The sequence below is a fragment of the Cavia porcellus genome, unplaced genomic scaffold (genome assembly GCF_034190915.1).
Source record: "Cavia porcellus strain 051 isolate PalLab524CR breed Dunkin Hartley unplaced genomic scaffold, mCavPor4.1 scaffold_22, whole genome shotgun sequence".
In the NCBI taxonomy this organism is placed as follows: Eukaryota; Metazoa; Chordata; class Mammalia; order Rodentia; family Caviidae; genus Cavia; species Cavia porcellus.
The window spans coordinates 63,520,716-63,592,804 of NW_026947505.1; the positions used below are offsets into that span (position 1 = coordinate 63,520,716).

General features: G+C 36.8%; 1 long non-coding RNA gene across 1 annotated transcript; it reads left to right on the forward strand.

The window, feature by feature from the left end:
* The first annotated feature begins 29,012 nt into the window (after positions 1–29,012).
* Positions 29,013–37,480, forward strand: LOC134472208 (uncharacterized). Its single transcript, XR_010042081.1, has 2 exons — positions 29,013–29,411; positions 32,830–37,480. It is a non-coding gene; the product is annotated as an uncharacterized LOC134472208 (long non-coding RNA).
* The last annotated feature ends 34,609 nt before the right edge of the window (positions 37,481–72,089 follow it).

A 72,089-nucleotide genomic window follows, 5' to 3' on the forward strand; every position in this document is an offset into this window, starting at 1 on the left:
AATAAATTTTCCTCTGAGGACAGCTTTCATTGCATCCCACAGATTCCAGTAAGTTGTATTTGTGTTTTCATTTTCTTGTAGGTAGTGTTTTTTTTTCTTCTTTGATTTCCTCTGTGACACACTGATTACTCAAGATTGTGTTATTCAGTTTCCATGTGTTTGTGGGAATTCTGTGCTAACTTTTATGATTAATTTCTAATTTCATAGCGCTATGGTCTGATGGCATGCAAGGGGTAATTTCAACCCTTTTGCATTTATTTAGATATGTTTTGTGAATTAATATGTGGTTTGTTTTAGAGAATGACCCATGCACTGCTGAGAAGAATATGTATTCTGTTGTTGTTGGGTGGAATACTCTGTGTATGTCTATTAAGTCCATTTGTTCACAGGTGCAATTCAATTCTTTTATTTCTTTGCTGATTTTCTGTCTGGTTGATCTGTCCATTGGTGTCAATGGTGTGTTAAGATCTCCTGTTAGAATTGTGTTACTGGTAACTTGGTTTTTCATTTCTGTTAGTACTTGTTTTATATAACTGGGTGCTCTGGCATTTGGTCCATATATATTTAAGATAGTTATCTCTTCCTCTTGGAGTTTTCCCCTACCAGTATGTAGTGACCTTCTTTATCCCTTCTGATCATTATTGGCTTGAAGTTCACATTGTCTGCAAACCGAATAGCCATCTCCTCTTTTGTTTGGGTTCCTGTTGCATGAAGTATTGTTTTCCATTGTATTTCAGTCTGTGGGTATCCTTTTGGGTTAGGTGGGTTTCTTGTAGACAGCATTTGTTTGGATTTTGTTTCTTGATCCATTCTGCCAGTCTGTTTCTTTTAATTGGTGCATTGAGACCATTTACATTAATGGTTATAACTGTTATATATTGGTTTATTGTTGACATGTTATCTTTCTGCTGTTGCATCTTTATCTTTCGGTTCTGTTTAATTGTCTGCTTTGCTTAGTGGTTTTTTCCTAAATGTATCTAGGCTGTCTTTCAGTATTCTTTGCAGGTTTGGCTTGGTGATCATGTAGTTTTTCAGCTGTTCTTTGTCATGGAAGTATCTTATTTCTCCATCCATTTTGAAGGACAGTTTTGCAGGGTACATCAGTCTAGTTTGTAAATCATTTTCCTTTAGGATCTGAAATACTTCACTCCATGCTCTTCTTGACTTTACTGTTTGTGCTGAGAAGTCTGCTGTGATTCTGATATGTTTTCCTTTATAGGTGACCTGTCTTTTCTCTCTGACAGCTTTTGCTGTTCTATTCTTTTGTTCAATTTCTGGGACGGCCATAATTATGTGTCTGGGTGTAGTTTTATTTTGGTTATGGGTATTTGGAGTTCTATATGCTTCATTGATCTTGATAGCAGTTTCCAATCTCATGTTTGGGAAAATTTCAGCTAGTACTTCTCTAAATATTCTCTTGACATCCTTTATGTTGTCCCCTTCTTTTTCATTTATCCCTATCAGCCTTATGTTGTTCCTCTTTGCGTCATCTTACAGGTGTTGAATTGTTATTTCCTGATTTCTTGTTATTTTTAAAAGATCTTTCCTTTCCTGTTCACTGGCTGCAATCTTGTCTTTGATGTCTGAAATTCTATCTTCACATTCATTGAGGTGGTTTTTACAACTTTTGATGGAGTTTTTGATTTCCCGTATATCTCTTTGCATCTTCTTTATATATTGTTTATTTCTTATATTGTTCATCCAGGGATTCTATCTTTCTGTTTAGTTCCTCCAATTTTTTAACTGTGTCTTCTTTAGATACGTTCAGCATCTCCTTCATTTCTTTTATCATTTCTTCTTTTACCTGAAAGATTATTTCTAGTTTGAATTCCTTTAAGGCTTCCCAGAGTTGCTTCTTTATTTCAGTTACTATTATTTCAGGTATTTCAGCTATGTGGCATATATTTTCTTCTATGCACATGGCTCCTAGGCTTTCTTGGGATGTGCTGGATGTTTGAGATTGCATTTTGGTCTTTTGTTTTGTCATTTTCCTATATTTTCGAGCTTCAAGTGTTAGTGAGGGAGAGTGGTCAGCCAGGCTGAGACAGAATTCCCTGTCCCCTCCTGACTCACTGATCTCCACAGGAAGCTGGGGCCTGGTCCCCAGCTGAAGAAGAGAGTTCTGGGGGGCTGGGGATTTAGCTCAGCGGCATAAGCGCCTGCCTTGCAAGCAGGCAGTCGTGAGTTCGATCCCTGGTACCGATAAAAAGGAAAAAGACAAAAAAAAAAAAAAAATTAAAAAAAAAAAAAGAAGAGAGTTCTGCTGGGCTGGGACATGGTTCCTTGCCTCCACTGGACCCACTTGCCCCAACAGGAAGCAGGAGCCTGGCCCCCAGGTGAAGAAAAGAGCCCCTCCAGGCTGGGGAAGGGTTCCCTGCCTCTGTTGGACCCACTGGCCCCGACAGGAAGCCGAGTCCTGGCCCCCAAGTGAAGAAAAGAGTCCGTGCCTCTGCTGGACTTACTCACCCTGACAGGAAGCCCCACTTTTGCAGTTTTGAGGTTGCACAAGGTGGAGATTTGCTCCTTCCTGGAATGCCTGCAGGCCATCTTTTTTTTTTTTTTTTTTTTTTTTTTTTAATTTCTTTGTTCCTTCTCAGCCTTGGAATTCTCAGGTCTATCTTTATATTCCACCGATTTACTAACACTTTCCTTCTGGCCAAACTCACAACATTTTAAATCACCCTGCCAGGTTCTTTACTCTTGATTTGGAACATAAATCTGACTAAAAGCCCTCAAGAATAGCCATGCCATTCTCCCAACATTCGACTGCCTTGAAATTCCTTCTGCCAAATTAATCAGTCTGTTGCCCTTAATTTCAGTCTCAGGCAAAGTCTGTGGACATGAGCAAAATGCAGACAAAACTTTTGTCAAGCCATAACATACATCATGTAGAGTCCAACAACCAGTGCAGTCCTTATTCCTAACAGAAACCTCCCTAGTTTGGTCTTTACTGGCAGGCTTTCTGTCAGACTTCTGGTTTCCTGAGCTCTGATCAGAATCTTCCATGCAAAACAAGCTAAGCTGTTCCAAATCTGAGCATTCAGGTGACATCTCTGAACTTTTCCAAATTCTTCCCACAAGCTATTTCCAAAGTCTGTTGGACCACATGGTCAGCTATAGCACAGAAATGACCCCACTCCTCTGATACCAAATTCTGTCTTGGTTACTTTTCTTTTGTTACTGAGACAAAATACCTGACACTCAAATTTAGGAAAGAAAAGGTTTATTTCTTACAGTTGTTGGAGGTTTCAATCCATACTTAGTTGGCTCCAAGGTGGAGTGGCATGGTGGGGACATCATGCCAGTCACAATTAGCAGAGTGCAAACTAAGCAAGAGAAAAAGACACAATTTTTCCCACCATTGCACTGTATACCAGCTCTGCCCCTGGGTGGGTGTAGCACTCTCACCACCAATCCCAGTGCTAGACGATGAATCATTCACAAATACCAGACTCAGCAGCATCTATGATTGCCTGAGGCTTGGGAGGGGGCATTGGAACATACCATGACACCTGGGAAGTCATAGTGTCTTATCTCAAGGCTAAAACCCATTTGACAGCCCTAGAGTAACAGCTCTGTATCTTGTCTGTCTCAAGCATGTTTTGGGGATCACAGGGAAGGGAAACAGCAACTGTCACCTAGTTTCTGAGTTTATGCATCAGAACCTCAACTAGACCTACTTACATTGTTTAGAGCTAATTGAAGGGAAAAAGAAATAGCTTAGCCAGCTCTGTACACATCTGTGTACAGAGATAGGGCTTGGTTTACCCAAAATGGAGATGATTGCTCTGTATTTGAGGAAAGTTATCCAGGTGGCTCTCCACATTAGAGTATATACTGGAAACAGAACACAAATCATGTAACAATTTAAAAACAAATTACAAACTGGCTGTTTTGATGCATACCTGTAATCCCAGATGTGTGAGAGGATCATGAGAGCAAATGTAGCCTAAAATATACAGTAAGAACTAATCTCAAAATAAATAAATAGGAAAAAAACTTAAATTATTAAACTATCTTATCCAAGTATAAATGTAGTAAAACTGTGGTTCATTTTTCTAGGAAAGATAGACATTCCTCATAGTTAATTGGGTACTGAACACACAAATATACAGCTACATAAAGATATAACTATAATTGTAGGGTTGGTAGCTTGCTGTTTAATTGTGTAATATTGATGTTAAGTGAGAAAAGCAAAATACATAATTAAATATAAAGGAAGATTAATACTGTGACACAGAAAATAAGTAATTGGGGGGAAATTGAAAGAAATACTGGAATGCTGTTAATTGGTTTATCAGATTTGCAAGAATTTTTTGTTTTGCTTCAATCTTGAATAGTGAGGATACAGTAAGTATTAGGGATTTTGACAACTGGAGATCAGATACCTTTCATTTTGGAATGACACTGCAAATAAGTAAAATATGAGAAGATATATTTTCTCACAGCCTGGCACCAAACCCTCAAGTGTGTGACACGGGCAGTGTGCACTGGACACTGCTGTGGGAGACTGTAACACTGAGGAGAATGGGACTATGGCAAACAGACATATGGAGATGTGACCAAGGCAACAAATTAATGACAAAAATTAATCATATTGTTTAAGAGACTCTTGACTGGCATACATCCTTTAATGTTTAAGGATGATCTTTCAAAGGATATAAATCATATGAAACCATACAACAAATATATTATGTATATTTTTTAGACAAAACCTTTCTGATTCCATAATATAGATTAAGCATTTCATGGTCCAGAATAAGCTAAGACAATTTGATGTATGTCAGCATTATCAATGTATCCTATGCATTAAGGTTCCAACTGTTCCTTGTATCTGCTCTAGACTTGAGTATCTCCTTTGATGCATTGATCCATTATTTTAGTCAATTAAGCAACTGAAGAGCAGAGAAGTGCGGGAGTCAACACAGACATTCCAGACCAAAGATAGAGACAAATAGTCATTGTAGTCTTCTGTAAAATTGGTACACTAAATGTCCTATAAGTCCCTCACCCCAACATCTAAAGATGCTAGACAAAGAATATACAACAATCATTTCAATAATGCAGTGACCTTTCAAGGTAATAATGGTAAATTGTGGGAGAGCTAGAAAATCAGATCTAAGATGCAGGGGTGTCTTGCTGCCACCAACAAGAAAGGACACAGTTTTGCATGACATCAAGTTTTAACTATAAAGTGTCCAAGTAGAAAGAAAGAAGAGGAATTTGTAGTTAATGGAAATTCAGTATTGGTTTAAATCTGGGTTTTACCATAACGCCCTGTTACGTCTTGTATCTAGATGTCTCCACAAAGTCTCATGGGGTCATAGGTGGGGCTGTTTCAGTGGTGGCTGGATCTAGCATATATGATAGTAGCATGAAGGATGTGTGATTATTAAATTAGTTGACTGATTGGTTTGGCATCACCCTAATCCCTGTAGTCTAGTTAGACTATAAAAGGGGCAGAAGAAGTTGCTAGAATTGTTCACTTGCCTTGCTACCTATGCTCATCACAAATTGTCTCTTCTCTGTGATGCCAATCAGCCATGTCACTCTGCCTTGGAGTCAGTCACTTATGGCCTGAAACCTATGCATATTGTGTATAAACTATATAAACTCTTCCTCCTTTAACTTTGTATGTCTGGTATTTTGTCTCAGCAATGAGAGAAATATAACTGAGACACTACCAGCACTGAGTTCTTGGTGGCTGTAAAAACCCTAATGTTGCCTGATTTGCTTGTAGATGAACACATGATTTAATCTTTATTTGAACTCCTCTACTATTAGAAGTTCAGTAATGATACTATTTCCTTTCCAGATATATAAAATATTAATATATACTACATTTTGGTACCCATATTTAGATAGAATTCTCACATTGGAATCTTTCTGAGCCTCCATGTGAGCCACCTTTGCATCAGGTATTCACCCCAGGTGCTAGCACCATTGCATTTTACGCTTAATGGATCCTCTGTCACCCTTTCCGTCCTTCAGCAAGATCTATAGATAGGACCTCCTTGGAAGATTATGTAGAAGCAGCTCTGAGAGTTTTCCAATTTAGACAGGTAAAAGGATCCTTCCTAAATAAACAAGGATGAAAGGAGTAATTAGTTCATTACATTCAACAGAGTAATTTAAACCTAACATAGTATTGAATTACAGCCAAAGATTTCTCGTAAACAATGAAAGAAATAATCTTCCACACAATCTATGACATTGCATAGCCGAACGTACATATAAGATGTTATATTAGAATATGACATGAAAATTTGCTTCAGTAGGCCTGGAAATATGCAATATGTCAGTCATCTGTAAGTAGGAAAGATTATAAGCAAAAGGTAGAATACATGACAATAAACTGTATGCTCACACTATGTATGACGTATGTTTACTTTCTTCTGGGAGTTAAATAAAGGAAAATGACAAGCATCTATGTAATACTTTAACTGATTTGGACTAAAAGTTACAAAGGGCAGTTGAATGACATATTTCATTTATAAATAGCTTAAAATTTGGGTGGTTTGCAAGTACTAGCTATAACTGAAAATATGCTTATGAATATAGAAAGATTATAGTTCAGAACAGGAAATTTCAAAACAAGATTAGACTTTGAAAAATGTAAAGTAATGCATCCTGGATGAAAAATTCATAGATAATCAGCAAAACGTTGCTACTATACTTGGAAAATAGTAGTTTTGATTGAGACCTGGGAGTGATAGTTACAGAAAATTAGTGTGAGATTGCATGGAATGTTATAGTGGTTTATAAAAACTGTTTGGGCAGCAGATACGGACACAACATATTACAAGTCAGACAAATGTGTCCACTTATAAACACCTCAGTGCCAGAAGGATGTCATCATACAAAAGTAAATTCAGAGAAGGTCTAAGATAATGATTGAAAGTTGAAAAGGCAGACATGAGGTAGGATTAATAAGAACTACATATCTATGGCTTACCTAAATATAGACTAAATCATCAAAATGAGGTGATTGCACACTAAGGAGAGGGGGAAACTTTTCAGAGAATTTCAAAGGAAGATTATTGGAAGCATTCTAAAAAAATGGAGAAGGAAAAGTTAAGATGGACTAACGGCTGAGGGTTTTGTGGAGAAAGTAAATAGACCATTTTTGTTCTATGTAGACACCTTTGGCAAAGTGAAAATAATATTATCTTTTAATCTCCCAGCCCTTCAGTTTCCAAGTCTTTAATCAGAGTAATAATGGATTTTTATCAAATTGAGGAGTTTTGATTACAAGGTCAATTCTAGTCGTATTGACTTAAATATTTTTTCTTTAAAATACTTAACATGATGCTTAGTACCTGATATATAACTGGTTACAGATGTTTTAGACTAATCAAATAAAGTTTTTTTTTTTTAAGAAATATACAGCATACATAAGTTTATTTATTTGTTTACTTTTCAGAGGCTGAGAACCTGTTCTTTACTGTTCTGCATTTGGCTGGATGCAGAAATGTCCTCACCACCACTAGCCACCACCGGCCCCAGGGAAACAGAGATGGCTTCAGATGGCTCTTAGCTGCTGCTTGGGGCCTTGGGGCTTACAAAAGGAGCACAAGAGCACCTTCCAACGTAGAGTGCAAGTCACATTCAGTCACATTTTGCCAGAAGAAAGTGGTCCGAGCTGATGGTGCTTTAATCAAGGAGCAAGCCAAGGCCAGTCTTCCTACTACTTCACGCAGACCAGGAGCTTCAGTCACTGCTGGGGGCGGCTGGGTTAGCACTAACTTCTGGCCTGTGAACAAGATGCAGCTGCTGGAGATCTGCACAAGTGAGGAAACAAGCCAGGGCACAGCTGCTTCTGCTGTAGCAGTTGGCTCAACCGGGGCAGAGTCATCGTTGTAGTTAGGTTCGACCTGCTTCTACACCACTACGTGTCCTGCACCTGTGGTTGCCTGAAGTCATACAGATCCTGCGAGAAAGGAGCTGACCCCAAGCAGCTGGATTCCCTGATCACAGGCTTTGGCCTTCCTGTGGGAGCTGCAGCCCCGGTGGATAAAATTGGAATGGATGAAGTGCAGCAGCCCAAGATCTCCGCAAAGCCTTCAGGGAGCAGTTTGGAGGTGGAAGTGGAGAACCTCTGACACAGATGGTGGCCAAGGGCTTCCTGGTCGCAAGACTCCTCTGACAGACAGTCAGTACCGCATGGTGACAGGGTTTGTGAACGAGGCAGTTCTGTGCCTGCAGAAAGGCACCCTGGTCACACCCGAGGAGGAGACATCCAAGCGGTCTGTGGGCTTCACTTCCCTGTTAGAGGCCCCTTCTGCTTCGCGGATTTGTGCTAGTGGAGTGGCTCCAGAAGTACCAGTACACATAAGTTTAAAAACACTAACTATAGGTTAAACCTGACTGGGTAATATGAAATTTTATATGTGGTTTCTGACATCAAAGAGTTTATGGCTCCCAATGCATAGACACATATTCTAGCACACAAGACAAATATGTTGAAGTTATAATAGAGATTCAAGAAAAAGCAATTGTGATTCATGAGATAGGATGATGTTTCCAGGATAAAATAAAAGAGGTAAAATTAGAACTGAGCCCTAACATGTTACAGGAATCCATGAGCAGGACATGAGTATGAAGGAGATCATGCGAAAGACTCCCGAGAAAAAATAAAATTTCATGGCAAAAAAACGTGAGTATTGGTGATAGACCTCTTGCCAGTGAATTCATCAAGTCTTGGGCATTTCTATTTTTAATTTATTTACTGCTCAGTTTCATTCCCTGCTATTAGATTATTAGGAATTTTTAAATTTTCTTGTTTTAGTTTTGGTACTTCATATATATTTAAGAATCTATGCATTTTTCCTCAGTCCTCCAATTTATCAGTACACAGGTTCATGCACAGAGTTGTGCACACTATTGCTAATAAAGTTCTGGTTTTGGAAATGTTTATTTTGATTTCAACTTTTCAATTTTTCATGGCATTGATTTGTGTGTTGTCTTTCTGTTTTTTACTTTTGGTTAAGATTGGTTAATAATTTATGTATTTCATTTATTCTTTGAAAAAATCAGATCTTCAGTTCATTGACTCTCCTCTTATCTTTGTAATTCTCTTCCTTGTAATTCCCTTCCCTTGCTCTAGATTTGGATAGATTTTGGTTTTTTTTTTTTTTTTTTTTTTTTTTTTGGACCTTGAGACACATCATTAGGTTATTTATTTGGACTTTCTCTGTTTTTCTGATGTAGGTATTGCCAGCTATAAACTTGCTGCTTAGGACTGATTTCTAGTGCCATCATCTTCAGAGCCAGTCACCACTCAAAGCCACACATGTGGGACCTGAATTCTCACCCCAGATGCAGACCTTGAGTCTTTCCTGGCACGATATTGAACTTGTGAGGGGAGGTCAGGGGACCTAGGTCTAGAACCTACCCTCTCCGAATCTGTCTCCTGTGGTTGTCTCTTGTTCTGTTTCTGTGGCAGGGTAATGCTACAGTCCTAGAATGAAACTACGGTGTAGATATTCTGTGGTTTAGTCCCATAAATCAGCCCCTTCCCAAAATACTGCTTGGTTAAGCTTCCTTTGGTAGAACTGTACTAAAGCTTTTCTTGAACTCCATCCTGGCATGAAGAAGTCAATCTTAGGGTAAAATTCTATGCTGCTTCATGTTGTTTTGCTATTGGTGCTGCTGTTTTTATTTTTCTTTACACCAGGCTGGGGATGTCTTAATGCCAGCACTGCTGGTCCATCCATTATTTCTCCAAGAAGTGACATACTCTTCTGGGCATACCTCTTCTGGGCAATTTGTTTAATTTCAATCAGGTTGATTGTTTGATATTCAGCTCTGTGTTCCCCTGTGCTGAAGGGAAGTAAGGTGCATAACCAGCTAGGATTGGCAGTTTGACACATACAGCAGCTAATCCTCCTCATAGTTCATAGTGGCAGGTCCCTACTGGGAACCTTCTTTACTCAGAAATATGTATCAGACTACATCAAGTTTGAGAATTAATGTGCTCTTAGAGAAGGTTGGAAGACTGATACATTAATAAATGGGTCAAAAATGATTCCATTCTCCTTGTTTTTCCAAAGATACTTTGCTAAGTGACTACACAGAGCAAATATAATGCCTCCTTTTAGGAATTTAAAGGGGTAATAAGGTAGGATCATAGCTTTCTGACTCTACCTCTAGGTCTTGGCAGTTGATTTAGTCATTTTGTGACTAAGTTTTCATATGTAAAGTGTACGTAATGTTAAAATCTAATACATAGAGTAATTGTTAGTATTAAACTAATTGAGTCCACCTATAAAAATATTTAGGCTAAATGGTAGAAATTGAAAAAGAAGAAAAACAAAGATACAGTGGAGAATAGTGAAGGGGACAGCATGGGGTCTGTGAGGGTCCGACCACAGTGGCTCCTCTTCACAGTGGACTCATCCCAGAAACAGCGAGGTACTGAGAAATCACTAAATTGTTTTACACCAGAATATGCCATGATCAGATCTGATCAGATCTACTAAATCTATATGAACTGGTTATGATCAGGATATATACTTTTTCATTCTAAACAGGATAAGGTAATTAATGATATTGTCATTTTGAAGTATAATTTGGTAAGATTCTGGTAGATTATATTGCATAACTCATAACATAGAGATATTTATTATAGTATATTTTATAATGAAAAGAGTAATACACAGAAGGGTAATAATGGATATTTTAATATGCCAATTCAGAGAGGAGATCAATAGAGACAATAGTGCTTTCTCAAGCCACCACACCTAGAAATAATACTCATGTATAGCCTATGTGGTTTTTTTCTATAAAACTGATGATAAATCATGCATCACTATTTACGTACAGCGAGAGATAGAGAAAAGAAGTTTCTGTTTATCGGCATAGGCTTGCAATGCGCAGAAATTACATACAGTTGAGGACTGGAACATACACGTGTTGTTCTGTGATCATTTTTACTTTCATCATCCTTCTACCTCTTCTCATCCGTTTCTGAAATTTACACATAGTCGACCTCCCATGAGAAAACAGGTTTAGAGAATAGAGAAGATGTGTGTGTGTGTGTGCGTGTGTGTGTTTGTGTGTGTGTGTCTACATTTAAATTTTATAAGTCTAAAAGTTTAGTATCTTGAATGTGTGACTTGTGTATTCATGGATTTAAAACACAGCATTAATGAAAGTTTGAGGGAAATATAGTTTGTTGATGATTTTAATAGATATAAATATGTACATAAATAGGAGACAGATAACTAGGAAACAACATGATGATATTTGAAATGAATTGCATCTGGATAATTTGTTCTAAAAAATCATTTTGTTTGTCTTGAATTTAAGGATAATTCAGAGGAAAAAACAGTTTTGGGGCAGCAAAAAATCAGCCAAATCTGTGAAGAGCCAGGGACAGCCCTAATGTATCATTTGCAGCATGCTAGTGTTGAGCTCTACCCTGGCCAAAAGAGTCAAGTATAAAATGTACTCCAAGCTCCTAATTCCTCTCCAATATTTTGGACTCTACTTTTTGTGTACATTTAGGTTAAATTATCACTTGTTTTTCAACACAAGAAAACATACTTCATCAATACTAAAATTTTCTTGATAAATGTGTTTAATAAATGTAAATGTTTCTAAAATAGCAATTATAGAGATGGTTAAGAATCTAGATAGCATATTTTATAATATTATATAACTATTTGAGTTATTCAGGAAAGTCTTTTCCCTTTGTTCTTCTATTTCTTCTTTACAACTTTCCTGTCTCTTTCTATCTTGTTGCTCACTCACTCATTCTTTCTCTTCCTCTCTCCCCCTCCCTTCCTCCCCTCTCCCTCTCTCCCTCTCTCTTTCCCTGTCCTGTACTAACTAGTTAATTGGTGGTAGCTCCCTATCCAGTAACAACAGGTCAACAAAACAAAGCTTTGGTGAATAAATAAAAGATACTCTATCACTGGGAAATTTTTATATTACTATTTCTATAGCAATTTCTAATCACTACATTGCTGTTTTGTGGGACCAATTTAGAAAGGGCAGAAGACTACACTTAAATTGCTGTTTGTCTACAATCATCATCTATGTCTTGATTGCAACTATTTATATTGTGCAAACTCAAAAACATACCATATTTGTGTATTATTAGAAATCATAAATCTGAAATGCTCTGTATCAGTCAGATTTGCCTTTCCTGGAAATTATGCAATGCCTACAACATAAGGGATGAAAAGTTAAATTTATCTCACAGTTTGAGAGGATTTGGTATGTGGTTAGCTGAACATCATGGTAGAAGGGAATGGTGCAGAAAAGCCTCCTAGTTTGATTTGACCAGGTAAACATCTTGGCAAAGAAAGGGGGAAGAGACCAAATAAAAATTCTATGCCTACATGATATATACCCAGACATACCCAGAAGTATATTTCATCAATATCCTACACAGCTCCTGTCTTAGTTACTTTTTACTTATTGCTGAAACAAAATACCTGAAGCCCAAGTTGGGAAAGGAAAGGTTTATTTATTATAGTTTTTGGAGGTTTCAGTCCACACTTAGTTGGCTCCAAGCCAGGCATGCATGGCTGGGCCACAGTTCATGGTGACTGCAAACAGGAACCAGCAAAGAGCAAGACACACCTTCTTCCTGCCATTACATCACATCCTGGCTCCACCCCTATGTGGGTGGAGCACTGACACCATCAATCCAAGCACTAGACAATGAACCATCACAAATGAACAATGCAAACTCATGAGGCCTTTGGGCCACAGACTTAAACTATGACAGCTCCTAAGCCATTCAAGTTGATACAATTAAACTTAATCCCAGCTATTCTAAAATCCAAAAGTTTTTGAGAGCCAATCTAATGTCACAAATGAAAAATTCTTGACTTCATTGTTTGGGTTGCCATAAGAAATTCCTATGAACCAAGAATATTTTATGAAATTACCTTCAGGCTCTCTGAATTTCATGGTTAGACTTGGAGCCCATCTGTAAAATATCTCATGCCAGTATTTCAAAATTTTAAAATCCTGAAACGCTTCTGATCCCAAGTATTTTACAAAAGGGTTACTCAAGTGTATAACATACATTATAAGATTATAAAGTTTTTTATATTATTTTTTCAATATTCACCACAGAACTATGCATGCCAACAATATCTAAGGTCAACAACGTCTATGGTCTTAAAAAATTTACATTCTAGCCAGTTACTCCTTTCAAAAACTACAAAAGGGTTGTTTAGATCATCTTAGTCTTAAATACAGTGCTTCAGTCTTTATATAGTAATGTTGAAGTATTGGATGAAAGCCTTCTGACTCCATGTTCAAGACCTGTCCATGTGTAGGACATCATCTCTACAAGACAGCATCGGCCTCTATTCATTGACTTTTCTGTCTGAGTCTGGATTTTGCTGCTGTAACAGAATATGACAAACTGGGTAATAAAAGAACAAAAATTAATTGGATCATGGCTCTGGGGGTTGAAAAGCACAGAGCAAGCCTGCAGGTTTGACATCTGATGACTGCCTAATTTTCACTTGCCAAGTGTCATCCTGAGTTCTGCATTCTGTGGAAGGGTAGAACACTGATATTCACATGTCTGAATAGAAGAAGAGCAAAGATAGAAGGCCAACTCCTTTTGATTAAGGCATTAAAGGCACACAATGACCAGAAGCTCTTGTTGTCTAATCATCTCTTCAAGGCCCTCCCTTCCAATACCACTACACTGGAAATTATATTTTGATGTGAGTAGGGAGGAGAGGAACATTCAAACCATAGTACTTTTGTAGTAAACATCGTAATATTTTGATGATAGCATGGTGTCTGGAGTCTGGTGGAGCTGTGCTGAGATCCCCTTTCTATCTTTACTACGTATCTGACTATGCGCAAATTGCTTACAGACTCTTACTTTTGAGATAAGGTTTGTTCATGCTCAGTTTCTAAGCCAGTAGAGAGGCAAAACAGGAAGACAGAGGCAAAATTAGCCTGCTGTGATTGGGGCACTTGCCATAAAAAAAATCAAAGAGAAAATGGCATCATTAATGCAGATATATTTTGATGTATTTTTAAAAAGAAGCTTATAATTTTAAAATGGTTTTTATCTAAAACTTGGTAGAAGGGTAGATAACATGAGTCAGAGGCATTTCTACAAGTACTTTGTTTCTTCAATATGTTCATTGTGGTAGCACCCACAGATGTCTTTCCCTAACCCCAGAACTGATGAATGAGATATCACTGTGATGTTTGTGTTATATGGCAATAATTAAACCCTAAGAAACACAGAGTATTCTTTGGCTCACAGCAAAAGAGAAAAAGACAAATAAGTAGGGAAGTCCAAAATGTGGGAAGGATATGACTTGTCATGGGTACTTTGAAGAAGGAGGGAGTCACTGGACAGTCACAGGAGCAGCCATGTGGAAAGAGTGACCAATAATGATGTAGGAAATAAGGACCTCAACACTAGTGGCCATAAATAACTGGACTCTGCCGTCAGTAGGAATGAGTTTGAAAGAGATTCATAAGTCACAATGTGATTTCAGACTTGTAATATCCTGAGTTGTCCTCCTTATGTCTTCAATGACTCATGGAAACTGTAAAATAAGTGGATATTATTTAAAATCATTAAGTTTGTAGAAGTTTGATACAATGATAGGATTAACACAACCATGAATATTTTAGGCTAATTTTCATTTTAAATATATTTCATTAAAATATCATTTATCTTAACTCTTGAGGAAATGTGTGTTCTCTCACATATTTTACTGTGGTCAAGTTCCTCATTTATCTCGCCTGAGTTCTAATTATGTAATACTTGAGAACATGCAAAACGCATGTTCTTGTTAGTCAGTAGTTAGTCACTGACAGAGTATCACCTTTATTGTCACCATTTTTTAAACTTCTTTATCTGTCCGTCTCCACAAATAGCTGTTGTGCATTTCGTCTTTCCTCTATCAGATCTTCCTAGTTCTGGTACGAGCCATGTGATCATCTGTTAAGTGAAGTATCACAAGAATATCACTAGATATCATATCATAACATTGCATTCTTTAAAAAGTTGCCAGCCCTTAAACAATTCAAAAGTATATTTCTCCTACATATTTGAAGATTTCTTTTTCATCATTTAGCATGACATCATGAATACATGTTAATAAAATTTACTCCTATAGCTTTCACTTTTTTCCAGATTTACTTTTTTTTTTTTTTTTTTTTTTTTTTTGTCTTTTTCCTTTTTATCGGTACCAGGGATCGAACTCACGACTGCCTGCTTGCAAGGCAGGCGCTTATGCTGCTGAGCTAAATCCCCAGCCCCTCCAGATTTACTTTTAAATGCTTTTGCTAAATTTAGAGAATTTGGGATGTGTGATTTTGAGAAACATGAATTTGGGTATGGGGAGTTAAAAACCAAACAAGTAAATGACTTATGGATCTGTACTCCTATCCAGAGCAGGTGTCTGAATTGTTACAGTAATTGTCCAGAGGTCCCTACTTGGTTGCAAAAGGAAGAGGAAGAAAGCAGCTATAAGATGGTTACTCATGTTAATGGTATTTTCACTATGACTGAATCATAGATATTTTATATATAGGAGTGGCCCTTTTTACTGTGCATGTTGATTCATAGTTGCATAACTAATCATGACAACTTTATTAATTGCTTATTATCAAGGGTTTTCTCTTTTATTAGAGAACAAGTGACTTCCTTCCCTTGCACTGGTTTGTGTATATATCTCTGTATGATAGAGATTAATGCGTAAAGCTTTGCAAGAAACTGCCTCATTGATTTTGTTGCCTTTATATTTGTCTTCCTTAGATGACTTCCACTAACATAGATGGAGGATGTACAGTCCATTTCAGAGGGACACCCAAGGCCCCGCCTGTGGTGCTTGGAATTCTGGCTTGAGTTCAGGCAGCTAAGTAAGAAGTTAAAGAATATTTGAGAAAGGAATGCATCGAATCATTGATTATTTTTATGGGGCCGAAAAAGAGTGCTCCTTTGATGGAGGCATTTTTGTAAGGGTTGGTTTTTGCTTGTGATTTATATAATAAGGAAAAATACATTACCAACAATGATATAATGATGTGTTCCATAATATTATTTGATGTTGTAAGGAATTGTATGTTTTTTATCTCCTGAATCTCTGGTTTAAATATTTCTACACCATATTTTTAAATTCTTTTGATCTTGTGTTAACCCGTTCTTTGTTCTACTGCATAATTTAGAAATGTTTTTAAACCCCATATGATTTCCCACTCATTACTAGGATTTAAACTGATTTCTGAGATTTTTTATACAGTAGTAGAGTCTACTTTTAAACATAGTTTAATCTAGCAGCATCAGAGTTAATGGTGAATAAATGTAACCCACTTCATACATGGGACCTCCTTTTAGAGAAAAAACAAAAAAAGTCTTTGTTGAAGAAAGTGCCAAAGCAGTATCTCAGAGTCTCCTGTGCTGTGATAGTGCATTGAATACAAGAAAGCTGATGGGATAGTTTTTAAAAATGTCCTGACAGAGTCAAGGTGATGGCCATTTTTAGCTGCCCTGCTATCCATCACCTCTTTCAGCCAAGCATACTCCATCATATGCAACAGCCTCATGAATTTATGCATCAAGCTGTGCAGCCAGTCGTGCCGAGGGCGCTGGTGACAAGTGAAATTGCTGTGCGCCTCATTTAGCTGTTTATTGCGCCTGAGTACGTGTTGCAGCTGTCATCCCACGACGGGATGATAGTGCTCGTTAATAGACAAGACAGGCAAATAATGATGGAGGCCACAGCAAGAGATGCTCATCTGCCAATGGGCTCTGAGCAATATCACAAACATCCACAAAGTTTTCCATCAAAAGCAGCTCTGTAAGAAAATAGAGAGGGCAGGTCTGTTCTTCACGGGACTAACAATGGAGATTAAACTTTTGGAAAAAGTGCAGCCCAGTGGATCATGCAACTTAAAGCTTGCATTTGAGCTTCCACACTATTTTTTTTTTTCAAAAGAATCACAAGAAGTGGTCACCCAACACAGCCAGATTTTCTTTCAGTGCCCAGGTTGACTGCATGCCTCATGTGCACCATGGAATGAACCTTAGTGCAGCTGAGAAGTTGTTCTCATTCTGGTGTCATCAGCAGTGTCATGAATTTGTGGATGTTGTTTTTCAACTGATGGAAGACTTGTTTCATACAGTTAGGATTTTGGATTGCTACCTTTCAATTATTTTTAGAGATTCAGTGGAAAGAAGCTTGAAATAGAAATTTTCTATTTTTAGATTTGAATGGAATTTTCTTTGTATGAAATTGAGTTCTACTCAAGCATTCATATCTTAGCACACAACAACGAACCTCTTGCACGTGAAACTCTGTTAAATAACTGATTCATTTCCTTGTTGTCTTGAATGTGCGGTGCTAAATTTATAGATATTTTGTCGCTGATGATTAGCAATTGCCTACAGTATAAGGCAAAGAAAGAGTGATCCAGGATTATTAAGGCACAGTTGCTCTAAGGCTGTCTAGGAGATAGTATAAATCTATAACTTATAGTTGAAAGATGCTTGTTAATATGTTCATGAAGAACCATAGCGAGTACTAACGGCATTTACATAGAAAGAAATCTTTGTTGGAGTCGCGGAACTATTGTGAAAGAAACCTCAAAAGCTCTTTAGCTCATTTTAGGGATGAAGAACCCGAGTTGCAGCCCGAGGTCAAGTGATGCAGCAAGGTGTTCAGTGCATCGCTTGCTGCATTTGCAGTGAACTGAGGTCTCTGGGGCCTTGATGTCCCCAGAGCTTGCTTGGCTAGTGATAGTTTTCATATCCTTGCCGTGACTGACTTTGATGTTATATTTTTACCATTTGCTAACAAGTTTTTTTATTTGTCTAGTGTTTTGTGAGATCATTTAGACTCGTCTATATACATATGCATATTTATTTACACATGCTTATTAAAAAAGAGAGAGGGAAGAGGAATACAAGTCATCTAACAGTGCCTTGGGTGAAATAGCAAGGGTTGTGTAATGAAAAGAGAAGAGAATCATAAGAAAAAACACTCAGGCTAAAGATAATTGCTAGATTTGAATAAAAAATTTACCACTGATCTAAAAGGCTTGATTCATTCTTAAATGTGATTATTATCTTTGGGCTAAAAATTACATCAGTGAGAATTTGTCTGTAGCTTTATGATGGAATTAAATGAGAAAATGTAAGTAAACTTTCAACAATAGTTGTATGATGCACATTTTAAATATATATATATTCTGTAAAATGAAGTATTTTTGTATAAAATTCCCTTTCTTCTTCAAAAGGTATAACAAAATCATTGAAAACAACCTTCCACTTTTTATCTTGATCCTGAAATATCTATTTTCCATAGGAGTGTGATGAACAGTGTACAGAGCAATGTGTATTCTACAATAATTAATTTGGACACACAGTAGACATTATTATTATACAGAAGGTACAGAATTTCATTTGTATTATACATAGCAGTAGTGATTTAGCTCAGAGTCTTAATGTAAAACCCCAAGAACTCACAGTAATAACTTTATATACTTTATTTTCTTTTCCCTGTTTTGTGTTTACTGTGGAATAATGCAGTAGGAGATATGTTATTCTGCTCTTTTGCTTTTTAAAAAATAATGACAACAACAACAAAATTTTTGGCATTTACATAAGTAATAGTCAGCAAATTTGAATATGTTGACTTATTTTTCTTAATGAAATGAAAAAGAAATGTGTGTTACACATACAAAGTTTTATTAATGTTTCATAAAATGGTTCACACAATCAAAGGAACTGCTCTGAAAATTAAATTACCGGGCTGACTCTGAAAATCAGCATAATATGCTCTGTTTAATTCAGTCATGCTAAGATGTTAGATTCTCCTTCATTCGCTCAGCTTTCGCTCTCCTTCACCTGGGGGCATCTGCTGATGAATCTCTTCTAGAGGTTGTTTAATGACCACTCTACAGGAACTGTCAGCGTTCTACAGACCAGTGGCATCGGGCGTCACTGTATTACCAGTCTTTCTACACAATTTGCCTGACTGTAAATCAGAGGTTTAAAAGTACAAGGAGAGCTCCTTTTGATTTAATGACTGGCTGAGAGATGTCGATTAATCTCTCCATGCTCAGATGTTTTACTCATAAAGGTCATCTAATGTTTGTTTATGCTCACTTTGCTGGTTTTTAAAACACAAGAAATAAGAAGTCCTATTCAGAAGAGCAAAGGGTGGCCTTGGAAAATCCTTGTCATATGCACCCTGGGATTTGGACTCAAATTCTAATCATACAGTAAGGGAAATAAATTCAGTCTTTACATTAATCAAATATAGCACTTTGAACTATAACACCTGCTCTGTTTAGTAAAAAAAAAAAAAGAAGAAGAAGAAAGAAAGAAAGAAAAAGAAAATGATAGCCTTTTCTTTAGGAGGGACATATTTATTTCTATGTGTAAAAAATAAACAGCAGTTTATTGATTATATAAAGAAATTATCTTTGTCCCTCTTTTTACTACCCATTTTTAACCAACCAAGGAGGAATCTTTTTAGCATCATTATATCTTACTTAGGATATTTCATTTATTCAAGGAGACTTAATTTGAAACATTTTTGTGAATTCATTCTTTTTAAAAATTACATTAGTGCACTATAATTTTAGTATATAATGAAGTGTTATACTTCCTGAATTTTAATGTGAGTTCTCATGATATTCATGAAATTATTTTTGGTGGATTTAATATTTATACTCTTTAAGAAATAAGAAGTAATTCTTTTAATCAATAAATACATCAATCAATCAGATCTCATCAACAAAGAGAATGATCTAACATCACAAGAAAGCAGCACCTTGAAGGTGACACTGAAGAAATATTTAACAAATTCATAACTGTCTTATTAAAAGTTAGAACAACAAAGTGAAGTTATTCTTCCATCAACAAAAATAATATCTAAATATCTAATGATGGCTTTCTCTAAACAATTTGGAAAGGAACAGTAATTCTGGTATTACTTTTCCTGAATGAGTTTATTACCACAGATGACGATAAGGCAGTAAGATCTGGGAGAGGGAGGACAGACAGACGTAGGAGTGAAGATGGTTGGAATTCCCTCTCCTTCTCAAGAGTGAGAATAAAACAAACTGAAGAAAAATAGAATCCACAGCTTTTCACTGTTCAGTCTATTCAGATATGCAGAGCAGAGACATCTGGATATTAACTTTGCAAAATCCCCAGAGTAGACAGTTGTATTATTACCAAGTAATCCAAGGTATCAAAAAGCCATTTAAGTAAACTTGGTTCCATTTGGTTCTTGTTGGAATCTCAAGTCCATATTCTAGTAACAAATGGCCACAGAGCAACCATACCTATAAATAAAACAGTGGGTAAAGCTCTGGTAAAATTTTCAGAGTATTGTTCAGAAAGTATTTCTTAGGGAAAATACAGGAAGAGGAATAGGCAACCTGGGATAGCACTGGTATTGTACAATAAAATCTCTTTAAAGGTGTGTCTCAAACCTCAGCTCCTAAGAAACTGGAGGGGTTTTTGTTTTGTTTGATTTGTTTTTTCACTGGATATTCCCTTCCTTGAGCTTTTATTACATTCACTGTATTTTTTGCAATGCTGATAGTTCCCTGGTGATTTTTCCTCACAATGACAGGGAATGTTTTATATGTATTTTGATATTTCCCAAATGTTTCAATGTATCAGATAGTGTTAGGCATAAAATAAACACTCAATAAATATTATTTGAATTGCATAACCAGAATGTTGGTTTTTCATATTTGGTAAAGGCTTCAGTAAAGTGGTCTAAACATTATATTCCTCCTTAAAATTCAGACTGCCTCCTATTGCTAAGCTTGAAGGAGCACTGAGACTGGACATAGAGATAGAGACTCTAGTCTCAGTTCTGTTGCTCTGTGACTGCCAAAGAATACACTTAGACTTGAGAGTTACCCATTTCTTATCAGTAAAATTCAGGATTGCACAAACCCTGAAATCCCTGACAGCCATGATGCCTGATAACAGGAACTCTGCTATTCACATTTGTGGTCAACTATATCCTGTAAGTTTATTTGCTGCTATAAATTATTACTGATAATTAACATTTATGATGTTATCTCCAGACAGTAATATTTCTCCTTTAATTCTCCTGATAATGCTATGAATTAAGTTTTTAGAAACAGTGAAATTGAGCCTCGAAGAGATTACATACTCTTCCAAGGAATCGCATATGCCGTAAAGTGAAGCGCTAAGGTTAGAGTCCTGGGCTCACTGTGCTCATCTATCTCCCTGCTCTTTCCATTGTGCTTCCAGTTCTGTGACTCAGTCCTTTCTTGACTTCTAAAAGGATCACACTGTAATGTTACAAATAGAATTCCTGAAGGAAATGACAGGACCCTCTGAGAACAGAAAACAATTGATAAGCACTCCAGGTTGCTTTGTTGTAAGAGGTGACAAGTTTCCTCTGATTCCCTGTATCTTTGCTCATCCTCTGGTGGCCAGTCATGCATTTTTGAGACAGCTGGCCAATGGACTCTGTGGCCATAAAATAGAGATCAGCAAGCTGTTCTCACAAGGACTGAACTTGTGACCTTTTGTCTTTTCCACCACACCTCAACTAATTGAATTAAATAGCCAAAGACATGTGTGACAAGCATCACACGAAATGAAACCCAACCCTAGATGTGTGTAAATGTTTGTCACTCAGTTCATTTATATTTCAATTAATTGCAGTTATTTATTTTCCATGTGTAAAATAGTTCACCAGGAAGCACAGAATAAATGCACACTCTGGAATTCCAAAATTGCAAATGTGAGAGGAAAGAAGAAACAAACAGATCACCAGAGATTTTAGGAGAGACCAAGCCAAGGCCCATGATTTGCAATGCCTGACAAATGTCTGTCCAGAAGTGAACTATCAGGAAGAGCTTTGTTACGTGACTTTGATAACCTCTCATATCTCCCCAGTGTCTTCCCACATCTACAGAGTGTTCTATGATCATAAATATCTGTATGTTATCAGTTCAAAAGTATCTATTAGCAGACCACTGGTTCTCATAGCTACTTCGAGCTCCAGGACTTGAAACAGTTCTGGTTTGACCTTCTCTTTTCTGTATTATTATCCTATTTTCATGGAACACCAACCAGTAACAGGTGATTCTCAGTGTGATGGTTAATTTTATGTGTCACCTTGACTGGGCTAAGGGATGCCTAGTAGATTATAAAACATTTCTGGATGTGTATATGAAGGTACTTCTGGCAGAGTTTAGCATTTGAATAGATGTACAAAGTAAAGAGGATCACTGCCACAAAGGTAGGTAAGCACTATCCAATCAGTCAAGGGAACAAAAAGAAGAAACAAAAGTGAAAGCACTTGATCTGTTTGAGCTGAAATACCTATCTTCTGTACTGGGGCACTGATCTTGTTCTAGATTCTTAAGACTCAGACAAGTATTTATACTTTTAGCCCCCTAGTTCTAAGTTCATGATGAATTAGTTCAATAACTTTTCTGCTTTTCCAGCATGTAGACCGTTGCTTATATGACTTCTAGGTTTCCATAGTTGAATGAGATAATTCCAATATCTACCTATCTTTTATCTCTCTATTATATATCTATTAATCTATGTACTTATTTTATCTATTCATATTATCTATATCCTGTTTCTCTGAAGAATCCAGACTAATATGTATCATTGGTTGTTTATATCAAATTCTCATTTACTGGCTCCTTAGTCTTCTAAATGTTTCCAGGACCTTATCTTTTTTGATTCTGCATTTGATTCTGCATTTCTCCTGGCCCAGTGGTGGTGAACCTATGCATGCTCAGCTACTTGTTGCTACCACTGAAAGCTCCTACAAGTTTGTTGTCCGTATAGCAGGCCTACCTCCTATAGTTTCACTTCCTTAGCATTGTAGTGATGACCCAGCTGCAGGTACTCCCTGAAGTCTCTGAAGCCACTGTTCTCCATGGCCTCCCTCCAGAAGAGCTCAGACAGTTCACCTTTAAGATTTTCCAGGAATTACTGTTTAGCACAGGGTTCCAGAAATCACACCACTTGGAAGACACAAACAGTATTTCATTTTACATGTATCAGCCAAACAGAGAATTCAACCCAAATCCAGTTTGATCAATCAGTGAAGACCTAGGGTCAAACTGTTGAGTTTCACTAAGGGACAAGGGACTAACCAAAGGAAAAAAGAAATGATTTCTTCTCCTTTATGAATCGTCAATCTCCCCTTCTCTATGGGCTAGTTTCCTTAAAGATTCCTCCACTGCTGAAGTTCTATGAGACCCAGTGTCAGCTACTCTGAGTCTAAGAAAGAGTGTGGTCATTTGTGTTACTGCTTTTGTCATCCATAACTCCAATTGTTTCTCTTTAGAAATTTACTCCACAAAAGGAGTTATTTTTTACGTGTGTTGGGATTTAGAATAAAAGGTTGCCCTGCACTATTCCTTGGTAAATAGAAATTAATACCCCAGTGTCATGGTTTATGTTTGTGTCCCCGAGGCCTCAGGAGTTTGCATTGTTCATTTGTGATGGTTCATTGTATAGTGCTTGGATTGATGGTGTCAGGGCTCCACCCATATAGGGATGGAGCCAGGATGTGATGTAATGGCAGGAAGAAGGTGTGTCTTTCTCTTTTTGCTGGTTCGAGTTTGCTGTTGGCGGCTGCCATGAACTGCAGCCCAGCCATGCCTGCCTGTCTTGGAGCCAACTGAGTGTGGACTGAAACCTCCAAAAACTGTAAGAAATAAAGCTTTCCTTTCCCAACTTTGGGCTTCAGGTATTTTGTCTCAGCGACAAGTAAAAAGTAACTAAGACACCCAGCAAGCCACAAGTAATATTTGAGACTAACTTCAATTTTTTATTACCATATATGTCCAAATTCTTAAGTTAAAAGTAATCTTCATCTCAATTCCAAGCCACTTTCAATATTCTGCCTTAATATTTGTCATTTCTAGGATTAAATTTAGACAGGTAATGCCCTTGCATATACTTAAATGTTTCTTTGTTAAGAATGCTATGAAATAATTCTGACTAAAGTAATCTATCGTGGTTTAAAAAGAATGAAATTTCTACCAACAATTTCATATAGAAGCAAAAAATACCATGTGCAGGTACAAATGTCCTTTGATGAACGTTATCATTATATATATATAGTGCTAGTAAAATTTCTCAATACATAATTGAAAACCAGTCTTCTAGAATATTGTTCTTTATTGCTTTGACAATAGAAAATGGTAATCATTTCACCACTTTTCCTCCTAAAGTTTTGGTGAATTTAACAGATTGTCTGTCTAGATCAGTAATGATGGGAATAGGAAATTCGGACAAGAGATCACTTCTTAGGCTTACTGCCAGATTTTGAAAATCACTATAATAAGTCCTTTCTGCCAAGTAAGTGAAATCTGAATGCTGGCTACAACATTTGGGGAGAAAAATAGAACGAAGCCCATGCTGACTAATAGGTGCTAATGTGCGAATAATAATTAGTGCAATTAAGTGGCTGCTGCTGTGTGGGTAAAACTTTTCAGAGGGCAAAACATTAATGTAGGGGTTTACATACACATAAACAAAGCTTTAAAATGGGCTAATAAAAGACACAATATATGGAAGTATTTAAGGGACAATATACAAATATGGAATGTTCATTTTGGGTTTGCTAGCATTAGGCACAGGAATCCTGTGAATGTAAATCATTATCACAGTCTTATGAGGATGTGTATGCGATTTTTACAAACCTGTATTAGCAAACTAAGTTTTGAAATATGAGTGAAATAGCACTAAACTAATATACATGAAGTTAGAAAAATTGTTTCTAGCTTTCATTCAAATTATCCATGTCTACTTTTGGCCCTCACTCCATATGGCCACCCTTCTCCTGTAAATCTGGCTGTGTCAGTCCTCTCCCTCTCCCTCTCCCTCTCCCTCTCCCTCTCCTTCTCCTTCTCCCTCTCTCTCTTCTTTTCTTCTCCTCTCCTCTTCCAACAGTTTTCTTGAATATGTAGAACTAGTTTTCTTGGCAAAGAATAGAGAATTATAGCTGAGACCACCAGGAGCTTAGTTCATGTAACATGGAGCATAAATTATTATTATGTCTTAGAAACACTGCTGAGTCGAGGTTAGGGTCAAGGCAATGCAGAGGACAGCGTATAATTTACTAGCTAGAACCTTTCACAGATGATGGGGAGAGGATGGAAATCTTTCCATCAGAAATCCATACTCATTTAGCTTTCATAAACAAATGCTTGTGAAAGTATTAAAAATGTTGTACTGTGAGCTTCATTAAGGAACATCAAATTATCCACTTCCTTTGTTCACCTTTGAAAAAATATATTTAGTAGCAGGTGATTAGGCATTGTTGTGTTTATTCACCAAGAATAAGGTCTTCTAAATCAGCATGTCCTAATGTGCTGTCCTTTGCATATGAAGGTAACACTATTGATTCATGATCAGTGGCCAAGCGTTTAATTTCTTCTTTCTTTTGAGGGATTAAAGTATTGATGACAAGTAGATCATCATCCTCAGTTTAACACATCTAATGTGTGCCTAAGAAATACCTTCAATCTAATAAATATTTGGCTGTAGCTAAATAAGTAGGTCCTGATTATGAAGCAGAGTAAATATAGTTGTTTTAATAAGTTGTTTTCTTTACAAAGTGCCCTGGACAGCTTTAAAATAGTTTGAATACTCTCAGTTTCAAAACGTGTTCAATCGATGGCCCCACTCACCTACACTTCGTTGCACTACAGCTAGAGAGTTCCTACTTTTGGAATGAAAAGAAGAGGAAGGAGATGGATTTGGGGGAAAGTGAGAGAAAGAGAAAAAGGGCCAAAGACAAAGACAGAGAGACTACTGGGAAAGAATCTAGAAGATATTAAAATCGAACCTTTCATGGTGACATTGATTCAGGCTTGCAAGCATGATCAGTAAAAATAAGAGTCTGAGCTCTACTAATCTGACCTGTGAGCGCATGGCGTCAGGAAGAGCCACACATGCCAGCGCACAGCTCCTCCTCCTGCACGGTGCATCCGGCCTTACACCCTCCTTCTCACAGACGTTCTTTCATCACTGCTGTCTGCAAAAGGGATTTAAAGGGAAATTAAATGAGGCTGGCTAGTGGGAAGTAAGATAAATAGAAACTATCTATGACATCAATCATATTTTTATGAAAAAAGCCAAGTGCACACATAGAAAGGATATTCAGTGTGTGCTTCAGGGCGAGGCAGGAGGGAGGTAACTAGAGGGGCCAAGGAGAAGCTTCCCAGAGCATCCTCTTCTGTTCACCCCTGAACGTCACAGCTCTCCTCTCTCCTGACTTGTTCCCTTTCTCTGTGAACATGCCCATTCCCCCCCACACCAGAAGAAAGCCAGTGCTTCTCTCTAACAGGTAGCCAGTCCTTTCCTCCCCCGCAGCTGGCTTTCTGCTTGGCACAGGTCTGCCAGCTCCGCCATCGCCCCCCGGGCACCGCCTTTGCTGTCACTGTTCAACTCCCACTTTATGTTTCTAAAGTGCTCTGTCCCCAGGAATTCCTTTGCCCATCACACTGCAGCTTGTTGTCTTTGTTATGATTCCAAATCCTTTCTTCTGCTCACATTAAAATTTAAAACCTGATGCTTTTGCCTTGCCTGCTTTATCTTTCCTCTGTCCACAGGGTCCATCACGGAGTGGGGGGCGCGGGGGGCATCTTGTTCATTTTCTGGGTCTAACTCCCACTTGTACACTTATACCTTCCTAGTACAAGTCTGTATCTTCTTTGCTCTCTTGTCGGTGTCGCTCCCGGCCGGCAGGAACAGCATGCAACAATATCTGGTGGTGGTCAGGCTTTTCTTTATTCTCTCCTTATACAGTCTGCCCCGAAGCCTCTACCGGTCCGCTCTCCGCGGCTCCTTCCGTGCTTCTTCTCTACAGTCTGTCCCGAAGCCTCTACTGGTCCGCTCTCCGTGGCTCCTTCCATGCTTCTTCTCTACAGTCTGTCCCGAAGCCTCTACCGGTCCGCTCTCCGCGGCTCCTTCCGTGCTTCTTCTCTACAGTCTGTCCCGAAGCCTCTACTGGTCCGCTCTCCGTGGCTCCTTCCATGCTTCTTCTCTACAGTCTGTCCCGAAGCCTCTACCGGTCCGCTCCCCGCGGCTCCTTCCGTGCTTCTTCTCTACAGTCTGTCCCGAAGCCTCTACCGGTCTGCTCTCCGCGGCTCCTTCCATGCTTCTTCTCTACAGTCTGTCCCGAAGCCTCTACCGGTCCGCTCTCCGCGGCTCCTTCCGTGCTTCTTCTCTCGTGGCGGGAGAGGCACTCACTTTTATAGGGTTACAGTGGCCAATCAGTTCAAAGCGCGCGATGCGGGCTGATTGGCTAACATCAGTTGTTGCTAGGCAGACTATCTTACAGGGCGGGTTGTTTACCAAGCAGGAAGCAGGAGATAAGCGCCATCTTAGCACACTCGATGGGAGGGGTAATCTAGCTCAGGCTTTGCTCTTTCTTACAGGCCTCACGTCCACCAAGTAAGGCGACCGGGCTCGGCCGCGGCTCCCAACACTCTCTTCTGAGTTTTACTATTAAATATGTAAATACTATGTAAAATCTCTACTTGGTTGTGCCAGAGACACTTCTACATTTCTGGTATGATCCAAAATCTGTCCTCTCAACCTCCGTCCTCAGCCTGCCTTATCCACGTGGAAACCTGTAGCCCTTCATAATGCTTCTGACTCGGAACGTAGGAGGTGCTTTGAAATTCCCTCTCTCTTCTCATTCCCTTCCCTTCCCTTCCCTTCCCTTCCCTTCCCTTCCCTTCCCTTCCCATTTCTTCCCTTTTTCTCTTCTTTATTTTTAACTTGCTTTTTCTTCCTTTTTTTTCTTTCCTATTTTACATTCTTCCTCCTCTCTCCTCACCTTGTTTCTCGCCCTCTTTTTCTCTCAGTCTCTCCCTCTCTCTCCTTTCTTCCCTTGTGGATCTCAGAAACTCATCATTTATCATCTATTTGTCTTTGGCCCAACTAATTTATAGACCAAACAAAATTTACCCTATGTCATAGCAGCTAAGTTGGAGGCCAAATTTAACAAGATCAAGCTTTCTTCGTAGTTGTTTTTGGTTTTTTTTTTTCCCTGTTCTTCAGTATTAGGAGTGGGAACCCAGTGCCTTAGCACTTGGCTGCCTCCCCAAGTAGGAATTCTCCAGACAAGGTCTGTCTGAGTTCCTAATTTGCCCAGGCTGGTATCTAACTTGCTGCACTCCTGACAAAGCTCCCCAGAATGCTGCCTAACATCACACTTGGCTAGACTTAAGACTGTGACCCCTGTTTTGCTTGTTGCTTCTTATCCTAAGTTTTTGTAAAGGATTTGATATTGCAATTAAATAATCATATACATTTTCATATTTTCTAAATTAAATATTTTAATTTCAATCAATTAAACTTGCCATCTCTTTCCTTTACCTACCGCTGCTCTTTAGAGTGAACGGTACTAGTTAGACAGTAATCAGCTCCAGCTCACAGTGATCTTCCTACATTAGCCTTCTGAGTGCTGGGATTACAGGCTGGCACCACAACACTGGGCTAGTGTTTCAAAGCTCTTGGGAAGAGGTGGGTGGGTTGAGAATACATTTGTCTTTGTTCATAGGATACATTCATGTAGTTAGCAAATCACTCATGTAAGGAGCTAAATTAATACTACCCATCCACACAAGCAAGGGTGAGTTCTAAGAATATTCAGTCCCACTCTGCCAACTCACTCAGCCTAGTAAAAGTAGCTGATGCAGAGCTCAAGACAAGAAACAACCTTTTCCTGTGGCTTCCAAAGCAGATGTATATGAATATTATAGGACAAACTAGACTAAAAATTCACGGGGACTGAAACAAGCCTGCACAAGAGACCTTCCAGTCATCCAACATGCTCAAGTATAAATGAAAGGCTCATCTCTCACTGTGCTAGAGTCAAAATGGAAGTTCTCTCCTAACAGGAATGTGCTAGACCATATAGCAAATGTAATCATAAATCCTTATAAATTTACCATGTTTTTCTCCCATTCTTTTTTTGTTTGTTTGTTTGTTTGTTTGTTTTTGAGAAGAATGATATGAAATGGAATTTTTCAAATATTTATATTTCAGGGGAAATCTTGTGATAGAGCTATGTGTAGAAGAACTACACATAGTTTTTGACATCCCAGCATATGGATCATACATCGTACTGTCTCTGACTGATACTGTCATTTCCAGGGGAAACAGCGTGCAACATTTTGACCAGTAAAGGAATGGCATGAGGAAATAAGTGTTTGATGAAACTTCTGCATGCATTAACTGATGTCAGTGTATGTAACATGAAAGGGGTTTGACTATCTATTTAAATTACTTACAACATTTGAGCTGCTCTGTCTGTGTTTTGACTTGTTTTTTCTTTCCCAGAAGAGAACAACCTCGCTACAGCTAACTTCCCTCTATTTGTAGACACAGCAACTGAAGCACATCCTAGCCCCAGATGATGGTGAGAAATTCAAAACCACTTGTTTTGATTCTGAAGTCCTGATTGTGTTTACTATGGCAAAATGATAAAATTTATAATTACTCATGAAGATTCATAAAAGGTTTTTCTACCTCAAATCAAAGGTCAATATCATTCCATGATCAAATGATACTACAATATAAAAGAACTTAAGTGACTTAAAAAATACCCTGCTTTGTGTAAAGTGAAGCTAGCTCATAGATATTATTGGTACCTGCTGAAGAATACCATATGTTCTCTTACTATTTCATTAATGCAAATTTCAAGACTTGTGCTGCTTAAAACTTAGCAATTTTTTACTAAACACTTTAGTGAGAATCACATTTTCAAATTTGTTTGTAAATCTTCGAAAGTATCAATATGTCAAGGCAGTCTATTCTTCAAACTTTGCCCTTGAAAGGTGATATTAGGCCTTTTGAAAGCAGCTAAAGGAACCAAAGTAATCATGAATGAGAAAATGAGTCTCTGGAATAATAATTAAAACAGCAACCAACTGAAAGATCGTGACTAAACAAGGCGTGACAGGTAGTGGAAATCAGAAACTGAAATTAATCAAAATATGAAATAAGTTCCAAAATTTAAAGCACCCTACAGAAACCTCAAAGGTATGAATATGGTACATTTGACATATATTTCCCCTTAGAGGCAGTCAATTCACAAATATTAATGTAAGACTAAGACAAAGGATTTCTTACATCTAAATAAAAACAAACTAATAAGTAAACATTATGAAAAATTTATCTTAGCATTATATGAAGTAAAACTTAAAATTTAATTTCTATGTAGACTACAGAAACTCATTTTGGGGAAAGACTGAAATGTAAGTATACTTTAGTATTGAATAGAAAAATTTCAAGTATGAATAATATAGGAAAACAGTAAAATGATACAGTATTTTGACCTTTACAGGATTTTGAACATTAACAAATATTTCACTAACATTTTTAATAAGAACAAGATTTGCAGACATGAAGTTGATCATTTAGCTTTAAGCAAAGTGAGTAAGGACTGTGTGTGGAATGGAAATAGGAACCGTCTTGTCCCCGAGGGAGACGGTGATGAAAATATGTGACAGCTACAGGCGTAGGCAAAAGGAAACCCAAAGCAAAACTGAATTTAACAGAATAGAAGTAGCCTCAAAACACGCATGGTCTTTAAAAGTAAGGAAAATCTACCTTATACCGCTACTTGATTTCCCTATTGAGGTTTATTGATTAAAACAAAGGAAAATAAATTGAAAGGATATTTTTTTTCATAAACTCAAATGAGTGCATTCCCAAATTTTTAGGTCATTGTAAATACTATGAGTTCACATCAAAAAAGATAAATGATATTACATAGAAAGCATGATTGCTAAAAAAAAAATGAAGCTTAAATGAAAAGTTTAAATTTTTTCACTGGAGTCACTCACATTTCACACCAGTAACAGTTGTACTAATGAAATTCGTAATAGTTTATATTATGATAACTGGCAATATGATTTTTCATCAATGAAAACATCAACTATAAAATTTTTCCCTTTGTGTCATGAGATTAAGATTCTTTTGAACATCCAGATCTCAACATAATCAAGAATTTTGGCCATGTAAATGCTTTGTTAGCCACACTGATGATTACTAAGGTCAGAATGACCACATCACAAGTCTAGGTGAGTGCGAATATTATGGAAAGAATATTATTATAGAAAGGACTTGATTTTTCCCGATTCTTTAAGATATTACCAATACTTTGTAGAGGGACATATACACAGAGATAATAGTCAGAAACAAGCAAATGCCAACAACTAGGAAAAATTTGTGTTATCAACCATAAATTATTTTTCAAAAGTGGACAAGAAGGAAGAAAATGTTATTCCTCACAGTACAGTGCATGCTGTTGCTAGTGAGTTGCTAATGACTGTCACAGAGGTCAGAAAGTACAGAAAGAAAAATGCACAGTAAATGGGAGTCAAGAGTAGAAAACGGCGGAAGGAGGTGACGCAGGCAGCCCCACTGAAACCCAGTGAGGCATCTCCCACATCTAATTCTAAGAGCACTGTAGTATTTCTTTCTAATTGTCAAAGACATTTGGGCCTCTAGATCTCATAACGGTGGACGGGAATGAATGGATTTAGGCTTTGGCTACAGTAGTCATGATAAAGTTCAAGTGTTGCATTTATTCCAAGAACCTCACCCAACTTTTTTCTTACTGCTGCACTGCAGAAATTGGAATTAAACCCAGAATCTCGTCACATCGAGCTACATCCCCAGTCCTTTCTTAATTATGAAAGAGCACTTCAATAAGTTGCTAAACTGCCAAGTCCAGGCTTGATTTATATGCACCATCACATTCACCTCACCTATCCATTTGAAGAACTTTGCATGTATTTTCTGGAGGTAAATTACATAGTCTTGTTCACTTTCACTTACTCAGAAGTCCCAGGATATTTTCTCCTAATAAAAAATTACTAATCATTTCAAAACAATTATATTGTATTCTAGATTTAGTACTGATGACACTGACTTAATTCTTACTGTCTGAAAATTGTAATAGTACTACTTGCACTCAAAATTATCACCATCCTTCTTGTTATGGTTTATATCTATCTAGGTGATCCTACAGTCCTTCTGTCACTCATGTCTAACTTTCTATTTGTGAAATCACCTATGATTTCTTATATTTGGGAATATTATGTTATGCTCTACCAACCAACATTTTTGATTATAACTTGTTATCCATCTATATTCACTACAATGCTGATGAAACTTTTATGATAGAAGTTATAATACCGTTTGAATGTCTACTTTGTATGCTTTGATACTGTGACTTGAGCAGCTATCTCTAAGATGATAATGCGTAATCTATTAACTGGTGATCTCTTACTTTTTTTTTTTTTTTTGTAGTTCTGTATTACTTGTATCCTTACACTGCTTTGTTTTGTTTTGTTTTTTCTCTTTTTCCTTTTAAATAAAATTTTAAAAAAGAAGTTATAATACCAAACAAATTCAAGTCTTTAGGATTCTGATGATTTTCTGATTTATTAACGAATATCTAGAAATTGATAATTGTTTTCCATATTTAGAAGTAATATGGCCAAAAATTCAATAATGTGTAGTTTTGTCTCATTTCATCAAAAGTATTATTATTGTGTCATATGACTGGAATTATTAGAATATTGTAAAGTAATATTTTTAATATTAACCTAATAATTCTGTTAACAGGAATCTCTTACCAAAAATACTATGAAATAATACAAAATAATTTCTCAGCACTTAATTGCCATAATATAAAATATTCATACTCATTTGAATGAGCTCTAAATTAATTTTTTAATAATGTATCATTTATAATTCCACAAACACTTGTAAAGGATTAAGTCTTAAATCTCATGAATTCTAAATTTTTTTTTATTTTTTGCTAGATTTAAAAACACCCAGGTCTCCCAATATTCTAAACACAAATACAGCTTGTTTTAGAAACAAGAAGAAGAAAAAGAAGAAGAAGAAGAAGAAGAAGAAGAAGAAGAAGAAGAAGAAGAAGAAGAAGAGGAAGAGGAAGAGGAAGAGGAAGAGGAAGAGGAAGAGGAAGGAAAGCTTCAGGTTCTTTTGGAGGTGGGGTGGAAATTCATTAATGGGGAAGGAATAGTTGACTATTTAGAGGTGCAACAAAATGCACAGCTAAATTACATATAACTGTCTGAAGCTGGCTTACTACTGTAAACACTCTTGAGTTTTCACAGTTTCTCTTATGAGTTGTGACAAGATGACAACAAAACTACTGCCTTAATTACATGAAGATTGGAAGGTATGTAACAACCCCTCAAGATGACTGAAGGAATTTCACATGCAGTACAAACTCAAGACTAGCATTTAAATATATCCAGATAAAAAAATTTAAAGCTACATGGAGACTACAATTTTGATATCCTTCTCTGTTCTTCGATATATGCTACTGTTTAAGTTTTGAACCAGAATCCTGTTAACTCTTTTTAGCAAAATGGAAATATATTTTCTGAAAGTTGGTTACATCCCTTGTTGGAAATCTTTGTTTTCTTCACAAATTATTGAACACCATAGTCATTGATGATATAAATGATATCATTTTGCTAAGATTTTTTTCAACCAATAACGTTATTTTCATTCCTTATTGGGTGAGACCTCACACATGACTAAACTTATGCTCGTCAGTTTCCAGCACTCCATCCTTCACTGTTTCAAGGTGCCATTTCTGATCATGGTAGCTCTTCACTTATAAAGCAGGTAAAGGAATAAATACACATCATTCTTCACAGTACAGTAGTTCTTTGACTTCCAGAATCTTCTGGACTTGGCCACTGCCCAGTTGTGCTATTTTAAAGACCAGCGACCTTCTGACTGCTGCATGGAGAACTGCCTCACAATTCCTCATCTGTGACACGTGGTTGGAAGCTGCTCAGATAAGAAACCTTGCGATGTTCTTATTGTTTCCTTTATTCATTTATTTCCTTTTCATCTCTTCAGTTCCCTGCACAGCAACAATTTAGAAATCTGGCTGCTGCCATTCACTCTTGGAAGAGCAACAGCCTATGAGAGCTGTGCTGCTCTGAGCAGCAGGGCTTCTTTCTGTACCAGGAGGTGGGCTTAGGTTTGAGTAGTCCTGTCTTGCCAGTTAGTGTAAATGGCTTGTATTTGGGCCAGTGAAATGGAGGAGACCATTTCTGATGAAAGATTAGACTGTAATGAAGGCAAGAATCAAACAGGGCAGTGAAACACATCCCTAGCTCATGACTGGATCATCCATCATCACTGAATGCCCCAGGGATCTGGATATTCATCACCATTAGTGAACAACGCTAAAATCACAAAACACATATCCCCAAAGAAAGTGGGTCATTAGTGTGTTCTCTGAAGTCAAAAGATTTCATCTCTAACTCTTTCTCATGTTAAAAATAAACCCAGGCATAATAAAGTTTTAAGGAGTTTATTTGCATAAACAGCCATTCATGAATCAGGCAGCCTCAATTCAAAGGTCTTTTAGGAATTTATTGAGGAAACACAAGGGAAAGGCTTTTGTAAAGTGAGAAGGAAAAGAAAGGGAAGGGAAGGGAAGAGGAAGAAAAGGCAAGAAACATTTTACTTGCTTCATTATTACCTTATTTGGTCTATCTTACTAGAATATTCCTAGGTATATTGTTTGCTACATTTGATTGTCGTGTTTTTAAAAATATAGGTATTTACAAGAAATAACTCAGATTAATTTTACCTGTGTTTTCAAAAGAAGCACATTCAAAATTGCTTCCATGGTTTGCTCACCTTTTCCAGCTCAAAGAATTCTCAACTATAGTATTTATTTTAATTTAGCTAAATAATTACCCTTTTTTGACATTTTATTGACTGAACTTAGGGGGTCGTCAACTATTTTATGTTACTCTCAGCCACCCCATGTTGGCTTTTGTTTTTGTGGTCATCAGAAGGTGGCACAGCCAGATTTCAGAACAATTTGAGTGTATGTAGTTTTCTGCAGCCTGTTCTGCATGGAGATCATCTGATGAGTTAGCGACTGCTGGAAAGCATTTAACATTCTTAAGAGATTAGAACACAGAGAAGACATTATCAATATGACTACTATGAGAATGATATCCAAAAGTCTGGAAAATACCACAAAGCAGAGGTGTGCTGGAGCCAAGATTTAATGAACTAAATAAATCATTGGAAGAAGCATTACATTACTGATGAAAAATTTCCATTCTTTAAAATCTTTTACATTTTGACTAACAATCCCTTCTGCTATGTCTATTACTTTCTCCTGTGTACTGTGTTTCTGAATCTTCAACATGCTCAGGTTGTCTCAGTTTCCATTCAGATATGGTATAAGTGGTATCTAAAAATATTAAGTGTAATAAAAATAACTAACTTTTACTATCTACCATAAGTAAGTACCATGTTGGTTTTTTATACGTATAAGCACCTCTAATTCTTACGTTATATTCATTTCATATATGAATTTAAATGAGTAGTCCAAGGTCACCTGTTAATAATTAGCTAAGGTAAACTTCCATCCCAAATCTCTTAGAATTCATTGTTCATATTCTTTTGAACACTCTGTGCATCCACTAACACAGTAACACTACTTTTTTTTTTTTAGAGCAGAGTATATTTATATATTTATTGAGGGAAAGAAAGCTTTTGTCTAAGAGAGAAACAGAAGGGGTCCCAACTGGGTTACCCAAGACTGTCTTTTCTAGGGACATTTATAGAACCATGAAGTGAGATAGCTCAAAGATGGGGAAAATTGGGAACTGGAAAAGAAGATGGGCATAGGATGGGACAGATCCATGGTCAATCAATAAATTAATTGTTCAGGAAAAATTGACCAAATCAGGGCCAAATTAGGAAGTAAATCATGTAGCAAGTGAGCATTCTTACAGAACAATGACTTTTTCTGTAGGGGGCTGGGATCCTGGTTCCCAGCTTTTCAAGGTGATCCATACCTATTTAGAATATCAATCCCCAGAACCTAAGAAGATAGCGGAACAATAAACAACAGAGTAAACAGCCTCTCTGAGAGAAACACCCCAGATGATAGAATACTGGAGGAGACATGAAGGAAGGAAGTGGTTCTCCTCAACTCAGGAAGAACGTAAAGTGAGAATTGAGGCCCATAGAGACAATTAAAAAAAAAAAGAAAGAAAGAAAGAAAGAAAGAAAGAAAGAAAGAAAAGCTTAAATAGAAGAAGCAGCTGGTAGCTGGTAGTGCTTTTACCCAGAGTCAGAACTGCCATGTGAGAAGAACTACTGAAACCTGGGGATGCATGGTAACAGTGAAACTGGTAGTTGACAAGCCCAAAGGCCTCTGCAGGGAGACAGTGGCAAATGGGAACCGTGGGGCAGGGAACTGCACTGGCTGGCAGTGAATGTGGGGGACTCAGTCTTCCTGTGGGAGTGGATGATTAGCCAGGGACCATTTTGGAGTTGGGCGGGATAAGCCCAGATCCAGAACTGAAGCCAGCTTCATTCAGCCACTCCTAGCTCAGAACAGACTGGTGGAAATTGCTTGGACTGAGTCCAACTCCTGTGCACAATGCAACAGCCATTACCAAGGTTTCTCTACAGTTGTCCTCAAACAGCTCCACCCTGCTGTATGCACTACATCTGCTGAGGATTCCCTGTGGTTAACCAGCTCAGGAGGGAGGTGTCAGCCTGCCCCACTCCTGCTCACACTCTATCAGCCATGGATAGCCATACACCAGTGCACACAATGGTCACCATCAGATATCCCTGGCCAGCATGAGCTAGAAAATGCAAACAGTCTCACTTCAGAGAAATTGTAGCCAATACAGGAAGTGCCAGGGACCCCACTAACCATTTATCTGGAAGAAACCAGGAACATGACAAGAGTAAGAAGCAAAAGGCAGTCTCTGGCCTTCAGCCCACACAATACTAGTCAAAGAGATATAAATGTGGAAGAGATTGGGTGTCACAAATCTGCAGTTTCTGAAGCAACAGCAACTGAAATAAGTAAATAAGTAAATAAATAACTTCAAGAGGCTATAAAAGAACTTTGAACAGAAATACTATCTCTTGTAAAAGAAGCAATGAGAAACATAATGAAAGAATTGCTAAGCGCTTCTAAAGAAGACACAAGCGGAACAATAGAGGAGCATAGAAAAGTGAGGGAAGCCTTCAATGAAGAATATAAAAACATTAGAATACATGAAACAGATTCAAAGAGATTACCAGGTAATTAAAAATTCCATTGAAAGCTGGTAAAACTGCTTGAAAGAAACCAAAGATAGACTATCAAATTTTGAATACAGGTTTGTAGCTTGTGATCATGAAAGGAAAGATCTCTTAAAAAAAAAAAAAAAAAAAAAAAAAAAAAAAAAAAGAACCAGGAAGTAACAATACAAAGGCTAGAAGATGACAAGAGGAAGGATAACTTACGAATAAAAAATGTGAGTGAAGATGCAGGGGTAAACACAAATGAAATCCAAAGGCAGTTTACAGAAACAAAGAAAACTTCCCAAACTTAGGAAAAGGAAATGATATTCAGATAAGTGAGGCATACAGCACTCCAATCAGTTATAACCAAAATAGATCTATACCCAGACATATAATAATCCAGATCCCAGAAGTTCAACACAAAAACGGAATACTAAAAGCTGTCAGAGAGAAAAAAAAAAAAAAAAAAAAAAAAAAAAAAAAAAAAACAGATCATCTGTAATAGAAAAACCATCAAAATCATGACAGACGTCTTGACACAAACCATCAAATCAAGAAGAGCTTGGTGTAAAGCATTCCAATTACTAAAAGAAAATAGTCTCTAACCCAAATTGATGTACCCTGCAAAACTATCTTTCAAAATCAATGGAGAAACAAGATGCTTCCATGACAAAGAGGAACTGGGGAAGTTCATCACTACCAAACCAACCCTACAAAAAATAATGACGGACAGGGCCATGTTGGGACTTAGGTGGCTGCACAAGAAGGCAATTTGCCCACTGGTAAGTGCCCCTGATTGAGAAGAGCACCAGTCAGCTGTTCCCATGAGGCTACTGGCCCATGGGCTGAGACTCAAACACCTGCCCTGGTCAGCAACTGGGGACAGAGTTCTGAGCATCTCTTGGGAGGATGACCATATGCAATATAGCACATATGGGAGATTTCCTGCTACATTCTGTTTGAAGGCACAGGTTATTTTCATGGTTATGTTTTGTAATGATTGTTTTGTTCTATTCAATATTCCCTTCAGTTGGTTTTACAATGTTCTGTTATTGGTTTGATTTTGCTATACCTAATTGACTGGACAACTATTTGAAGATAATGAGATATACTGTGGTAACTATTACTACTATCTTAGTATCCTGCTTTGAAGTTCTGTACCAGTGTAATTACATTGTCTTGATTGGCTTTGTTTTATCTTGTTCTGTTGTATTTTTACTACATTCTAAATAAAATTTAAAAGCAACAATAACAACAATAAACAATACTGAAGGACATTCTAGAAAGAGACACAAATGACCATAGTTTCAGTAACAGTGGCAGAGTAGGTTCACTGAATGGGTCAGGATTCAGAATTCCACTTGGTGTAAAGAGGAAAAGTAGACAATCAATGGCAGAACAATAGTATGGCAGAGATGAGGCAGAGAAGGTGGGCTATAATTACTAATATAGATGGCCTCAGTTCACCAGTGAAAAACACAGGCAGAGTGGATCAGAAGACAGGGTCCATCAAAATGCTTTACACACGAAATACATTTAACCTGAAAGGAGGTTTATAGACTAAAAATCAAAGACAAGAAAACAATGCTCTATGTGACAGGGAACCAGAAAAAGGGAGTAGGTTAGCTTGCCCATCAGCTGCAGATTGGTTAGAAAGCCATGATACATTTATACAATGGAAAACTACTCAGCTATAAAGAAAGAAAACCTTGAGACTTGTAGGTAAGTGGATACAACTTGAGATCATGCTCAGGGGTAACACGGTTCAAAATCACTTAGGTGAATAGCAGGTTTCCTCCCTAATATAAAAACTTAAGGAGTTAGTGAGATGTATAATGTAACCAAAATGTACAATACACCCTGTGAAAATGAAAGGGGAGGAACTGTCTAAAAAGGGAAGGCAGTGGCCAATGTTAATCTATTATCATGATTTGAAACCCATACTGTTTTCATTGTTCTGTGTAGTTTGGTTTTATTCTGTGTCAGTTTGTCTACTTATATTTAATGGCATGGACAGCAGTTCCAAAGATAGCAGGATATGTTATGGTAACCATTTTTTATTTCCTATTAGTTTGACTTGAAGCCCTGTATTCCTTTCACTGTTTTGTTTTGACTGATTTTATTCTTTCCGGTTTTTTTTTTTTTTTTGATAGTATCAAGTCTGATGGTATACACTACTACTTTGAAGAAAATAAGATACAGTATGATATTCATTCTGGTTTGACTATTATCTTCTTTTGAAATCCTATAATGCCTCCAATGTTTTGTTTTTATTGGTTTTGTTCTGTACTATTTTTTTCCATTTTATTATGCCTGATTATTTGGGCAATTCTTTTGAAAATAACAAGAGGCATTATGGTAGCCATTATTGATCTCCTTGTATTTTGTTTTTAAATCATGTACCATGTTCATCTTTTTGTTTTGATTGACTCTTTTGTTTTGTCTCACTTGGCTTTATTCTCTTCAAAATAAACAAAAAATAGAATATCAATCCCTAATGTTTATATGTAGGGTGTGATTGCCTTGAAATCTGGCCCACAGCAGGTGATACGTGTCTTTTCCAAGGGCACAAATTATCTGATCCTCTGTGCAGCCCCCTTTGAGGGCCTAGACCTGTCTGACCACCTATAATATTTCTAATTAACTCAGGTGCTTGTAATATTACACTGCTTGCTTTTGTAGAAGGCTTTATAGAGGCTTTGTTGATGGTTTTAGTTTTCTCCCCTCTTTAATACCACAGCAAGCATCTATGTATTCTTTTCCTGGAAATGTTGCCCACCATTAGTCATAAGATCTAATTTTCTGTATATCTTCAGCTATATGAATCTTCTTCAGGCCAGGTCTCCTGGTTTTCTGGTTTGTGGAACTTAACAAATGCAAGCTTCTTCACGACAGGGCCTAACTCTTTGTTCTTAGACTTCCTAGATTCTGGGACAGAACATAGCATATTCTAGGCAGTTACCAGATATCTTTTCAATTTGTGATTGACTTGAATCAAAATGAGTTGAATTGGAGCTACAATTATTAGACACACAAATCAACAAGATAAAGTAAATAAAAGATGCTGTTCTTAGTATCATAAAGTCCTAAATTACTTTACCCTATAATTTTGTCATTTTGTTGTCACAAGAGAAACCAGTTCTCTCATAAGATAATTGTGAAGATTAAAAAAAAAGAGGGGAAAAAATCTAGCACAGATCACGTTGATCAACAGGTTCTCAAATATGGCCCTGCTCCGATAAACTTCATGTCACTTTTGTAAATTGCGCAGGTAAAATCTCAGTGCTTTTCAGAAAATCTGTAAATCCAAAATACAGAAGAGGGTGCATGAAGCAGGAAGAACTGATCCATGGGAGGTTTACTTTCTCCTCTACCCATTGGCTCAGTCCTAATGATCTTGTCCTCCCCTCCAGCTTCTTAAAGCATCTTGTCTTCTCTTTTTTTTATGCCAAAACAGTCAAATTTTATTTTCCACCAAATAAAATTCACCTTAAGTTGATCTCCTTCGCGGTATCCTCCTTGGCTTGATCTTTTCCTAGGAACCATCATTTCTCTTCCAGTCAACTGTAGTAATCTTCGGGATTCCAAACGAAACAAAAAGCATAAAAAGTCATCAAGTTGTTCTTCTCAAAATGTTGTGAGTACATGCCATACAAATATAGTGGATTTTCTTGGATAGCACTAATTACAAAACTTTTCCTTATAATTAATAAGAATTAATTATCTGGGGAGAAAATATTATTTTCTGAATTTACTTGTATCCTAGGAAAAATATTCCTTTGTTGGATAATGCATCTCACTTTTTCATTTGAAGCATATGGTTATCAAATTTTTCAGCTATTTTGTGCTCTAGAAATAGGAAAGAAAGTTTCTGGCCTTCCCTTTTTCAAAATTATTTGCTCATATTCCAGATGTCTGGCTTTCGAGATCACCATAGCAAGTTCTAGAAACCCACAATGGTATAGATGGGAAACATTTTTCTTTAAATAGGCTTACATGGACTGGCCTTAAACCCAACAAATGACCTAGGAAAAAGGTATTCTGGACCCCACATCACTATGTAATAGACAAAGTTTTATCATATACCCATTTGTAAGTCGGTGGCTTCATTTATCAGGAAGAATATAGTAAATCAACAACTCAAGTTTAATGTTTGTGATACTAGAAAATTTAGAATTATGTCCTAATTGTTTAATTGATGAGCAGGAAAGGAATAGTTTATTTCCAATAGCACTCTTGAGTCATTTCTTGTTACTGTTTCAACAATCTGGCTCATAAAAAAAATATGGAAATTTTTTGTTTTCTGTTTGTTTTTCCGTCCCTTCACCGGAACTCAGTAAGATTTCATTCTAGGCCAGAGAATATTATTTGCTTCGCAGTAGGTGGTGATGGTAATAAAGCATTACTCATTGCTCTGTTTTATTTTTTTGAGACATAGAGCAAACCTGTGGTAAGTGATAGCTCTATTCTGACACTGCTGTATAAAACAAGCAAGCCAGACCCCTGGCCCCATCTTATTGTAGAAGCATGGGATATAAGGACAAGAGCAACACAAGACTATAAATTAGATGAGGGAATTTGTATTTCCTGAAAGTTTTCTCCATAATTCCTTCAAAATGTTTTTAAGCACTATATCCTGTTTTATAAACATGCTTTCAATTAAGGAGCTCTTTTTTATTACTTTGATAAATGGAGATACATTGTTAAACTATAGATCTCTTGTTATTTTTTTTAATTGTTAAAATTACCTTAACAAGTTATCTTTTCCTGAGAAATGATTAAAAGTTTTCACCAAAAGTGATGATTCACTACAAGCACCAAGAATATTGTTTTTGGTCTTTCCTAGATGAAGGAAAACAGAATTATGTTTTCTGAGCATATAAAGCAAGCTGATTAAGTTAAAGAAGTGCTTTGCATGTGGGAAAACCACATTTTTTTTTACCTGTAAAGAATTCCAACAAAAATCTCAATTTCGTAGATGAATTCATTGTGATCTGTCATCACATTGAGCTACCAGCAAGTCCTTGGAAGTATACTATAATTTATACTGTCTAAGCATGTAACCAAAATGATATTCTTAATTACTGTGAATAATCTAGAATCTTCAGGCTTTTACAAAATAACTAAAAAGTGAGTTAATAAATGAATATGTCTTTGAAACAGTGTATGATATACATTTTGATTTTCATTTCATTTTAATAGCAATCTAAATCTATTTTAAATAGTTGAATTTAAAACGTGGTGCTCATTCTTCTATTTTAACATATATTTGTAAATAAAATGAAAAAGGATAAAACAGAGGACCAGATTCAAACGTTAGAATTTATTGTCACTGAAGGATCAGTGTAACAGAGAATTTAGATTTCAGTTCTGCTCAGGTAAGCCTGCCTGAGTTTACATCTAGATCTTACAGATATAGTGTGGCATGGTAAAAAAAAAATACCAGCTGCTTTCTAAATCTCTGCTCTTCCATTTATAAAACATAAACTAAGCCTGCATGCTCTACATGATTGTCATGACAAGGTTAAAGCAGTTCAGTGTATTGCACTTGGGAATGTACATTGATATCACTTTACATTAATAACTTGTACTTTGGTATTTGAGGATATATTTAATAACTTTTCCTAAAATAAAATTAAAATATTAACATTTTTTTGGTTGAAGACATTATAGTTCTTGATCTGAGAAGATGATGGCAGGGGAATTCTGAGTTTTGTTTTTTACTCACAACAATTCAAATTTTAATAAACAGCTGACACCTAAAATGTGTCAGTCGTTCTAACTTAAGGTTTATCTTGGCTAATTATATTTATATTTTCTTTTACTATTCATAAACAAATAAATGCTAGTATTCATACCAAATGATTTATCACACTCCAACCCTTTAATGTTTATGAAGTGAAATTGATTTGAATTCTCAAGTTATATCCTAAATATAAGAAAACGTGTTCATACCAAAATTGTAAAAACTCACATTTTCCATATTCTTTATTTTCTTCTGTTCTTTATGTGAGCAAATAGTCTGGCAACCACTACTAAGGATGACTGTCCTCAAACTCAGTGATGAACAATCTCGCAGTTCCGAGTTTAGCAGTCGAGACATATGGGGAACGTGTGAGCTGGTCAGCAATCATCAGCACTTGAGTCAGTTGCAGAATAGCAATTAAGGGAGGGGAGAAGCTAATGTTCCCTCCACCAGAAAAGAGACTGGAATGTTATGGCTCCCTTAGCCTACCCTGTGACAGCTGACTTGTGCCTATAAACTTTGGGGCATAGCTCTATTAGTTCAGCTACTTCTGTAAGCTGTATTTTAAACACTGTACCCAGCCTGTGGATTTGCCATAATTTTCCCCCGCAGGTACTCATATTTTGAGTGACCTGCTATGTGTACCAGTACCAGTACACTCCGTGACACAACCTTGAAATTGCTATGCACGACCTACTAAAAGTGTGCCTGTGCTGTGCTGTTAAATGGCTGTGTGTGCTGAGCGTGGCTTCTTCATTCATGACAGGAAAAACACCTGCACTCTGAAAGGTCTGAATTTTGTGTGAAAGGTAGAATGCGATGGAAGGAAGACAGAAAGAATATACAGACGGAGAGCTTCTCCCTGTTTACATTTTCATCCTGTGTCTCCTGGATTGATTCCCTATTTCGTGTCAGCACACCAGGCTGACAGCAATTCCAGCAGAGACGTGGAGTCAGAGGACTTTGATGCATCCCCTCCCCCTAAGTCCCTGCTTGACATTGTCTGCTCCTGAGTAAGCAAAGTGAACAGGGTCAGGGAGGTCTGGGGCTGCTGGAACTGTGTTTTCCAATCTCAGGGGCAGCGACCTTCTCATCAAGAAATCCATGCAAGCATTCTATGCATTATGCCGCTTTTCACTCATAAGTTTTGTTCTTCACCACAGAAGCACTTAGTTCAAATAAGACAATTCACCGTGGAATTGTGTGTGTAGATAGACTGAGTGATAGGTTGCGTTTACAGGATTTTTTAAGCCTTCATTCCTGTTTCTAAAATGTTAATTTCCCCCTCCCCCATAGTTCTTCCAAAAACTGCTCTGTGATGTGATCACAAATACTCATGTGCATAAATTCCCATTATCATAATAGCACTGCAGTGAAGCTTCTTCTGGAAATAAATTATTCCGTAGAATATATTAAAAAGACTAAACCCAAACAAGCTAAATTGTGTGTTCTCCCAGCCTGTAAGTTAAGCATGTGAAGATAAAAATCAATTGATTTTCTCATTACATATATATATATATATATATATATATATATATATTAGTATTCTTTTATTTGCATCTTATTTGGCTCATCTATTCTCTCTCTCTCTCAAGATAAAAGACATTTTGATCATCATTTTTTTTTTTTTTTTTTGGTTTCCAAATCTTATGTTTAGCTGCCCTTCTCTCGTGAACATATTTTAGTCCACATCAATATCCATGGCTGACATCAAGTACATGAATATGTATAATCTCAAAGGGAGCAGAGGTGCCCACCAGGGTGCTTTTTTTGCAAGCAGTTTAAGGACAGAGAACAAGCTGAAGTGTGAAGTCTGTTTCTTGATCGTGCCCAGTCTTGAGTTACTTCATTTTCTCTTTCCAGTTCAGGCAATGTATCTAAAAGTTTACCTTGAGGTAGTATAATTGTAGTACATGTTTTATATGTTCTTTGGCCTGTTAGTCTGGTTTTTAATCTGTATATATAATAATTAACTTTACAAAGTCGTATAAGATAAATAAATAATACTGGAAAATAATAAGGAGTGGAAGGAATGGGAAAAAGAAGAAAATTGAAATATATTATGCACAAGTACTAATTCCCTACAGTGGATGCAATCATTGTGCACTGCAAGCATGTAGCAATAAAAATACATAAATAAGTAAATAACTAGAATGAAAGGAAAGAAAAACAATAAAGCCACAAGAAGGTCAGTTGTCTTACAATTTCTTAAAATGCTAAAAAAAGATTAAATCATCCTAAGAAAAGGAAATTAAGCTTTAGGATAAGTAAGACTATTAAATTCAAGATGCTTCAGTAAAATAGCCTCATCCTAGAATTTCTAGTAAAGTTTATTAGCAACATTTTGGTAGTTTTGTAGCATAGCTTAAAATTTTAAATTATGAAGGAAGTAATTATAATTAACCTGTATCCAAAAGGGCCATGGTTTTCCAATGACTGAATTACGGTAGAATTTTACCCGTAGGCCTGAAAGTTGCTGAGAATATTAAAATCACCTTTAAAATGACCCCGAGACACCCAGGCCTCTCTTGCCCTTTACTCATTGGTAACCACCACTGTCATTGACTCGAGGGTAGGTAACTAATTAAGAATTACTTTTGATGATATTTGGATTAATTAAAACCAGGTGAAATCTTAGCTGATGTGTTTTATAAACTGAACTTTGAGGAGTTTTCTTCTGAATTCAATATGAGCTTGAGTTTGTGAGTCAATAGATATCTTTACATTAAGATACTTATGTAAGATTATGTTTAATGGGAAAGTCATAAACTGGCCCAGCACCTTTATGAATATATCAGGCAAATACTTTCCATGATCTTATGTATCATGCCTTTCTGAGGTGGACTATGATTCATGAGAGCAGACTTGCTATTGAACCAAGTACAGAGGTTTGTAGGAACTCTATTCATGTTTCAAGAAATAGTAATTTTTACATCAATTTAAGCATTTATATTTCTTTTGCCATTTCCATGTCCTGGCTGACTGGAAAGTGCGTGCATACTGGACTTTTCACTGACACACAGATAAAAAAGAAAACTCCCTCAAGCCAAGTGGTAAAGGATTTAAGACTCAGAGGCAAAGGAGCCTACCACAGACACAAAGTGAAGAGAAACTTCTAATCTATTCTTGGAAACTTCATAATACAACCATAGTTTTTCATGTAACAGCTCGAATGTTCCCATACAAACATTAACAATGAGGGGCTGGGGATTTAGCTCCGCGGCATAAGCACCTGCCTTGCAAGCAGGCGGTCGTGAGTTCGATCCCTAGTACCAATAAAAAAAAAAAAAAAAAAAAAAAAAAAAAAAAAGATAAAAAAAAAGAACAAACATTAACAATGTAATGAAACAAATGACTTGTTATCCATCACAGTTATGATAGATGGGATCCAACTGGTCTAGCTTGGGAGAAAAAAATCACATCTCAAAATGTATCCTTTTTAGAAAATAGCAAAGTTTGGGTATAATTTACTCCCCATAGGTAATATAGTCAAGCATTTGACCTATCTAAAGCAATAGATTACTGTCTTGATGTATCTTTTCCTGCAGTTTTTCCTGTTATTTTATTAGGCTGGTGAAAAATTTCTGCCTGCCCATATGAATGAAAAGCCTAGTTTAGGACTACATAGAAAGTAATAAAGAAATAAATTTAATGAATTAGTGCTGTCCTCACTCATTCTTAACACTATGGATAAATACTCTTGCTTTGGTTTTCATTTTTCTAACTATGTTTCTCCATTCCTATCACTAACAAAAACCTCCAGAGATATCAGTAAGGTCAGCAGTTATCATAGTATTCAGTAATATTGATAAATGTATAATGAAGGTAGATAATGCAGTATATTAAACAATATATATGGTCACCAAAGTCAATTCTATTTTAAAGTTAACTCTATGAATATAAACATCTTCTTACAAGAGAAAAATATGCAGAAGCTACAGATTATAAAACGGACAAAATATAATTGCAGCTACAGCTTCCTAAATATACACATCAGATAAGCAAACAGGTATAAGTTGAATTTTTATCACATTACTGTGGTTTGAGTAACACATTTTTTTAAAAATCTCACCTTATAATTGAGGAAATTGAGATTCAAAAAGGCCAAGAGACTTTCACAAGTGCAAAGAGCTATTAAATTGCAAAAACAGAAATTAGGTATTCCTATAGAAAAGTGTCTGCCTTATTCTGTGCACACATGGAAACTAAGAAGGTACATATTTAACTCCAAAAAGAAAGCACAGAAATCACAACAGTTGTTGAAATCATAAATTCTTCAGTAACACATTTCAGGTAGCCGCATATGAGATAAGAAATCAAGACAAAATTGGTGTTTGCAGTTGTCGTGGATCACTAACATGTTTCAGGGTTTTCAAAGCTTCTCAAATTGAGTAGGCAGTTTCTTCCTCTTTTATGCTTAAATTTATCTTTATGGTTTGGTCTAATTTATTGTAAGGCTTTTTTATATTGATTCATTGTGTCTTATGTGTGAGTACTTACACTGTAAGCTTTTTGAGCGCACTTACCATATCTGACTGATGTTTACTCTATCTTGGGAAATAGTTGGCTCAATAATCACTTGCTGAAATTAATTGAATCAAATTAAAATGATAGAAGAGGTTTAAAATATTAACTAATCCCAATTGGTTGTTTCATGCTACCCACAGGACTTAATTATGATTCTCATATAGCCTCGCAATTCTGTGTGGTCCACAGTGCCAACAGCAGTGGCATCATCTCAGAGCTTGTTAGAGACAGAGGTACAATTTGCAACCCCACCCAGACTGACTGAATCAAAATCGACATTCTAATAAGACCACCAGGTGACTCACCCACAAGTTTGAATCTCAGAAGCACATTTAGTGTGTGTCTACTCTGCAAAAAGTAGTGCAAGCCATGGTAGGTAGAGTGAAAAATAATATTTACAGTCCTTGATCTTATCAGTGTTTTATTTTTACCAAGACAAATGAAATAAATTCTCTGAAAATGATTTAATTAGACTGTAGTAATTACTCTGTGGGAGAAGTGTGTAAGTTATGAGAAATACATCTAACCCGAGGAATTAGGGAATATTTTCTTGAGAAAATAATGTTGAAACTAAGATCTAAAAATGAGTATGAGTTAAGCAGTAAAAGCTCTGTGTAAGGGAGAAAGAATTTCTAGGTGATGGAGCAACCTATGTGGACGCTCCGGGGAGGAAGACAGAGAGCTATTTTGGAGGACTTCAAAACGTTCAATGCGCCTGTAATTCGGAGAGAGAGACAGATGGTGACAAGCACGGAGACACAGCTGGGACACAGATCTGGGGCTTTGAAGATAATGTTGAGTGGTTTGGTTTTTTGTTTGTTTGTTTGTTTTATTAGTACATGTTTGCAGTACCCATGATTGCGTTTATCATGGGGAGTTGGTGAGTACACACAATTCAGCTGCATTCTTCCTTGTCCCCCACCCTTCTCGTCACCTCTTACTCCTGAAGTTTATGGCCCTTTTCCCACTTGCAGAAGCTCTTTATACTTTTTCCTTCATTTATTCTTTTTTTCAAATCCTTTTCACCCCTGGTTTTCCCCTAATCTCTTATTTCCCTTTCCACTTGAAAGATTTCTCTAAATCCTATTATCTATCTTTCGTATAAGCATTTAAAACTAATGAAAACTGCTAAGTAAAGTAATGATATGATAAAGATGCATACTTTTTTAAAACTCTGCATACAATATATAAAATGGAAGAAATTTAAGAATGATGTACAAGGACGATTATTCAGTCTGGCAGTTCTAAGTGTCGCGTGGTATTATTTGAGGCACTTGGGCTGGAAGCCCTACTCCTGAGACATAACAATCCTGCTACTGCCTTGTTTTCTTTCTTTATTTCCTTCCTTTCTTTCTCTATTTATCATCTCCTTCATAACTATCTATCAACCTGTCTCTTCTTTCCTTCCTAACTACATGAAATTTTACTGCTCAATGTCTTTCCACTTATCTTAAATGTCTAATAGTGTGATAATCTTGAAGTTTGAAACTGTGCAATTTTTTTTGGTCTTTTTTGAGACAGGGTCTTGCTATGCAGTTCAGGCTGGCCTTGCATTTACTTTGTAGCCCAGGCTGGTCTCAAACTCACAAGAATTCTCCTACCTCAGGCTCCCGAGTACAGGGATTACAGGCATGAGCCACCACACCCAGGTTAAAGTATGTAGTTTTTAATTTTTGGTTAAAAAAGTTTCTAAAAATTCTTATCACAAACTTCATTATGATCAAGCAGATTTGAAAGTCAAGATGAATCACTCCAAAACTCTGGTATAAAACAGAACTACTCTATTTCTCACAGGTTCAGTGAGCTAGGTATTCAAAAGATGCTTGCTGGGCAAGGCTTGTCCTCCCTCCTGCATTTGTCCTGATATGATAGTTGAGGCTAGAGGACAGGTGGCTACAGCTTCCCAGTCATCCATCACTGCGTACAGGCTCAGGGATTCCCCAGGCAGTTTTTTTTTTTTTTTTTTTTTAGGTAAGTTCATTTAATTTTCTCACAAGTCGGTGACCTCAAAGCAATCAGAAATTTTAGGCTAAGGCTCAGGTTTTTAATAGTGTGTCAATAAATAAAATGAATTTGAAACACATTTTCTGGTGAAGCTTTGGAAATTATAGAATAACTCACCCAGAATTTTGATAGTTACAGAAAGTCAAAAGTCTGCCTAAATTTAAGGAGGGGAAACAAAGGTCTCATGAGGAAAGTAACACGTTTACTTTTCAGAATAGTACTTAGGATGAGAGATAATGTCGCAACCATCTTTGCAATATGTAACATGCCTTAAAGAGGAAGAGGCAACAACCTTAAATATGTATGCACCAAATTTGGAAGCACCCAGCTATACAAAGAAAATATTAACAGAAATGAAAAATCAAATAAGCAATAACAAAATTATAACAGGAAACCTTAACATACCATTGACACAAAGAGACAGATCAACAAGACAGAAAATCAGCAAAAAAATAACAGAACTGAATCACATCTGTGAACAAATGGGCTGCATAGACATATACAGAGTGTTCCATTCAACAACATCAGAACACACATTCTTCTCAGCTGTACATGGGACATCCTCTAAAATAGACCATATACTAGCCCACAGAACATATTTAAGTAAATGCGTAAGAGTTGAAATTATCCCATGCATGTTATCAGATCATGGTACCATGAAACTAGAAATTAATGATAAACAAAACTGCAAAAACTCCACAAACACATGGAAATTGAATAGTATACTCGAGCAATCAGTGGGTCACAGAAGAAATTATAGAACAAATTAAACAATACCTATAGGCAAAAAAATACAACTACAACGTACCAAAATCTGTGGGATGCAATGGAAGTGGTCCTCAAAATTTATCACACTGAGTTCCCACATCAGGAAAACAGAACAAACAAAAATAAGCAACCTGATGCTACACCTGAAACATCTAGCAAAAGAAGAGTAAAACAAGCCCAAAGCAAAAGAAGGGAGGAAATTACAAAATTCAGAACAGAAATTAATGCAATAGAGACTAAAGAAACAATTCAAAGAATTGATCAAAGAATTGGTTCTTTGAAAGACTAAATAAAATTGATAAGATCTTAGCTAACTTTATTTATAAAAAGAAAGAAAAAACTCAAATTCATACAATAAGGAATGAGAAAGGTGAAATCAATACAGACTCTGTGGAAATACAGACGATCATTAACACCAGTGTTTGAAAAACCTCTACTCTCATAGGTTTGATAACACAAAAGAAATGGACAGATTCCTAGAGATATATGAACTACCAAAGCTAGATCAAGAGGATGTAAAACTGCTAAATAACCCAATTTCTACTAATGAAATTGAAAATGTAGTTAAACCCTTACCTACAAAGAAAAGCCAAAGCTCAGACGGATTCACTGTGGAATTCTACAAGAAATACAAAGAAGACTTAAAGCCCACACTCCTCAAACTCTTCAATGAAATCAAAAGGGAAGCAATTCTTCCTAAGTCATTCCTGGAAGCAAATATTACTCTAGTACCAAAACCTGAGATAGACCAAACTCAAAGAGAGAACTATGGGCCAATCTCCCTAACGAACACAGGTGCAAAAATTCTCAGTAAAATTTTGACGAACAGGATGCAGCAAATCATCAAGACGATTATACAATATGACTAAGTGGGATTCATCCCAGGCATGCAGGGATGATTCAGCATACATAAATCAATAAATGTAATCCACCATATCAATAGAGCCAAAACTAAGAATCACATGATCATTTCTATAGATGCAGAAAAAGCTCTTGATAAGGTCCAACACTCATTCATGATAAGAACCTCACAGAAAATTGGATCGATGGTCTTTACCTCAATATGATAAAGGCCATCAATGACAAGCCAAAAGCCAGTGCCACATTAAGTGGACAAAAACTGAAAGCCTAAAATCAGGAACAAGACAAGGATGCCCCTTATCACCACTCCTTTTCCACATAGTACAGGAAGTACTAGCCAGAGCAAATAGACAAGAGAGAGAAATAAAAGGAGTAAATATAGGAAAAGAGGAAGCTAAATTATCATTATTTGCAGATGACATGATACTCTACATAGATGATCCCCAAAACTCCACTGAAAGACTCCTAGATATAATAAATAAATTCAGCAATGTAGCTGGATACAAAGTCAATACTCAAAAATCAATAGCATGCTTATACACTAATGGCAAAATCACTGAAAGAGAAATAAAATAAGCCACATGCTTCACAGTAGCATCCAAAAAAAATGAAATACTTAGGAATTAATCTCATGAAAGAAGTAAAAGATCTATTCAGGGAAAATTATAATACCCTGAAAAAAGAAATCAAAGAGGAGCTCAGAAATTGGAAAGACATCCCTTGTTCATGGATAGGAAGAATAAATATTGTAAAAACTGGTCATTCTCCAAAAACTGTATACAGATTCAATGCAATCCCAATCAAAATACCACTAGCATACCTCATAGACCTAGAGAAATCACTCCTAAAATTCATCTGGAACCAGAAGAGTCCTAGAATAGCAAAGGCAATTCTAAGCAGCAAAGTCAAGACAAGAGGCATCACAATCCCTGACTTGAAGTTATACTACAAAGCTCCTGCAATAAAATCAACATGGTACTGGAATAAAAACAGATCTGAAGATCAATGGAATAGGTTAGAAGACACAACCACAACTACCAACACACTCCACCACCTTATCTTTGATAAAGGGTCCAAACATGTTCACTGGAAGAATGACAGTCTCTTTAATAAATGGTGCTGGAAAAACTGGCTCTCCACATGCTGAAAATTAAAACTAGACCCATGCCTATTACCATATACTAAACCAAAATCAAAATGGATCAAAGATCTAAATATTAAAACAGAAACACTAAATCTGTTGAGAGACAAAGTAGGTGAAAATCCTGAAAACATAGGGGTAGGTAGAGAATTCATGAACAGAAATGAAACCACATAAGGAATGCTTCACAGAATCAGTAACTGGGATCATGTGTTATTACAGAGTCTCTCAATGTTGAAAGAAATCTCCAGCATAGTGAAAAAAAAAAACACACACACAAACAGGGAAAATATCTTAGTGAACTGTCTCTCAGACAAAGGACTTCTGTCTAAAACTTACAAATAATAAAGAAAAATCATTCAAAGACCCAATCCAAAAATGGGCATCTGAGATGAATACACAATTCTCAGATAAAGAAATACAAATGGTAAATAAATACATAAAAATGTGCACCACTATTAGTCATTAGTGAAATGCAAGTTAAAACCACACTGAGATTCTATCTCACTCCAGAAAGAATGGCCAAAATCAAGAAAACTACCAACAACAAATGCTGGAGAGGCCATGGGGAAAAAGGAACTCTCCTGCACTGTTGGTGGAAGTGTAGACTGGTGCAACCACTGTGGAGGTCAGTCTGAAGATTTCTCAAAAAGCTGGGATTGGAAGTCCCATTTTACCCAGATATTCCACTTATAAAAGTATTCCCAGAATAACTGAACATCATACCACTTTGATATATGTGCACCCATGTTTATAGCAGCATAATTTGTAGTAGCCAGATCTTGGAAACAACCTAAGTGTCCATCAACTGAGGAATGGATAAAAAGTTGTGGTATTTTTATACAATTGAGTACTACTCCATTGTACTCAGCTATAAAGAATGATCACACTGAGATATTTATAAATAAATGAATGCAACTTGAGACCATACTCATAAGTGAAATAAATCAAGCTCAGATGTATAAATACCATATAGCCTCCCTAGTCTAAGAAATGGTAAGAGTACATAAGATTTTATGGCAATCATGATTCCCCATTACATTGCTTTGAAGCCTTATTATGTTTTCTTTTATTGGTTTGAATGGTTTTATTCTGTTGCGTTTGATTTTATTTTCTGTGATAGTATGAACAGCTATTTTAAAGAAAACAAGACATTATGACAGCCATTGCTGATTTAATATCATCTTGTTTAAAGTCCTACTATGCTTTTGTCCTGTTTCCATTGGTTCTATCATGTTGTGTCTTATTGGATTTTATATGTGTGAATGTATAAACAAAATTTTTTATGCAAAATGAGACAATATATTAGCCATTGTTCATTTTCTGTTATTTGGTTCTGAATTCCCTGTAATACTTCCATTCTCTTGAATGGTTTTATACTATTTTGTTATGTTTGATACTATTGTATGTGAAGGTATGCTCAACTATTTCAAAGAAAGAGACATTATGGTAGCTACTGTTAATATCCGGTTGTCTTGAGGTGAAGTGCTGTGTTGCTTACATTGTTCTATTCTGGTCTGCTTTGTTCTGTCCTCTTCGTCTTAATCTCATTAAAATAAAGTTGCAAAAAAAGTAACATGCCATAATAGCTGTGTAGCGATAGTCCCATTACTTAATGCATACAAGTTTCAGATGCCTCACATGTCATTGGGACAGGGAATGGAGAGACACTGTAGAGAAAACTGCTTTGAGTGGCTAAAGATTTTTTTTATCAAAAGAATAACTACTAAGCACATGTACCAATCAAGGACATAAATTTCATTCTCTGTGTTTTTTAATATTTATTCTATTTTTCTATTTCCATATCATTAACCATCTTGAACATCTGTTACTTGTTTTTCATGATTTTTAAATATGCCAACAATTCTCAATATCTTGCTTCCAAATACCAGGCTAACAGATTGGACTGTCCATCCCAAACTAAGCTCCTGTAAAAAGTTAAGAGCTTCTTGTAACAAGCAACAGCAACCTTAGTATGAACTGCTCTCTTTTTTCTTGGTAGGTTTTGTACTGAAGAATATTGTTGTCTGAGAATTACTCAGTTTCGGCCCAGTAGTGTCAGTGTAATGCAAAAAATAAAAGCAGAAATATAGATTCTTGAGATCGCTCAGATCCGATTCAGAAATTCTGGGGGTGGGCCCAGAAGTCTGTGTTCTAATAAACCTTGTCCAATAGTTTGATTCACTGGCACGTCTAAGAACCACTGCCCAAAGCCATCTATTTCTAAATCTGAGAACTTTAGCTAATCTCCCCCTTACCCCTACCTCATGGTTCTGTTTCTCAGCCCACTTTCATTGTGGCTAATGCTTATAAACTATGAAACCTAAATGCTAATGCTTATAAACTATGCTTATAAATCTAATCTAATGCTTATAAACTATGAAACCTTTTCTAATTGCCAGAAGCCAGAACACTATCTCATTTATTTGCTTTTCAAATACAACAGAGAAATGAAACTTTGTCTTTTTACCTGTCTTCTAGAAATGTTACTTATAAAAATCTTTGACATCTCCAGTTCACTTTGTTCTCATGTTTCCTTGTTTGGCTTCAGTCCTCCAGCACCCTTGCTGTATCTCTTACATCCCAAATCAAGTCCATCAGGGAATTCTGCACATTTTGCCTTCAGAATAAACCTGGACTCGAGCCACCTAGTATTTCTTCTGCTACTACCACGTGATCGAGCCATAGTAATTTCGACCTGAATGAATGTCACTAGGTCCCTTTCATCATTGCCTCCTTTGATTATTCTCATTATTACAACCCTATTATTCCTTTGGCAACATAGATCAGATCATGTCACACTCCTGCTCACGACCATCTTAGTGAGACACTTTATTTTATTCAGAATAAAATTCTATGGTGACCTAGGACGTGATACATGATCTGCTTCAATGTGTGAGCCACGCAGCTGTCTACCCAGTGCCACCTGCCTGCATAAGGGAAGAATAAAAACAGCCTGAGCATGTTGAGTATCTGTACAGAGAACACAAAGGGAAAGATGGGGCTTGGAGAGGCTAAAGAAGAAACCTGATGGAGAGTCAGAGAGTCCTAAAACAGACCACGTGTGTGTAATTACCCTCAGAGCTGCTAGGCGGAATGATAGCATGGTCTTTGGTCTTCCTGTGTTGTCCTATTCTCATGGTCTTGTTTCTGTTACTATTGTTTAACCATAGTAGGTTTTGCTTAAATAAAAGAGAGACAGAGAGACAGAGAGAGAGAGAGAGAGAGAGAGAGAGAGAGAGAGAGAGAGAGAGAGAGAGAGACAGAGAGAGGCTTTAGGAAGTTCTGTCCATTGAGATTCACAAATAAATACTCTTTTGATGGCCAGTTATAAAACACTGACAACCAGATAAGTGAGAGTTTATTGTACTGAAGGAAGCCACAGGTGTAGTTTTGCTCTGGGTCCTGGAAGTGCTAGAAAGTCATGGTTCTCTCAATTTGCAGTGGGATGAGTTGAGGACAGGAGGATTAGGGCACTAATCTGCCATTCATAGCTTGCTCTTTGAAAGGGCAGAAGCAAATAAAGGCTTTGATCAGTGCTAGAGTTGTAGAACAGAGCTACAGCCCTTTCACACCCTTTGATCTGGAAAGACTCACCCTTCACAGCAGGGCTCCAAGCCCAGATCTTTACTTTTAGAACCTGTTTCATACTGTGAGCCGAGCACTGTGGCACTTGGTCTGCAGGGTTTACTTAGATGTTATACAGTGGTGAGTCTCCCTCTCGCTCTCTCAAAGTGTCCATGTTGCTAAGGTGGGCTGGCATATTTTCCCTCTTTCCACCAGTGTAAAATATCTACTGAATAAAAGAATAAAATATATACTTCTAAAAAATTCATACACCTAAAGTGTTCAGCAATTCTATCAAATTTGGCTCTTAAAATTCCACAGCTGCCAGAGTTTGTTCTTATGACTTGTACCTATAGACTCATGTAAGGTTTCTGGCCAAAGACTCCAAATTGTTTGGAAATAGGCAATGAAGTTCATAGGATCCCATTGGGTGCTGGATATGGTATTAGTCATAATTGTAAATAGTAAATAAGCTCACAGTTCAGTGGGTAAAACATGCCAAAAAACATATGATAAGCATAATCCCAGGAAAATGTGAAGAATTTCTTTGAATGGTGGGAAACTTGAGACAGCCAGGTTTCAGAGAAAAGACTTAGCAACTGTAATAATCCAGCATGGAAAGAGCTCTTCAGGTTACTACGGTAATACCTATGCTCACACGGCAAGCTCCTAACACAGAATGCTCCCAGATTTTTACTTCTGAAATTACAGAAATCATTGACTCCAGCGAATCCTGAGAAGTAATCTCATGTGCTGAAAAAAAAAATAAAGGAAAAAACATGTTTTAAATATGTTAGAGCTGAAGTTTTGGGGACACCGTACCTGTTTATTTGTTGCTTTTTTTCAAGGAAACTATGCAGGGTTTCTGACAAACTGTTAGCCCACTGGGATTCAAGTGTGGATACCTTCAGATCTAATGCTCAAACTCTGAAACTCGAACATACTTATCCTTTTTGTAAATAAGTGATAGCGAAAAGAGAAATGTGTGTTTTGTATCCTCAACTCCTGACAAAGAGTTGGGAATTTTCAATAGTCTGCTTCATTAAATAAGTGACTGCCTTGCTGTGCTTTGAGGAGTCTTCCTTTCTTGGAGAAGATTCATTTACTTCACCATGACTGCCTTCGACTAAACAAACAGACACACAGACAGACAGACATGCAGTCAGAAAGACTCTCTCTTTCTGTGTGTGTGTGTGTGTGTGTGTGTGTGTGTGTGTGTGTGTGTGTCTGGAGCATACACAATCTAAACTTTTGCTAACCTAGTTTAAACTTGCCCTTCCATACATTTATCCCACTTCTAGCCCACATTATTCTTACACTTTGTTAATCATTATTAGGATATCATCTTCCTCTTTGCACTCTCTATTGTATACTCACAAACACAGATAGACAGGGACTGAGAGAGAGACAGAGACTGAGACAGACAGAAAAGCAGACAGACAGAATATTTAGTTTATATATGAAGTTTTGCTCTGTTGCATTTGTACATTTTTGTACCTCAGATGAGAGAAGCTTCCTGAGGTCATGAATCAAGTTTTATTCATACTCTCACATGCCTAAAACACATGACTAAGGTGGCCCTGTGGGCTTTGTTGACTTCAGTCTGTCAGCAAAAAGAATGTTTCATGCTATCAACAAATTTTTTCAGCAAACCTTAAGTACACAGGCATATTTTCCCAAACCAAACTTACACTTGTGTGCATGCAGAAACATACTTACACTCTATCTCACACATACACCTACTCACACATGCACAAACACATCTTCTCATGAATGACACCAGTCTTAACATTCTGCTTGCAGAGCGCTAGCTGAAGCAATGTCAAAAATGCTTATATATTTCACATCTAAACTAACCATATTATAACCTACAGCACTATAAGATTATAAAACCAATTTTCAATATACAAAGTAAGTTAATCTTATATCTTATCATCATATTCCTGTTGAGGTTAATAGGCTCCTACTTTGCCACTGAAACTCTGGAGATAGAGTCCAGAGACTTAATCAAGAAATGACAGGACAGATACAGAGGTCTCCTATTATTGCAGTACATGTTCAATATTATTTCTCATTAATATATCATGCTGTATTCCATCTATTATAATTTGTATCATTGCATATCATTACATTGTATATCATTATATATATACCATGATAGTTTTAAAACTATGATACTACACAAGTATAAGATACTACACAACTATATTCTCAAAGAAGTTTAGCATTTCTAGAGAACTTGTGAATCAGAACTGATTGAAATAGAACTTATGGGGCCAGAGATTTAGTTCAGCGGCATGAGTGCCTGCCTTGCAAGTGCATGGTTGTGAGTTTGATCCCTGATCCCAAAGAGGGGGAAAAAAGAAATATAACTTACTAAATGTTGTCTTTCATTTTTATCTATACATATATGAACTATCTAGAAAGTGGTAAGTGATATACTGACAATGTAGCTTACGAGAAAATCTTCTAGCTCTATACAGAAAGCTCAAATACTATAGCTATAAATTATAGGTTAGTATGTAATACACGAACTAATAGCCATATACATTTGTATAAAATAATTATTTGATAAGATTTTGGATTGTTTTCTCTAGGAAATTAAGAATTGAAATTCTAGTACTTCTCTTGCTCTTTTAAATTCTAATTCTGTTTAAAAACATTTTTAAATTTTATATTGAAATCAACTAATGTAATATTCTTATTTGAAGATTTCTGAGTTAATGTGGTGACAAGTGCCATACCACACTTTATATCTTGTTGTTTTCCACTGGTTCTATTACTGAAGTCCCTAATTTTGAGAGCAGAGGTAATTTGATGGCTTACGTTGAACATTAACATGATAGAATTTAGAGTATTGTTTTATAATCTATAATAATTGCAAAAATTTAAGGTGTTTTCACCTAGGCCTGGAGACCTGTGAGGGGAGATCATGTTCTTAACACAGGAATCGTGCTGAGGTTTTCTTCCAGTTTCTTAACTCAGTTCCAGGTGAGGGTGTCAGGACTGAGAAGAATCCAATCAGAGGGAGCTTTCAAAATTGCTAACAATACAAAACATTCAATAAAAAGATTCATTGCATTGCAAAGTGTCCTAGGTTATTTCAAGCATCATTCAATTCATTAATATTTAGTGTATACAAATACCCTTTATTCCTAAGCACATGTATTTCTGTGTATGTGTCCAACCTTGTTGCTGCTCAGATTTTTGTGATAACCAAAGTTATTAGCACTGCAAAAACTGGAATCTGTGTATGGAGTGAAGAGCATCCTTTGTATACTCATTGTCCAACTCATTGTAACCATTATTGCTTGTCACTTCATTCGAACCACATACCAGCCCTACTCAAAAACCTTAAAAAACTGAGAATCTAAGTAGAACACCCTGAAAGTCTGAAAGACTCACAGGCTCAAGTGCTTCAAAGAGCCTTATGTAATTTGTTTCTTATGCTTTCTTTTCTTGTTTTTTTTTTTTTTGTTTATGAGAGAGAGAGAGAGAGAGAGAGAGAGAGAGAGAGAGAGAGAAGAGAGGGAGAGAGAGAGAGAGAAAGAGATTTTTACTGTGTACTCCAGGCTGGCCTTGGATTCATTATGCAACTTAAACTGACCTTGAATTTGTAGCGATCCACCTGCCTCAGCCTCCTGAGTGCTGGGATTACAGGCTTGCTACAAGCACGCTTGGTTTGTTTTTCATTTACTCAAACACGTGTCTTGGAAGTGCAGACGACATCACTTTCTCTTGTTTTGTTCCTCATCTTTTTCTATTCCTTCCTCATTCTTTAGGCTGTCAGTTTTGTCAGGCCTCTATTCTCTGAGTTCAAGTCTCTAAAAGTTTTTACTTTATTTTCTGTACTTGTGGCCAAGGATGGCATGATCTATTTACATGGTTGTCCATCCCAGGTTCCTCCATTAGTTGGAGTCAAGAAGCTGTATGACAATTATGGAAATTAGTTATTCCCACTGGGAGATTTAAAATGTTATCAAGATGATATTCCTTCACCATTGTGGCTGAGAACAGAAAAACATGAGTTGATCAATGAGATACAGGCATCTGTCTGGCCACAGTCTCAGCCAACCAACCTGAAATAGTTAAGTCTTTCCAAAGGTGTAGGTCACCTGTACTAGTCAGCTTTTCCTTGCTGTAAAAAAAAATACTGAAAAAAATGAATGAATAAAGTAGAAAGGGTCAAGTAAAACAAAATAAAATTTAGTTTTAGAGGTTTCAGTCCATGTCATTTGACTTCATTTTTGATCAAACTGATAGTAAGGCAGAAAAAATCATGCTGGAGAGGCATGGCAGGGAAAGCTGCTTACAGATGGAAGTCAGGAAGCAGAAAGAGGAAGATTCCGAGTTAGAAGACTTCTTTTTTTTTTTTTTTTTTTTTTTTTTGAGTACTGGGAATGGAGCTCACAACCTTGTACTTTCCAGGCAGGTGCTTATGCCACTGAGCTAAATCCCCAGCCCAGAGTTAGTAGACTTTTTCATTCTTCATTTTTTCCCATTCAGGCTGGTATTAGTGGATGATGCACTTACATTCATAATGTGTCTCTGCTATCAGTTTGCTGTCCGACATGCCAATTGTCTCTGGAAACATCTCCACAAACACAGTCACAAGTATGCTGTACTACTTACCTAGATGTTTCCCAATATAATCAAATTAACAATCAAGATTAACCTCGCATCACCCTTTCCCATGTAAGTGAGCTTGGATCCTTTCAGTGCTCCTCCTTGTTCTAACGCCACAGTCATAGATAGGTACTTTTTAATAGTTACCACATTGGTTTCTTTCCTCCAAATTTCCTCACGGAGCTTTTCCCAATTAACTGGTACTCAAGCTTTTTAACACAATCTCATACTTCTATCTAAAATAGGACAAGGTACTAAAGAACTTGCATCTGTGGCTTCTTCATTATGGTCCAGAAATGTAGTTGCCTCTTTGGAAGGAGTAGGAAATGCCACATTATACAAACCTGAATCAAGTGTCATTGTATTTTTACCTTAAAAATCCCTATCTTCTGCTTGAGCTGGTAGCAGGCCTTGGCATAATGCATGCCATGCTGGTTTTACAGTCATGCATAATGCAAAAGCTTTGGGTTCAGGTAGGCTTTGACCCAGGTTTCAGAAGGAGGCCTGGAAGGCCAGGCAGTATGTCCCTGATAAAGCCATGCATAACATGGTGAACGAGAAGCTTCAGGTGCAGTGGAGAGCCCAGAAAACTGGAGAAGTCAAAAACATGAAATATCTGGGATAAATGAGAGTGCAGAGACAGCCTAAAAGAGAGGCCGTGAGAGCTGGAATGAGTGGCAGTGCCATAGTGGAGAGGCCATTCAAGCCCTGAGAAGTTCAGATCTCACCACAGCTTTCCCTGGGTGCCAGACATGTAGATACTGGATTTAACATCTTCCCTGCTAGGTTTGGTCTCACTTATCCTGTTATTTTCTATTCCCCTATTTTTTCTTTTTAGATCATTAATATTTACTTTGTGCCATTTTATGTTGGGCTATTTAAGTTTCTTTTGTATTCTAGTGGGGCTCAAACCTAAGAGATTGCCTTAAGTGTCAGAAGAGACTCTGGATGTGGACTTTTCAAAAATTCTGAAGCGGTTAAGAGCTTGGCAACCTCTTAGAGATGGACTAGATTCATTTTGCATACAAGAAAATAATGTATTATATACAAAAAACAGTTAAGATAGTTACACCTAATAATTGATGTTATTTCATTGAAAAGAAGATATGCTCCTATATTTTTGATCAATATTTTATACCTATAGCTTATAATAGAAGCAACTATTTTGAATCCAATAGTGCACAATATACTAACCAGTGTTACTCTCTTACAATCTTATTTTGAAATTTTGTACAATTGTATTTTTATTTAAAATAAATCAAATGAATAAAAAGAATGTACATGAGTCTTTTGGGGGTACAGGTTATGGTTTTTATCTAGATGTACCCCCAAAGCCTCATGCACTCATTGGTTGGGTTTTGGAGGATGATTGGATCATGTGATGATTGTCAGTGGATTAGCCCACTGAAAAGTTTATAGGTTACTTGCTGTGAGGAGGTGGGATATGGTCAAAGAGGTGGGTAACCGGGTGTGTGTCCTGGAAGGGTTTGTTTCCTCTCTGTTTCTTCCTTTATTCACTTTCTGCTCTCTGCCATGCCATGAATGAGGTCCTGCCTTGGAGCAAGCTGACAATAGAATTGAACTGAAAACTCTACAAACTGTGAACCAAAATATACCTTATACCACTTCTTTTAGTTTTAGATGTAGAGTATTGTTTCATGGCAATGTTTTCATTGTAACTAAGACAGATTTTGCTTCTCCTCACTTTTTTCTCTCAAACAGTTTACTCAGTGAAGACAAAGATGGAGTCCTTTTCTGGTCTTTGTTAGTTAATGTAACTAATTTATAATATAGATTTTATAATCATAGTGATAATATTTACTATTATCATCATGCATGCATCTTCTCCATTCCATAACAGTTTTCTGCTATGATTTGCATTTTGCTAATTGTCATGGATTTATGATCACACCTTATAGTGGCATACATCATAACAGGTACATTGATACATCCAGAGATCTTTTGACAGCTCCTTAACTTCTAATGTATTTTCAACTCATGCACAAGATTCCAAACTATGAATGAGACTTGAGACATTTTCTGAGGTGTCACAGAATTCTTTCTGGTACCCAGGATGATGTTTTTGTGTGATTTCTAGCAATCATGGGGCTATAAATTTCATTCCTCCATTTAGCTGCATCTTGAGTTAGACTTTCTTTCTCAATGTGTCCGTTTGTTACTAAACCCAGATATGGGTCTATTGGTAATGAAGTTCCTTCTGAAGATGAAGAAAATTATTGAGAAACTAACACTGTCATTTTAGGGGTTGTGGTCTAGATGGATCTTTGTAGACTCTCCTGTTCATCCTACTCTGTATATTTATATTCAAAAGATTTACTAAAGCTGCAGTAGTTCTCCTAAATTAAGCAGAGAAAGCTTCCACAGGAGTATTAGTCAATATTCTATAATTTTGATTGTGCTATTTAGATTTATTTCAAAAGGCATACTTCTCCAAATCATTTCCTTTGTCAAAATGGACCTATAAAGTGGGAAGAAATTTAGCTTTAACAGTGAAATATGACATCTTTGTATGCTTAAAGAAAAATTCATCAGTATAATGTATAGATTCTGCTATTGTCATTAATAGTTGTGTAATTTGAAAAATTTTCACTCTTGGCTGGTAGGCTGATGGAAAAGTCTCTCTGGAATATTCTCTAAATGGTTGTAATTCAACCCAGAGAATACTCTTCTCTATCAAATTTTCAATACACAAGAAAAGAACAATTATGCCCTAACCCACAATCTCTTCAACTGTTTTCCTTCCTCCTTCAGGTGATCTGAAATCTTTAGCCAAAGATGCTACACTCAGCTCCTATTGATTTTTATATTTTGGAACATTTTGGCCAAGGATGTTCCAGAGTGTCCCATATGTGTTAGCACAGACAGTCTCTGTAGGGAAGGGGAGGTGTAATGGGACAACACATCAGAAGTTGAAGAGAGATCATGCAACCAGTGAAACCTACTGATAGAGTTCAATAAGTGACAGGAGCTACCAACTCTCTGTATCTCACAGTTATCTCAGAAACTCCACGTTCAACACAAAGTACTTCAGCTGTAGGCTCAGACTGCAGGTATCGCCAATTCATTAGACTTTGAAAGGAAAGTGGAGCCTAACATAGAGCTCATAAATAGAACTCCTAAAAATAGTTATTTGAGATTCATGTGCAACCATGCTTGGCATATGTGGTAGGCAGATTTCTAGAATGGTCCCAAGCTCCTGCCTTCTAATATGCAGGGTTGATATAACTTCCCCTTTATTTTAGGTGGGATTTTTACTCTGAAGGACTGTCATCCCTAAAACGTGAGGGGATCTTGGAGATGTAATTAAGGTTCCAAGGGAGTTAATCCTGGTTTAATAAAAAGGAGATTCTCCCAAGTGAGCCAAAGTTAATCAGGATCCACACTGAAGAAAGTGTGGCTCTCCCAATGGTTTTGAAGAAGCAAACCGCTATGTTGGGAATTTTCTATGATGAGAAGTCACTCTCAGGAGCCATTGGCCTTAGCCCTACCACCACCAGAGCAACAAAGATATACTCATAGTTCTAATTCTGTGAACAATACAAATGATGATAGAAGAATATTCTGAATTTTAAAGGAGAATACACCCCAATCAAAAATCTTGATTGTACCTTTATGAGACTCAGAGCAAAGAATCCCATTAATCTATGTCTTTGAGCCAATAAATTATAAGATAATAAATGTGAACTGTTTTACTTAAGCAGCTGTGTTTGTAATGCTTTGTTATGAACAAAAGAAGAATAACATTATATATCTTTTTTAGTTAGTTTTTATACATTTTTTAGGATCTCACAGATCCTATGAGAAATATCTGATTGGAATTTTATAACTCAGGTTGGAGGGTTTAAAGCTTGAGATATTGATGTGGATTTGAACTTTTTGCTTCTTGCCTCTATTTGATCAGGTCTGATGGTTATACCAATTTTCAATTACCTCTATTGTTTCTGTTTTCCCCTTACATTAGTGGGAAATCCTCCAAGGCTTCCTCAGTTTGTTGTCATGTACCCTCATTTCTCTCGGTATTAATAAGCAGAAAGTTGACAGTGCACACCAGAGAAAAGAGGAAGAGTGAGAGATGCTCTTATTCCCTTCATCCTCATCAAAAAGAAATACAAACGCCAAATCTCAACCATTTTAAAATAATGGTTAATTGCAACTATGTCTGTAATTATTTATAGAATATTCATTGAGAAAGAAATCCAAACTGAAAATTTTTTCTGATTTTGTTAAACCTATATTGTTCTATTTCTGTTGAACATAACTGTGATAATAGGGAGAATCCTGCAGAGCATCTATGCCTTTCACCTTCCTAGGGTGGTGGCTAAGCCTGATCTTTGAAGATCTTGCCAGAACTCATTTTGATATTTTCTTTATTGTCAATATCAACTCCACTAACTTACAAAATACTTCTAGATTTACCTTAAAATTAGAGGTTGTTTTATATTCTCTCTGTCTGGACTCAAGGCATTAAGATGTGCTTCCTTGATATATAGTGAAGGTCTATTCTAGAAGCAACAGTATTTCTTATCTAGGAGATGCCTTCTCTACAATGTATACTGATCTATTATGCAGGAGAGAGGTCTATATTTCTCAATGTTTGTCTACATTTTAAGTTGCTGAACCATTCTGCTGCTGTACCATTAATCTAGTGGGTTCCATCCACAGTTCATATTGTCCACTCTGTCCTGTCCCTCTGACCTTGGTACCTGCTCTGTCCTGTCCCCCAACCCATGCAATTAGTATTGTCTAATATTGTGTTCTACTAGTCCTCTCAAAAGCAGATTTCTATTTGGTTATGATTTATCTTTCAGTGCTATTATTTGGTCCTGGATGTTTAATCTTTTCTGGGAAAATCTATTATTTAAAGATTCTGAAATGGATACTTATTCCTCATCATGACTTTTCTTATATAATATTTCCTATAAAAATTAATTGTGATATTTTGAATAAACTTTCAAAGCAAAAGCATGATTCTATTATAAAAGCTTATGTTCTCCCAAAGACTCCTCTGTGATCATATTTGTTTTCATATTTTTTCCATTTTCAATTAAAGAGCAACACCAACAGCATAAGTATTTCTATTGAATGTTCTCTCACTCCATAGCCCTCTATATTCTACAGAGTAAAGGTGTTAACACATTTTTATAGTGTACTTCATTGGGGGAATGGTTAATGATCCCACTGTCCAGAATTCAGTAATTTCAAACACTAACCTTCACACAGGTAACTGTGTCACCATGTCTTGCCATATCTAAAAGGATACAAGTCTGATTTGTTATCAGAGAGGAGAGAAAAGTTATATTCTAGATAAATGCTTTAAATATCAGGAGGGTGCTGAGATATATTCATTTACTAATCCCATCAAGTTATTTTTTAACCAGAAGACATACCCTGCATTCCACACCGGCCCCATGGACTCCTCTTTTCTGCCTCCATGGTTGCTGAGGTGTCAGTTGCATTTCACCAGCATCTCATGGGCTCAAGCTAGCAATTTGTTTATATTCCACTTTACCAAGATAAATTCGTATTACTTCATCCTAGTTCAACACAGAGAACACAGAGTATATATGAACTTTTCAAATTTCATTTCTCTGACCAAAACATACCTTTAAAATATAGTATACTTCATAATATGTAATGTTATATATAAAATGTTTCATAAAGTACTATATTCATAATATTTTAAGAAATAACAATGTCAAGAATTAAGGGACTAAAGTGCATAAAGTGATCATTCCCCTTTAAACTCCCCTTGTGTCTTGGATTAACTAATGGTCAGCTTGTAACACCCAGCTTAATGGAGTCAGGGTGGTTCTGGATAGGAAAGACCCATCTGAGGAGGGTTGCCAAGGGCATGAAAGGAGAAGTGGAGGGAAGATGGCATGTTGCTGCTGGAGAAGCTTGTCACACTGGATTTCCTGATAAGTACTCAGCTGCTCTCATCATCAAAGGAGCTCAGGTCCTCATTGTCACAGAGGATTGGTGCGGTTCTCTTTGGGGAGCTCTGATCCTTACCTGGAGCTTCCTGGCTCCAGTGCAGAGCCCTCAGTCTCCTAACACAAATCCCTCAGTCTGCTGGTGTAGACTTTACCACTGACCTTTGGACCTTCCCAGTGCAGAACCTTGGTACTGACTTGCATGAGATATTGTCATGGGCTGTAGGCACCCCACTGGGCTCATGGAGGACATTGCCATGGGCTCTACGTCTTCAACTGGATTCTTTGGGTCTCTTGCACTCCTCCACATTCAACTTTCCATTGAATATTATCAAATAATCCTAAAAATTGTGTGGCCTGTTTTGTCTCTTGTCTTGCAGACCCTGATTACATCATCTTGTGTTAAGTAGAAAAACTCAAAAGTGAAAGAGTCTTCACTAAAAAAAATAGAAAGAAACAATGGCCAAGAAATGTCAGTAAATATTAGACATTCCAAACCTGTTTAGTGATACAGAGAACATAGTCCTGGAGCAGTCAACTATAGAAGGAACCCAGACAACACTGGTACAAGAATCTACTGTGATTACATACAAGACCATAATAGGAAATTATGGTTAAAGTACAAAAAGTCACAACCTAAGTTTTGAAAAGAAACTTACAAAGAAGTTTTTGCTAGAGGTAATGTCTTTGAAACTCACACAGACAATTCCCAGATGGGTTGTCTGTAGCTGCAATCTGGGCTGGGACTGTCACCTGCAGCTAGCAGAAAATCTAAGTGCACAGCGTGTAGAGAAAACTGGAATATGGAAGTGATCTTTGCAGCATTAACCAAGTGAACATCATTTGCATCCATTTTACCTTTACTTGAAAAGATTTCTTGTTCATTTGTTGCTTTTGTGTAATGAAAACACATTTGGAAGATACTGCATTTATTAAAATGGAGAACTTTGAATTTAATGTGAAATATGAAAGAATATCAGTTTGTGAAAATGCCTGTAAAGTACTTTGAAAAATACTGAATTCACTACATATTTAGACATTGCCAAGAAATATTAAGAAGTATTGGTTGGAAACTTATCAATTTAAAGCCAAAACAACTTATCAATATAAAGTCAAAAAAGAGTTATGAGGGAACAGTAGCACATGGATTTATCTGTAGGTGAGAAATCTGCATCCACTGTGATTGCTTTGCCAAGAAAACATCATAAAGAGGTTGCAGAATCAAGACCAGGATATGTCATTTGCCACTTCACCACCACTGTTTCTGCAATTTCATAGACTCCCAACAGTTCAAAATCAAGCAGTTGAACAATTGACTCACTTACCAACAGGTAGCTGTAGTATTCATTATAGAGGCAGTACGGGAGTGGCATTTACAAAGACATTATTAGAATAATGTATATAATAGCCCTGAATATGAATTGGAACAGCTCCAGTTTATCAATACTTTTTCAAATGTAGCAATCCTCAGATTAGTATAAATTGGTCAATCTTCAAATCATTCATGCTGCAGAAGTACATGTAAAAAGTTTTGTGTGTGTCAAAGACTGAGTGTACAGATGTAAAAATCTAGACTCTGCCATCTGTGAGAGGCTTATCGGTATGAATGCTGCTTCTTGTATTTTGTATATTTAAGTCCTAGAAGTGTACAAATATAATTTTTTAAAGAACAAAGTATTTTTGTTTAACTTATGTAAAATTATTTTGCATTAAATTTAAGTGTCAATTAAGTTTGCAGTTTTAAAGCACGTAAACCAATATCTAAAAAGTCTAAATGAATTCTATCTCTTTTATTATTTATATTCATTCAAATTTGTCAACATTGGCATGTTCCTGGATTTAGTCTCACATAGTTCTCACCTATCTACCTTCAATTCTTAGTAAATTCATCCAATATTGTGCTTTTAAAATCACAGATATGCTAACAGTATGCTAATTTATAATCTCTGCTAAAGGCTTCTTCTAGCTCCACACTCATATCCACTACCTACATATCTCCATTTCAGTGTTAGAAAAGAAAAGGAATCTCAGATTTTACATGCTGAGGTATGACTGACCCTGAGAGCCTGTGCTGTTCCCCAGGGGTCCTTGTTCCAGTAAACAGCAATTACATTCATACACTTGCTCAAATTAAAACACTGGGGTCATTTTTGAGTCCTTCCTTTCTTTATAACCCACAAATGCTCCAGAAATTTTAGCTCTATTTTAAAATCATGAACACAGTTTCCATTATTTGTCATCATCTCTACTGCTGTCACCTGAGTGCAGATAACCAGTTGCTCCGCATGGATGACCACTCTAGTCTTGTGCCTGTTCTCTACTTGTATTCCCACCTTCTCACAACTTCTCCAAGACGTCAGCCAAGAAGCTCATCGTATTCTGCTACTTAAATCCGCATTATGGCATATCATCCTACTCAAATGAACAATCAGTGTCATTAGCCTCTCTTATATGGGCGCACATTCCACGTTTGTCCCTCTCTTGATAGCGTTTCTGTTGTCATTTCTTTCACCTATTTCCCTTGATCGCTTTGGCTGAAGTCCCCTGTGCTACTTACTTTCCTTTCACTGGGACAAAAAATACCAGCTATCTTTACATTAAAAGAAGAGAATTTTATTATTGCTCAGGGCTTCCAGAGGATTCAGTCATGGTTGGCAGTTTTCAAAGAATTCATTCCATGATTGGTTGGCTCCAAGGCAAAAATGGCATGACTGAAAGGCACGGTGGAGGATAGCTGCTGACCCTGTGGGAGCCGGGAATGGAGAGACAGACAGACAGAGCAAGGACAAGAATCACTTGCAGGTCACACCCCCATTACTTACTTCTAGGCAGACCCCACCTTCTGACATAGTATGAATGAATGAATCCAATGAGGAGCATAGCATTCCATCACATGACCACTTTCCAAACTCATGACACTTTTGTAGGACACGTTAAAGCTAAAGGGAGTCCTCAACGGCTTTGCACTTTCAGTTTTTTCTGTGTCAATGGTTATTACTACAGATATCAGCATAATTCAGTCACTTCCTTTAGGTCTTCACCCAAGTGAAAACTTGGCTACAGGATTTCAATTTGCAGCCTCTCTATCAGCACACACACAGCCACACTCATCCCCCCACATGACACCCCTATGCATTATCACTATTCCCTACTTGCTTCCTAATAAATATGTCATGTTTTCTTTTTTGTCTGACTCCTAAACTCGATGCTATAGTTCACTGAACTATAACTCATCACCTGTATCCAGCTCGGCACTTGCTGTTTTGTGTGAGGTTTTATTGGAACACAGTTTGACCTATTTGTTTATGTGTTGTCTATGACCACTTTCACGTAGCCCCAGAGATCAAAAACATTTACTATCTAACCCTTTGCAGAAAGACCTTGCCAATCTCAGTGACAATAAACTGCCAACAACAGGAGTTCTAACTTAGCTTATTTTCCTTTTTTGTTACTAGATTCACAGAGTCATACCTAAAACATATTAAATATCCAATAACAATTCATTAATTAGTGAATGAATGAAGAATAACCAATCTATATTTTAAGGAAATTGATAAGAATGTGATGTTGAATTGAACTTCTATGCAGGGAGGAATCCACAGCACACATTTAGTAGGATGTTGATTAAGTTCTTTTCATTGTTTTACAAATTAAAAAAGACATGTCTATCTTTCATTCTAAGTGGTGGTGGTTAGTTTGTACTGTTGATTTTAAATGAAACATAAATAGGCAGTGTAGATATTGTGATTATGTCAGTGATATTGTTATAGAACCATATCTATCATAGGGCCATTAAACAAGTCCTTTGAGAGTAGTTATGCAGGACTAAAATTGCCTCAAGGTACCAGTTATAATCACCTGTGTGACCTTTTCAGTCCTGTTTGCATCCGGTGATCCTCCAAGAGAGAGTTAAGAGCTAATCCATTTTGAATGTAAAAGTGTAGTGGATAATGTTCATTTGAGTCCAGCAGAAAACACACAGTTCACTCTAGCTTTCAACTTTTTGACTAAAGAATAAGCAATTGTTCCCAATGAAAAGTTAAGACCAAGAGGTTGTTTTTATTTTTTTTTTTATGTGATCTTTGGTGGCACTAGAGATTTTGGTAATGAAAGCAACACCAGTGCCTTCTGCCTTTCCTGCATAACCATTCACAGAGGCACCAGCACTTAAATCTCTTCTTTTTAGACAGAGGGATGAACACTGAGGCAAACACATTCTCCTATTTATACATGACACCTCTACACTCCATCAGATACATCAGTTTCTGTGTTAGACTGATTGGTGGTAAAGATGACAAAAGCTTGAGCAGTCTTTTAGCTTGAGTAGAAATGTGTGGAGCTAACTGCCTTAAACAGTTTAAAATATAATTCTCTAGCTGTAGTAAAGACTGTCAAGCTAAGACATGGGATTAATTGTTCACTGTCCAACATGATTTGTGAATAACTTCAGGACCATACCAATTAAATTGTACCTTGCATGAAACAGGCAGTGCGTGCCTCCTGCCTTGGAAAGACCCACAGTGTTGTGGAGTAGAAAACCTCTGTGACCCATTTGAATGTTTAGATGGCAGCTCTCTCTGAGGGTGCAGGACCCTGGGACCTCTGGGATATGTGCCATGTCAGAAGCATAAATGATGAAAAGCAGTAGGACTCCTTCACCCTTTAATTGGAACTGTTCATCGTGGCAAAGTCACTGAGCAATTCTTTTTCTTAGTTTCATTTAATATTTTTCTCCCATATTCACAAATCATTTATCAGTATCAGCTGAAAATGAAAAATGGTAAGTGAAGTGGTATTTGGCACAGGACGTCCAGTTTGTTACCCAAGGGTTGGTGAGAAGGTACAAAGGTTTTAACAATGAAATCATAGCCTGCAGAGGAAGCCAAGTGGGGCCTGCTCTTCAGTTCTGGCCAAATTCCCGGGTTCCAGCCAATGTGAGTCTACCAGAATCAGTAAGTGTGCTTTCTGTCATCATTGTAAAATACTTTCAGAGAAATATAAAGTTTTTATGAGAAGAATAGTAAAAGCGATGACTTCTTCTGTGCCTGGGGGTTAATACTTGTACTTGTTGGCTTGTTTGAAACTAGCAGAGGCTGAGTGGAGAAATTAAGACACAAAGCCTGGAGTTCCCCCTTGCCATTGTTTATTATTAACAGTAGTTTCTACATAGGCTCAGCTGCAGAATATGTAAAGGCCCCAAAACATCCCCAAGTCATAGATCCAAACACCACTATTCGCTAGTTATATCTAAAACTCTGTCTCATCAAGTGTCACCGCTCCTGCCTCTTTTTCTTTTCATTAGGATGATAGAATTCTTTTTCTAATAGGTTTCCAGGTTTCAAGTGTTATTTATTTGGAATAGCTTAATGTAAAATGTCAGTGAGGTTTAGAGACCTTCCCGATGAATGGGAATGTTAGGATGCTCAGACCACATGCTGTCAAAAACTATTTTAAATTCTTTGTTTCATCAGGTAAATGTAGTTAGTTAAATTGGATTTGGAGGGTTTTCTCCACTTTGTGATGAACAGAGAGTGATTACCATACCTGTGATACTCCTGACTTTCCCTTTGCACGAGTGGAGTAGTCATACTGATCTTGAAGTTTATTAGAGCTTTAAGCTGTCAGGTTATTACTGTCAGTTTTAAGAAAAGAAAAAGTTACTGATGTAAAATTAATTTATCGAATGGAATTGTTTTGCCCCCAGGGAATAACATCACCATTTAATTTAATTTCCCCATCATACTGTCTCATTTGCAAAGGAAAAAATAACTTTTCTTCTTAACAGAA